The 64279-nt window shown below is 38.1% G+C and overlaps 3 protein-coding genes and 1 non-coding gene across 4 annotated transcripts; 2 read left to right on the top strand and 2 right to left on the bottom strand.

Annotated features, from left to right (window-relative positions):
* Positions 1 to 15797: 15797 nt before the first annotated feature.
* Positions 15798 to 16775, top strand: LOC122894635 (olfactory receptor 11G2-like). Its single transcript, XM_044232399.1, has one exon. It carries the CDS (start codon positions 15807 to 15809, stop codon positions 16773 to 16775), a length of 969 nt encoding a protein of 322 aa, XP_044088334.1. The 5' UTR covers positions 15798 to 15806.
* Positions 16776 to 24133: 7358 nt separating this feature from the next.
* On the top strand, positions 24134 to 24279 carry LOC122894837. The gene has a single exon (XR_006381859.1). It is a non-coding gene; the product is annotated as a U4 spliceosomal RNA (small nuclear RNA).
* A 2300-nt stretch (positions 24280 to 26579) lies between these two features.
* On the bottom strand, positions 26580 to 27548 carry LOC122893309 (olfactory receptor 11H6-like). The gene has a single exon (XM_044230235.1). It carries the CDS (start codon positions 27546 to 27548, stop codon positions 26580 to 26582), a length of 969 nt encoding a protein of 322 aa, XP_044086170.1.
* Positions 27549 to 40648: 13100 nt separating this feature from the next.
* On the bottom strand, positions 40649 to 41602 carry LOC122894634 (olfactory receptor 11G2-like). The gene has a single exon (XM_044232398.1). It carries the CDS (start codon positions 41600 to 41602, stop codon positions 40649 to 40651), a length of 954 nt encoding a protein of 317 aa, XP_044088333.1.
* Positions 41603 to 64279: the final 22677 nt, after the last annotated feature.

Raw genomic sequence — 64279 nt, 5'->3', positions numbered from 1 at the left:
GTCTGCATCATAGAGTGTTTAGAAATAAATGAGTTAATATATGGAAGCCTTTAAAATAGTGCCTGGCACTCAATATATATTATATAATGTAATTGATATACTATTATCAATTATATCAAAATTTATTATCATTAGCTATTGTTGCCAATTTATGACCTTCAGCAATTTCTTTTTTATAAACTTTTTTTTCCAATTTATTTATTTTCAGAAAAACAGTATTCATTATTTTTTCACCACACCCAGTGCTCCATGCAAGCCGTGCCCTCTATAATACCCACCACCAGGTTCCCCCAACCTCCCACCCCCCCGCCACTTCAAACCCCTCAGACTGTTTTTCAGGGTCCATAGTCTCTCATGGTTCACCTCCCCTTCCAATTTACCCAAATTCCCTACTCCTCTCTAACGCCCCTTGTCCTCCATGCTATTGGTTATGCTCCACAAATGAGTGAAACCATATGATAATTGACTCTCTCTGCTTGACTTATTTCACTCAGCATAATCTCTTCCAGTCCCGTCCATGTTGCTACAAAAGATGGATATTTATCCTTTCTGATGGAGGCATAATACTCCATAGTGTATATGGACCACATCTTCCTTATCCATTCATCCGTTGAAGGGCATCTTGGTTCTTTCCATAGTTTGGCGACTGTGGCCATTGCTGCTATAAACATTGGGGTACAGATGGCCCTTCTTTTCACGACATCTGTATCTTTGGGGTAAATACCCAGGAGTGCAATTGCAGGGTCGTAGGGAAGCTCTATTTTTAATTTCTTGAGGAATCTCCACACTGTTCTCCAACGTGCCTGCACCAACTTGCATTCCCACCAACAGTGTAAGAGGGTTCCCCTTTCTCCACATCCTCTCCAACACATGTTGTTTCCTGTTTTGTTAATTTTGGCCATTCTAACTGGTGTAAGGTGATTTCTCAATGTGGTTTTAATTTGAATCTCCCTGAGGGCTAATGATGATGAGCATTTTTTCATGTTTCTGATAGCCATTTGTATGTCTTGATTGGAGAAGTGTCTGTTCATATCTTCTGCCCATTTTTTGATGTGTTTGCCTGTTTCGTGTGGGTTGAGTTTGAGGAGTTCATTATAGATCCTGGATATCAACCTTTTGTCTGTACTGTCATTTGCAAATATCTTCTCCCATTCCGTGGGTTGCCTCTTTGTTTTTTTGACTGTTTCCTTTGCTGTGCAGAAGCTTTTGATTTTGATGAAGTCCCAGAAGTTTATTTTCGCTTTTGTTTCCTTTGCCTTTGGAGACGTATCTTGAAAGAAGTTGCTGTGGCTGATATCAAAGAGATTACTGCCTATGTTCTCCTCTAAGATTCTGATAGATTCCTGTCTCACGTTGAGGTCTTTTATCCATTTTGAGTTGATCTTTGTGTACGGTGTAAGAGAATGGTCGGTTTCATTCTTCTACATATAGCTGTCCAGTTTTCCCAGCACCATTTATTGAAGAGACTGTCTTTTTTCCACTGTATATTTTTTCTTGTTTTGTCGAAGATTAATTGACCATAGAGTTGAGGGTCCATATCAGGGCTCTCTACTCTGTTCCACTGGTCTATGTGTCTGTTTTTATGCCAGTACCATGCTGTCTTGGTGATCACAGCTTTGTAATAAAGCTTGAAATCAGGTAACGTGATGCCGCCAGCTTTATTTTTGTTTTTCAACATTTCCTTAGCGATTCGGGGTCTCTTCTGATTCTATACAAATTTTAGGATTATTTGCTCCAGCTCTTTGAAGAATGCCGGTGGAATTTTGATCGGAATGGCATTAAAAGTATAGATTGCTCTAGGCAGTATAGACATTTTAACAATGTTTATTCTTCTGATCCAAGAGCATGGAATGGTCTTCCATCTTTTTGTGTCTTCTTCAATTTCTTTCATGAGTGATCTATAGTTCCTCAAGTATAGATCCTTTACCTCTTTAGTTAGGTTTATTCCCAGGTATCTTATGGTTCTTGGTGCTATAGTAAATGGAATCAATTCTCTAATTTCCCTTTCTGTATTTTCATTGTTAGTGTATAAGAAAGCCACTGATTTCTGCACATTGACTTTGTATCCTGCCATGCTGCTGAATTGCTGTATGAGTTCTAGTAGTTTGGGGGTGGAGTCTTTTGGGTTTTCCATATAAAGAATCATGTCATCTGCGAAGAGAGAGAGTTTGACTTCTTCATTACCAATTTGGATACCTTTTATTTCTCTCTGTTGTCTGATTGCTGCTGCTAGGACTTCTAATACTATGTTGAACAAGAGTGGTGAGAGTGGGCATCCTTGTCTTGTTCCTGATCTCAATGGGAAGGCTGAAAGCTTTTTCCCATTGAGGATGATATTTGCTGTGGGTCTTTCATAGATAGATTTGATGAGGTTCAGGAATGTTCCCTCTGTCCCTATACTTTGAAGCGTTTTAATCAGGAACGGATGCTGGATTTTGTCAAATGCTTTTTCTGCATCAATTGAGAGGACCATGTGGTTCTTCTCTCTTCTCATATTAATTTGTTGTATCACATTGATTGATTTGCGAATGTTGAACCATCCTTGTAGCCCAGGGATGAATCCCACCTGATCATGGTGGATAATCTTTTTAATGTGCTGTTGGATCCTGTTGGCTAGGATCTTGTTGAGAATCTTAGCATCCATATTCATCAGTGATATTGGTCTGAAATTCTCCTTTTTGGTAGGGTCCTTGCCTGGTTTGGGGATCAGGGTAATGCTGGCTTCATAGAAAGAGTCTGGAAGTTTTCCTTCTGCTTCAATTTTTTGAAACAGTTTCAGGAGAATAGGTGTTATTTCTTCTTTGAAGGTTTGGTAGAATTCCCCAGGGAATCCATCAGGTCCTGGGCTCTTGTTTTTTGGGAGGTTTTTGATCACTGCTTCAATCTCGTTATTAGATATCGGTCTATTCAGGTTGTCGATTTCTTCCTGGTTCAATGTTGGTAGTTTATATTTTTCCAGGAATGCATCCATTTCATCTAGGTTGCTAAGCTTATTGGCATATAACTGTTTGTAATAACTTCTGATGATTGTTTCTAGTTCCTTGGCGTTAGTTGTGATCTCTCCCTTTTCATTCATAATTTTATGAATTTGGGATTTCTCTCTTTTCTTTTGGATTAGTGTAGCCAGTGGCTTATCGATCTTATTGATTCTTTCAAAAAACCAGCTTTTTTATAAACTTTTAAATGATCTTCCATTATATTTATTTAAAGGAAGAAAGGGCCTCTTTTTAAGTAAAAAGTGTTTTGATTCTTGAAAGAAGTCTATGTAGCTGCAAATCAAAACAAGAATTATATCTGCCCTATCCATCTATGTTTACTTGTATCATGAAAATGATAACAATGCTTTGTTAGATAAAGATTGACAAGGACTGTGTTCTGATTCCACCTCAGCAAATCAAAACTTTCATTCCCAGTTTTTAAAAAGGACATTTGGGGGTTTTTTGATGTGGATCAATAAGCAGTCATATATAAAAGTATTTATAAAATGCAAAGTACAATCAAAAGATGAAAGTGGTTCAAATATACATCAACAGTGAACAGATCAACAAAATGTGATGTATACATACAATGTAATCAACAAAGTATGATGTATACATACAATGTAATACATACAATGTAATTACCCAGTCTTACTAGAATGGAAATTCTGAAACATGGATGAGCCAGCTTGTCACAAAACCACAAATACTGTATCATTGCAATTTTTTAAAAAAATTTTTATTTTTTTTTCAATTTATTTATTTTCAGAAAAACATTATTCATTATTTTTTCACCACACCCAGTGCTCCATGCAAGCCGTGCCCTCTATAATACCCACCACCTGGTACCCCAACCTCCCACCCTCCCGCCAGTTAAAACCCCTCAGATTGTTTTTCAGAGTCCATAGTCTCTCATGGTTCACCTCCCCTTCCAATTTACCCAAATTCCCTACTCCTCTCTAATGCCCCTTGTCCTCCATGATATTTGTTATGCTCCACAAATAAGTGAAACCATATGATAATTGACTCTCTCTGCTTGACTTATTTCACTCAGCATAATCTCTTCCAGTCATTGCAATTTTGTAAAGTTCCTAGAATCCTCTAATTCACAGAGACAGAAAGCAGAATGGTGACTGCCAGGGGGACATTACCAGTCAATGGATACACATTGTCTGTCTGGGAGGATGAAGGTGTTCTGGAGATGGATGGTGGTAATGATGGCTCAACAATGTCAATGTACTTAATGCCACAGAACTGTACACTTACAAAATTGTTAAGATTTGTTAAATGTCGTTTTATGTGTATCTTACCATAATTAAAACTAGTTTTCAAATATAAAGCACATTACCAATGTCGGTTGTTTTTTATTTGGATTGTTATCATGTTAACATTTCCAGGAACCCTTGCTGCTGCAGTCTTGTCTCCGTGTGTGTTTTCTTTTCCTCTGTGATATTGTTGTTATAGCTTTTCCTCAGTAATTTAAACTACAGATGGGGTAGGATCTTTCCCTTCAAGTCACGAATACTTCACTCCTCAACTGCAGCAGTGCTCTGTCTTCCCAGGTGTCCCTTTGCTTTGCTCTTTGAGGACACACAAAGTGGTCTCAAGGAGGAAGCCACTCCCCTTCCTCCAAAGGCTGACTGCCACCTCAGGGAATTTCTTCCACCCTAGTGCACATGATTGTTAGAAATTGCACTATCATTATGGATAAAATTAAAGAGAGGAAAAATTTTTGTTCTGGGATGTAAGATTAAGATCCTCTGAGATATGCAAACTCTTGGCACATGAAAAAATTTTTTCTGAGGCTGCCTGGTGTTGTCCACTTTTTAGGTATCACAGAAGAGCCTCTCCTGTTCTATTTTTAACAATAATCAATATAAAGTTATTAACCAGATATTTTGTATTAAGATTTTATTCTAAGTTTTGAAAGCTGGGCTGAATTTTATACTTACAGCACATCTCAGTTTGGACCAGTCACATTTTGAGTGTCAGTAGCCACAGGTAACTAGTGGTTACCATAACAGACAGTGCAGCTCTATGGCTTCTTATGTCCTTCTTGGTAATGAGAGTGAGATGGCTCTTCTTCTAAAGGGAGATTAAAATTTTTAAAATTTATTTTATTTTATTATTTTTTATGGAGATTGAACTTTATTTATTTTTTTCCCAATTTATTTATTTTCAGAAACACTATTCATTATTTTTTCACCACACCCAGTGCTCCATGCAAGCTGTGCCCTCTATAATACCCACCACCTGGTACCCCAACCTCCCACCCCCCCGCCACTTCAAACCCCTCAGACTGTTTTTCAGAGTCCATAGTCTCTCATGGTTCACCTCCCCTTCCAATTTACCCAAATTCCCTACTCCTCTCTAACGCCCCTTGTCCTCCATGCCAATTATCATATGGTTTCACTCATTTGTGGAGCATAACCAATAGCATGGAGATTGAACTTTAAAACAGCTTTTAGAGAGGAGGGAGCATTAAAAATCTGGAAGCAACAAAAGAGACAAGGAAGACTCTCTTTTTATTATCAGTGGAGACAGAACAGGGCCATTTTGGGAAAAGGAGTGGAGCGTATTTTTTACTGATGCTTTCCATCCACAGCAGCTGGTATAGAAAGGTTGATGGAGAGGGAGTGGAAGGTAAATTTACTAGGAGACAGCAGAGCTTTGGTATTCCTCTCTAATCTTGTTGAAGGTGGTGCACAGGCCAGAGGATATGTGGTCTTAAACATGGAACTCTGGGGCCTGCAAAAGCTTCTTCTTCTTCTTCTTCTTCTTCTTCTTCTTCTTCTTCTTCTTTTTAATATTTCACAAAGCAGGAAAGAGTATTCCGTAGAAGAGTGATAGGCTCTTCAACAAATGGTGTCGGGAAAACTGGACAGTCATATGTAGAAGAATGAAACTGGACCATTTCCTTATACTACACACAAAAATAGACTCAAAATGGGTGAAAGACCTCAATGTGAGACAGGAATCCATCACAGTCCTAGAGGGGAACTCTGGCAGCAACTTCTTTGACCTCAACCACAGCAACTTCTTGCTAGACATGTCTGCAAAGGCAAGAGAAACAAAGGCAAAAATGAACTCTTGGGACTTTAAGATAAAAAGCTTCTGCACAGTACAGGAAAGGAGTAGTCAACAAAACCAAAAGACTAGTGACAGAATGGGAGAAGATATTTGCTAATGACCTATCAGATAAAGGGCTAGTATCCCAAATCTATAAAGAACTTATCAAACTCAACACCCAAAGAACAAATAATCCAATAAAGAAATGGGCAGAAGACATGAACAGACATTTCTGCAAAGAAGACAACCAAATGGCCAACAAATACACGAAAAAGTGCTCCACATCACTTGCCATTGGGGAAATACAAATCAAAACCACAATGAGATACCACCTCACACCAGTCAGAATGGCTAAAATGTTTAAAACAGATGTTTGCAAGGATGTAGGGAAAGAGGAACCCTCCTATAAGAGTTTAAACTCTAGTCATGTTCCAAGCAGCATACTTGGTATTGATGATATAGAGATGCTAGGATCCTTGTTCCTGAGGAATTCTTGACTTATATGGGCACAGATCTATTAATGATAAAAAAAAAGAGAGGAATGCAGAGGGGGCAAGAGGAGCAAAGAAGATTGTTGGACTAAGTATGGGTTAAGGTTAAGGAGGGGTTCACAGAAAAGCTGATAAGTCAGCTGAGTCTTGAGTACAAGTTGGAAGTTTTCTAGATAGAAGGAAGGGGGAGGGTGTATGGTGACATTACAAATGGAAGGAGTAGCATATACAATATGTATGACTGAGTGTAGAGTGAATGGGAGGGGAAGTTCTGAAAGGAGACGTACTTAGGGAGGCAGGAACTTAGAGACACTAACGAGGTGAACTTGATTCTGTAGGGGAGAAGGGAATATTTAAGGAGTGAAAACAAGGAAATTACATGATCATATTTGCATTTTTGAAAAATTTGGCCTCTATTTTTTTTCAATTCTATTTATTTATTTATTTATATTTTCGATTTATTTATTTTCAGAAAAACATTATTCATTATTTTTTCACCACACCCAGTGCTCCATGCAAGCCGTGCCCTCTATAATACCCACCACCTGGTACCCCAACCTTCCACCCCCCCCGCCACTTCAAAACCCTCAGATTGTTTTTCAGAGTCCATAGTCTCTCATGGTTCACCTCCCCTTCCAATTCACCCAAATTCCCTACTCCTCTCTAACGCCCCTTGTCCTCCATGCTATTTGTTATGCTCCACAAATAAGTGAAACCATATGATAATTGACTCTCTCTGCTTGACTTATTTCACTCAAATCTATCTATGAAAGACCCACAGCAAATATCATCCTCAATGGGAAAAAGCTTTCAGCCTTCCCATTGAGATCAGGAACAAGACAAGGATGCCCACTCTCACCACTCTTGTTCAACATAGTATTAGAAGTCCTAGCAACAGCAATCAGACAACAAAGGGAAATTAAAGGTATCCAAATTGGCAATGAAGAAGTCAAACTCTCTCTCTTCGCAGATGACATGATTCTATATATGGAAAACCCAAAAGACTCCACCCCCAAACTACTAGAACTCATACAGCAATTCAGCAGCGTGGCAGGATACAAAGTCAATGTGCAGAAATCAGTGGCTTTCTTATACACTAACAATGAAAATACAGAAAGGGAAATTAGAGAATCGATTCCATTTACTATAGCACCAAGAACCATAAGATACCTGGGAATAAACCTAACTAAAGAGGTAAAGGATCTGTACTTGAGGAACTACAGAACACTCATGAAAGAAATTGAAGAAGACACAAAAAGATGGAAGACCATTCCATGCTCTTGGATCGGAAGAATAAACATTGTTAAAATGTCTATACTGCCTAGAGCAATCTATACTTTTAATGCCATTCCGATCAAAATTCCACCGGTATTCTTCAAAGAGCTGGAGCAAATAATCTACAAATTTGTATGGAATCAGAAGAGACCCCGAATCGCTAAGGAAATGTTGAAAAACAAAAATAAAGCTGGCGGCATCACGTTACCTGATTTCAAGCTTTATTACAAAGCTGTGATCACCAAGACAGCATGGTACTGGCATAAAAACAGACACATAGACCAGTGGAACAGAGTAGAGAGCCCAGATATGGACCCTCAACTCTATGGGCAATTAATCTTTGACAAAACAGGAAAAAATATACAGTGGAAAAAAGACAGTCTCTTCAATAAATGGTGCTGGGAAAAATTGGCCTCTTTATTTAGATTCTGTGTCATGCAGTGCCATAGGATAGCTCCTTCTTTCATCAAGTGTAGGTGATCCAATTAATTTTAAGAAGAAGATGAATTCAGATTAATGGTATTGACTCAATCTTTTTTTTATGATATTTTTTAAAATTTATTTTCAGCATAACAGTATTCATTGTTTTTATTTAAATTTATTTTTAATTTATTTTCAGCATAACAGTATTCATTATTATTTTTTTCATTAAAATTTTTTATTATTTTTTTATTTTTTAAATTTAAATTTTTTTAAAATTTTCTTTCAATTTATTTATTTTCAGAAAAACAGTATTCATTATTTTTTCAACACACCCAGTGCTCCATGCAATCCATGCCCTCTATCATACCCACCACCTGGTATGCCAACCTCCCACCTCCCGCCCCTTCAAAACCCTCAGATTGTTTTTCAGAGTCCACAGTCTCTCATGGTTCACCCCTCCTTCCAATTTCCCCCAACTCCCTTCTCCTCTCTAACTCCCCATGTCCTCCATGCTATTTGTTATGCTCCACAAATAAGTGAAACCATATGATAATTGACTTTCTCTGCTTGACTTATTTCAGTCAGTATAATCTCTTCCAGTCCCGTCGATGTTTCTACAAAAGTTGGGTATTCATCCTTTCTGATGGAGGCATAACACTCCATAGTGTATATGGACCACATCTTCCTTATCCATTTGTCCGTTGAATGGCATCTTGGTTCTTTCCACAGTTTGGCGACCATGACTATTGCTGCTATAAACATTGGGGTACAGATGGCCCTTCTTTTCACTACATCTGTATCTTTGGGGTAAATACCCAGTAGTGCAATGGCAGGGTCATAGGGAAGCTCTATTTTTAATTTCTTGAGGAATCTCCACACTGTTCTCCAAAGAGGCTGCACCAACTTGCATTCCCACCAACAGTGGAAGAGGGTTCCCCTTTCTCCACATCCCCTCCAACACATGTTGTTTCCTGTCTTGCTAATTTTGCACATTCTAACTGGTGTAAGGTGATATCTCAATGTGGTTTTAATTTGAATCTCCCTGAGGGCTAGTGATGATGAACATTTTTTCATGTGTCTGATAGCCATTTGTATGTCTTCATTGGAGAAGTGTCTGTTCATATCTTCAAAAAATTGAAGCAGAAGGAAAACTTCCAGACTCTTTCTATGAAGTCAGCATTACCCTGATCCCCAAACCAGGCAAAGACCCTACAAAAAAGGATAATTTCAGGCCAATATCACTGATGAATATGGATGCTAAGATTCTCAACAAGATCCTAGCCAACAGGATACAACAGCACATTAAAAAGATTATCCACCATGACCAGGTGGGATTCATCCCTGGGCTACAAGGATGGTTCAACATTCGCAAATCAATCAATGTGATACAACAAATTAATATGAGAAGAGAGAAGAACCACATGGTCCTCTGCATCGATTGATGCAGAAAAAGCATTTGAAAAAATCCAGCATTTATTCCTGATTAAAATGCGTCAAAGTATAGGGATAGAGGGAACATTCCTGAACTTCATCAAATCTATCTATGAAAGACCCACAGCAAATATCATCCTCAATGGGAAAAAGCTTTCAGCCTTCCCATTGAGATCAGGAACAAGACAAGGATGCCCACTCTCACCACTCTTGTTCAACATAGTATTAGAAGTCCTAGCAACAGCAATCAGACAACAAAGGGAAATTAAAGGTATCCAAATTGGCAATGAAGAAGTCAAACTCTCTCTCTTCGCAGATGACATGATTCTATATATGGAAAACCCAAAAGACTCCACCCCCAAACTACTGGAACTCATACAGCAATTCAGCAATGTGGCAGGATACAAAGTCAATGTGCAGAAATCAGTGGTTTTCTTATACACTAACAATGACAATACAGAAAGGTAAATTAGAGAATCGATTCCATTTACTATAGCACCAAGAACCATAAGATACCTGGGAATAAACCTAGCCAAAGAGGTAAAGGATCTGTACTCGAGGAACTACAGAACACTCATGAAAGAAATTGAAGAAGACACAAAAAGATGGAAGACCATTCCATGCTTATGGTTCAGAAGAATAAACATTGTTAAAATGTCTATACTGCCTAGAACAATTTATACTTTTAATGCCATTCCAATAAAAATTCCACCAGTATTTTTCAAAGAGCTGGAGCAAATAATCTACAAATTTGTATGGAATCAGAAGAGACCCTGAATCTCTAAGGAAATGTTGAAAAACAAAAATAAAACTGGCAGCATCACATTACCTGATTTCAAGCTTTATTACAAAGCTGTGATCACCAAGACAGCATGGTACTGGCATAAAAACAGAAACATAGAGCAGTGAAACAGAGTAGAGAGCCCAGATATGGACCCTCAACTCTATGGGCAAATAATCTTGGACACAACAGGAAAAATATACAGTGGAAAAAAGACAGTCTCTTCAATAAATGGTGCTGTGAAAACTGGACAGCTTATGTAGAAGAATGAAACTTGGCCATTCTCTTATGCCGTACATAAAGATAAACTCAAAATGGATAAAAGAGCTCAACGTGAGACAGGTATCCATCAGAATCCTAGAGGAGAACATAGGCAGTAATCTCTTCAATATCAGCCACAGCAACTTCTTTCGAGATATGTCTTCAAAGGAAAAGGAAACAAAAGTGAAAATAAACTTTTGGGGACTTCATCAAAATCAAAAGCTTCTGCACAGCATAGGAAGCAGTCAAGAAAACAAAGAGGCAACCCATGGAATGGGAGAAGATATTTGCAAATGACAGTACAGACAAAAGGTTGATATCCAAAATCTATAAAGAATTCCTCAAACTCAACACACGCAAAACAGATAATCATATCAAAAAATGGGCAGAAGATATGAACAGACACTTCTCCAATGAAGACATTCAAATGGTTATCAGACACATAAAAAAATGTTCAGCATCACTAGCCATCAGGGAGATTCAAATTAAAACCTCATTGACTCAATCTTTTGAGAATTGTATGATTCCTCTTGAAAACAGCTCTCATCTCAGAGTCTTAAAGAGTCAAGGTGGGACCTCTGTTTTCTACTAATATTGTCAATTTAAGTTTAGTAGCTTAATATTTCATTTGGGTAACTGTTCAATTAAAATCATATTTCATTTATAATTGATCATGCCCAAATGGAAATTCTGAACCTTCATTCACCTTAGACTCCAAACAGTAGAATAATTCCTGGGCTTCAACCACATATTGGCATCTAAGAACAAATTAGAAGTAATAATGACAGTGATAGTAATAACACCTTCTCATTCACATTTCCTCAAGCCCTCTGTTTGTAGCATATTTCCATGGAGGCTTTTTGCTCTTGCATATAGAATGTATGACAAAGTCTGTTTTAAGGGTCATACTGCTCTTATGAGCCACTGAAAACTACTCTGTTAAAGAGGTTAAAAAGCCATGTGCTACAAATAGGAAACCCATAAGTCAAGCAGGGAGGGTCAATTATCATATGGTTTCACTTATTTGTGGAGCATAACAAATAGCATGGAGGACATGGGGAGATAGAGAGGAGAAGGGAGTTGGGGGAAATTGGAAGGGGAGGTGAACCATGAGAGACTATGGACTCTGAAAAACAATCTGAGGGTTTTGAAGGGGCAGGGAGTAGGAGGTTGGGGTACCAGGTGGTGGGTATGATAGAGGGCACGGCTTGCATGGAGCACTGGGTGTAGTGCAAAAATAATGAATACTGTTATGCTGAAAATAAAAAATAAATTAAAAAAGATTAGATTATGAAAATTCTTCAACAGATGTGTGATTTGTTAGATGTGTAGGAATTCTAAGGGTAATAACCTGGTTTAGTAACAGATCTATTGAGTTCTAAACAATCCTGTGTCCCTCATATGTGCTATTAAGACAGCAAGAGAGCTAGGTTGGTTCTATAATGGCTTGTGGGTAGTTAAGACAGTTCTGCAGATTTTTATTTATTGTGGTCATTAGCTTTGTGTTCTTGGAATGTAGATTTTAGGTTTGAAGGTTAGACATTGGGTCACCTTGGACTCTGAAAAACAATATGAGGGGTTTGAAGTGGCAGGGGGATGGGAGGTTGGGGTACCAGGTAGTGGGTATTATAGAGGGCACGGATTGCATGGAGCACTGGGTGTGGTGAAAAAATAATGAATACTGTTATGCTGAAAATAAATAAATTAATTAAAAAAAGAATATATTCCATGTTCTTTCCATTGACACTAACATACATCATCATAATTGAGGCATAAAATAGTGTTCTTGTATCTCTAGTTTACAGAACTAGACCAACAGCACAGTATGAAAAGCTGGTCCTTCCTGCTAAGGATAGACAGAAAAGTAACAGTGATAAAGAAATCTCTGAAAGGTCTATGAAGGGAAATGTGGCTGCATTGGCCTGACTTTAAAATGCACTCACTCTATGACTCCTATTTTTATTTCTCAGAATTTGTCTTCTATAAACATTGTTTTTAAAGTTTTTCTGTGCCATTTTAGAGTTAGAAAACTAAAGGGAATAAGCCCACAAATACATACATTTTAATATAGTCACCCGCAGATTGTTTTCTTCATACATTTGATTCAATTAGTCACATTTGTTTTTTTTTTTTCCTGGTGGGTCAAATATTAAAGGCATTTACTGCTTAGTTAAAGCCTAAATAGGAGTTCCTGATTGATAGGAAACTGTTTTTTGAATGATGATTCTGGAACTCAGTCTTGTTTTCCATCCTTGGCTTCATTATTTTCAAAAGTCAGCTTCCTAAATCAACATGCTTAATTATATCAGAGATCATCAAGTACCATGCCTGGGTGGAGGTTAAAATTTTGCAGATCAGTTTTAATTACATTCTGCTGACTAGGGAGTAGTCACATGAGCACACCTGTCTACAAGGAAGGCTTAGAAAAAATGTATCCTTGACTTGAAGAAGAGGAAATTAATTTGTCTTCATTATACAATTTGTGTCTTAACTTCTTAGTTGGCCAACATCCATTCTATTTGATCTACATGTGGAATTAAGGAGTTTGAAAAGAATGGGGATTGGTAGTTCTGTGGATATTTTAAGAATAGGCTCATTCTGGATATAGTGGACGCTTCCATTTGAACAACAGGAATGGGAGACTCTAGGTCTAACAAAGCTTGAGAGTAATGGTGCCTCTCATGTCAAAAGGTTTGTTAGCTAATAAGTAATTTATTACGTTTAGGAGACGGAACTCTGGAAGGAATAATACTGTGATAGTTTGGAATATGTATGTGTATGTGCGTTCATGTATATATATGTGTGTGTGGATTGCACATATTAGTGTTTGCACATTCATGTAGTTTTTGTGTTCAATATGATAATGACTGAAAATGAAACATGCCCTGGTCTGTATGATCACATTAATTGCCTCCTTTGCTCCTGGGGTTGAGGTCTCTGGAGACAGGCTTCAGAATCTGGAAGGAATAAGTAATGGGGTAGGGAGAGATTTGTTTCTTGTTCTATTCTCTGAGTACAACCTGAAAGGGGTCTTTGTAGAGAAAGGAACCAAAAAGTATTCTACCAAGGAGCTGGCATCTCTGACTCCCAGGCTGCATTGGGATAAGTAGGACTGGGCACATGGAACAATGACTTCTTTCCCATGTCTCAGTGTCCATTTTGTTTTATATATTGATATGAAAAAGGAGCAAAAAAATTTCCTGAATATTTTCCTTTACAAATACCATTTCTATTATATAAACCATATTAGAAATGGGATTAGGGAAATGTTTTTGTCAAATTATCATCTTGTCTTTGCAGGTCATATTAAAAAAAAAACTGTGTACTTAGGTGATACGAAAATGGGAACATTTTTCTTTAACACTTTGGCAATAATTTAGATGACTCTCTTGTTTACTGTTCTCTTTCACGAAGGTAACAACATAGCGAATCAACACCCATTGTGTGTGGCTTATAGGAGGGGAAAACTTTGTAAGTGGAAGCTAATTTAGTTAATATAATAATAATAATATATAGAATAATAGAAATATAATAGTCAAGGATAAACAGAAGAGAGTTGAAGAGTATGACTGTGGCAAATGGAATGCGTGGGCTCTCTTTTCTGTGTCTTCTTGGCTCCTTGTGCAGCATTTAATTGCCTCTGCTGATTTTAAAGACCATGAGTTTATGTTTCTACCACTGCATATCTCTTGACTCCATTCCCGGTATCTCTTTGCTTCTACATTACCCTAGGTTAGACTCTTCATTCTTTTTCCTTGGGCTGCCAAAATAGGTTTCTAATAGTTTCCTGCTAAATTCATTACCCTTTAATTGAGAAATTGTCTTGCAATGTAGTGTCCATAAACCTTTGATCTTTTTTTTTTTTTTCCCAGGGGAAGTTCATCCTTTTTTTTTTTTTAAATTAATTTTTTCCCCAATTTATTTATTTTCAGAAAAACAGTATTCATTATTTTTTCACCACACCCAGTGCTCCATGCAAGCTGTGCCCTCTATAATACCCACCACCTGGTACCCCAACCTCCCACCCCCCCGCCACTTCAAACCCCTCAGATTGTTTTTCAGAGTCCATAGTCTCTCATGGTTCATCTCCCCTTCCAATTTACCCAAAAGCACATACCCTCCCCAATGTCCATAACCCTACCCCCCTTCTCCCAACCCCCCTCCCCCCAGCAACCCACAGTTTGTTTCCTGAGATTAAGAGTCACTTATGGTTTGTCTCCCTCCCTACGAGACTAGCTCCAGTTGTTTTCCACTGACTAGTAAATTAAGCCTGAACTAGACTGGCAGTCTGCCACACGGCCCATCTTTAAAAATTTTTATTTCACCATTCCTCTACAGGTACTCTCATTTCCACTTTTTTGAACTTGGCTCTAAACATAACATTTGTATCCAGATCTTTTCACATTATTATTATGTGCTATTAAGTTCTGCCTTCATCGCTGCCCTTTTGCTAAGGTCCATCTCTCTTTTCAAAAGCCTTTCCTTATTTTTTTCCAACTAATGTAATCATATATTATATGACAAGAAAATAGTTTGTTTTGATTTGTCATATGCTTTTGTTACTGTGTCAGTGGAAGCACCATGATGTACATGGAGGGATGCTAACATCACTCCACGCTCTGTATCAGCTCTCCATGAAGTTGCCACAAATAAGCATACAATCTAAATAAAAACAGTTTCATTTCTATGCAAATGAGGTTCCAAGGTAAATCTCCTTAGCTCTCTTCCAATCAGATTTAAGCTCCTAAATTCCCTTTATGTAGAAATTCTAGGGCCACGAATGTGTTGTTTGAAGTTGCTTTGAACAAAATATATTTGACATAAGCTCCAAAGAACAGGTACTCTACATTTTTATCATCTTTTTCCTGTCTCCTGAAGAGTGCCTGACAATAATATGTGCAAAATAAACATTTACTGAGTAAATAAGGAGGAAAGAGATGAAGAGGAAAAAACAACTCATGCTTCTGAAGGAAGGATAGTAATATCACAAGCCTGAATTGAGGAAAATAAACATTTATCACTTTATCAGGAAGAAGCAAAATATTGTAAATATTTCTGTGGTTTTTACTGTCTCTATCACTTCTACAGGTCAGACCAATGAGGACCTTGGAGATGACTAATATCTCTGGGTCTGTGACTGAGTTCGTCCTCTTAGGATTTCCCTGTCGCAGAGACATCCAGGTCCTCCTCTTTGTCATCTTCTCCCTCATCTACCTTCTGACTCTCATGGGGAACACATCCATCATCTGTGCCGTATGGTCAAGTCGGAAACTCCACACACCCATGTACATCCTCCTGGCCAACTTCTCTTTCCTGGAGATCTGCTATGTCAGTTCTGATGTGCCCAAAATGTTGGCCAACATCATCTCCCAGACCAAGAGCATCTCCTATGCTGGCTGCCTGCTCCAGTTCTACTTCTTCTTCTCCATGTGTGCTGCTGAAGGTTTATTTCTGTCAGTGATGTCTTTTGATCGATTTCTTGCCATTTGTAGACCTTTGCATTATCCCACCATAATGACCCACCGCCTGTGTGCTTGGTTAGTGGTCTTCTGCAGGGCAGGGGGCTTTCTCTGGTTACTAACTCCTTTGACTCTAATATCTCAGGTGCCGTTCTGTGGTCCAAACACCATTGACCATTTTCTTTGTGATCTTGCCCCTTTGCTGGCATTGTCCTGTTCTTCAGTATCTGGAATTACTTTGATCTGTGGTATCATTAGCTCTCTCATCATCTTTCTCACTTTCCTATATATCCTTGGCACTTACTTTTGTGTCCTGAGTGTGGTGCTGCAGGTACCCCCAGGCTCAGGAAGGCATAAGGCTTTCTCTACTTGTGCCTCCCACCTTGCTGTGGTGTGTCTGTTTTATGGGTCAGTCATGGTGATGTATGTTAGTCCAGGTTCTGGCGACTATGCTGGGATGCAGAAATTTGTGACCTTGTTCTATGCTTTGGCAACTCCATTCTTTAATCCCCTGATTTACAACTTCCGGAACAAAGATATGAAGGAGGCACTGAAGAAAATTCTGAATCTGTTATTGTGGGAAATCTCTAAAGGATTCAAAAGTTGAATTTCCTGTACTGTATTACCAATATTTTAGGAGGATGGAACATAACAAAGCAAATGAGATTATGCTTTTTCCCTTCTTTTTATTTTGATGTATTGGGAAGATGATTTTTACAAATTCATCACATGATTTAAATCTTAGGAAGTTGCTGCTGTTGCATTCCAGATATGGCTGTACCTTAGATAAACTTTATTTTGAAATAAAACTTAATAAGATTTTCATGTATTTCTCTATGACTCAGTTTCTAGTTTCTCTTTTGGTTTTCATTACATACTTGATGTATTTCAACATTTTAAAATTCTGCTTTCATCAGAGCTAGTTTTTTTTAAAGAACATAGCAAACGTTGAATGTGTTGCAAAAATATGCGTAATTAACTGATAATCTCACATAGTTAACCAGATTTTTTTCTTATCAACGTACAATGTACTATTTGCCCCAGGGGTACAGGTCTGTGAATCATCAGGCTTTCATATTTCACAGCACTCACCATAGCACATACCCTTCCCAATGTCCATAACCCAGCTACCCTATCCCACCCTATCCCCCTGCACCTTCCAGCAATCCTCAGTTTGTTTTGTGAGATTAAGAGTCTCTCATGGTTTGTTTCCCTCCCGATCCCATCTTGTTTCATTTTGTCCTTCTCTACCCTCCAACCTCCCTCGCCCTGCCTCTAAAATTCCTCATATCAGAGAGACCCTATGATAATCGTCTTTCTCTGATTGACTTATTTCACTCAGCATAATACCCCCAGTTACATCCACATTATTGCAAATGACAAGATTTCATTTCCTTCAATGGCTGCATAATATTCTATTTATACATATACCATATCTTCTTTATCCATTTATCTATTTTTGGACATCTAGGTTCTTTCCATAGTTTGGCTATTGTGGACATTGCTGCTATAAACATTCAGGTGTATGTGCCACTTCAGATCATTACATTTGTATCTTTAGGGTAAATACCCAGTGGTGCGATTGCTGGGTCATAGGGTAGCTCTATTTTCAACTTTTTGAGGAACCTCCATATCATTTTCCAGAGTTTAGCCAGATTTTAAAAAAAACTTTCAGCATCAGGGATAATTTTAAAGTACTGCTTTGGTAGATTCCATAATTCCAAGTATAGTTTTAGATACCAACTAGGGCACTTAGTAAGGTTGTATTGACTTGATTGACTCTCATGTTTTGCCAATGCTTTCACTTTAGGAGGTAGTTCTAATCCTCCATATGCAGACACATGGAAGTTAGTTAATATTCCATGTAAGCCAAAGAACTATAGACTTTGTGAGATCACTACCACTACTATCCAGGTCTAAGGTTCACTTACTTTTATCATTCTCTGTAAAATTCTGGATAACTATTACCCAGAGGTAATTTTTATTCTCTAATTTCTTATTTTCTGGATTTGGCATTTAACTTAAAATATTGCACCTCATACGGAAACCTTGGGCTAAAACTTTCTCCTTGGATAATGCCAATACTGGCTTTACTTCAATCTTAGTCAAATATCTGCAGCTTCCTGCTGGAAATATTTTCATGAAAATCTGCTTCAGATTCAAATGTCTGATCCTAAAGTTGATAACCTCCTTTTAAATTAGCTCTACTTGTACTTATTTACCAATGGCTCTACTGATCTACAACCTGAAACTAAAATCTTAACATTTATAATTCCTCACCTTCTCATACCCAATCCTAATGTCATTAAATTCTGTGGCATCTTCCCTGTCATCCTTTGTCATTTTCACTGATCATTTTTGTCCAGGTCCTAGCACAATACTTATAAATGCATAATGTAAACTTCCTTTCTACCAGTCCCCATACTTATCTCCTCTCTGCTTACACAAATTTTGGGGATAAATCCTAACATCTTTTGTTGTTTTGTTTTGTTTGGTGGATACATGTCATTATAAATTTGTTCAAACTCATAGAATATACAACACCAAGAGTGAACCCTAATGTAAACTAAGGACTCTGGGTGATCATTATGTGTCAAAGTAGATTCATTAATTATAACAAATGTACCACTCTGGTGGGGGATGTTGATAATGAGGGAAGTAATGCATGTGTGGAGTTTTAAGGGGCATATGAGAAAGCACTGTGAACCTAAAACAACTACTCTAAAAAACAAAGTTTCAAACAAATATGTATACACACACACATACATATTTATATTTATATACTACTCTGTGTTGGATCTGTGCTTATAGATCCTCATTCTTATTTTTGTTACTTGTGGTTACAAGATGGATGTTAAACATCTAGGCATTCCCCATGCCAGTTTGGAGGAAATTCAAACTGCTATTTTGAGTTCCAGGAAAGCAAAAGCCTCCTCAGAAACCCCCATTTTGTGTCTCATTGACCAGAACTATGTCACATGAACAAACTAGCTGCAAGGAAGCTGAAGAAGTGAGGGTTCGTAGGTGGACTGATTGCTCCTCTGAACAAATCAGGTTTCTTGTGCTAAGGAAAAGGTGAATACAATTTGTCTGGGCAATTGCAGTCCCTGCCATAAGAGGGATCTGGAGAGTTTCTCTAATTACTTTAGACTTAATGAAACTCAACAACAGAAAACATTGACCTTTGACAAGTATGAAAAAGCTAAGGAAAAAAAGCATTCAGACTTTCCAGAAACTACTACATTTATAAATCTGGCTGGAGGCAAGTAAGACAGAACTTTGTTGACTAAGCATGTGAAATCAATTTTTTGTTGATTATGTTTAGTGATATTTTTGTAAACAATTGGTACAACTAAATTTGAAAAATAATGAGCTTTTCTGGTGATGGTCATAATAATATTGAGCAAAAAACATTTGACCATAAAAGGGCCCTTATAAGTTCAATGGTGAGGAAAAAACATTTGATGAGAAAAGACGAAAGAGAAAAATTGTTTCGAGTCCTAGTTTTCTGTGAACACAGTCTTCCAAATGGCATTGCTAACTAATTTAACCATCTTCCTTTAAGAAATATGAATACCCAACTTTTGTAGCAACATGGACAGGACTGGAAGAGATTATGCAGAGTGAAATAAGTCAAGCAGAGAAAGTCAATTAACATATGGTTTCACTTATTTGTGGAGCATAACAAATAGCATGGACGACAAGGGGAGATGGAGAGGAGAAGGGAGTTGAGGGAAGTTGGAAGGGGAGATGAACCATGAGAGTCTATGGACTCTGAAAAACAATCTGAGGGTTTCGAAAAGGCAGGGGGTGGGAGGTTTGGGGAACCAGGAGGTGGGTATTGGAGAGGGCATGGATTGCATGGAGCACTGGGTGTGGTGCAAAAATAATGAATACTGTTACACTGAAAAAATAAAAAATTAAAAAAAAAACTATTCACCCCATAAAATAATAATTAAAAAATAAAAATAAACCTATTCACCCCAAATAAAATAAAATAAAATTTAAGCACTGTTTATAAACATAAAAAAGAAATACATAAATAATAGTTTTTAGTCTATTGATTAGAAAGGAGTCAGTTGAATCACAGAGACCACAGATACTCTCAGCCTATTTAGAAGCAATGAATCACCACACCAGTCATTCATTTTGAGCCTTCATGAAATATGTTCCTAGAAATGAAATGAATAGGATAGGATAGAAATGCATTATTTGTGGTAAGGGTGGTATTGTTTTAAGACACTTCTGTTTCAGTTGGATATGAATGTGTGTACAGGGCACAGCATCAGATGAATTTATTTCTGAGGGCTGTGGTCAAAAAAGTTTGAAAAACCATTGTCTTAGTAGTTTAAGAACACCTAAAAGCAGCCATTAGCATAGGTCACCAAAAAGAAAAGCTGGCCATGAAAACAGGACAAGAAAATGAAAAAAGAACCCAAGAAAACTAGTGGAATAAGGAGCCTTCAGATCTGTGGAATGCACAGAAAACAGAAATAGGAATAAGAGATGGCTTTAAAAAGAGTGGCAAATCTTTATCCTGTTATAATGATCTTCATGCATGGTGACTTAAAGAAGACAAGACACTTGAGAACAAGAAACAAAAACCAAGTGGCACCAAAGAAAGGAACAATACCAATGTGAAAGGACTTCTGAAAAGTCTGAAGACTGTGATTTGAGCAGCCACCTATGTGAGGTGCCACCCTAGAGAGAAAGGATCAGGAGTTAGACAAGATTATGCTAGCAAAATTGCATGTTATTTGTCATGTCCAAATTCTTTAGTTTGTATGTAATTCAAGGTTTCTCTCAACTTGTCTTCAAACTGGAACCTTATTAAATATATGTTCCATTATTCCTGTTTCCTGTTGACTCACTTTCCCTAATTAATGTAGTACAATTTTATTTTTATAGTCTGAGCTTAAAATTGTTTTACTAATATCTTGCTTATTTTTAGGCACCAGTCATGCTGCCCTTGAAACTTTTCTTGTCCAGAATAGCTCATCATAATATTATTTTCCAAATTCATAGCATTTTTGAGGTTTGCCAGATATTTATTATAATCGGACGGCCTTTTAAATATCGGTTCTGGCATCATTTGTCTTATTTATTTTTTTAGTTTCCTACCAGCTATACTGTAAGTTTCCTGAAGGCAGAGAATAGAAGTTATACTACCTTTTCACTGTTCCAGAATGGCTTCTTCTGTAGTAGGAACTCAAATAATTGTTTATTTCATTAACAAGTCCACTCAACAAATGTTTATTGAGTTCCTCCTCTGTGATAGGCATTTCTCTGGGCATTGAGAGTATAGTAATGATATCTAGCTCTCATAAAGCTCGTATTCTAGTAAGAGGAGCCAGAAATAAAGATATAAAGCAAGAAATATATAGAATACAATTTTTTCTTTTAATTAATTTATTTCAGTAATCTTTGCACCCAATGTGGGTCTCAAACTCATGACCCTAAGACCAAGAGTCACATGCTCCACTGACTGAGCCAGCCAGGTGCCCCTAGAATAGAATACAGTTCTGATGGTGCTAAATACTTTGAAGAAAAATAAACAGGTGAAGGGAACAGATAATAATGGGAATGGGGGTGGGGGAGGAGGTGCTCTTTTTAAACAGTATAGTCTGGGAAGGCTTCTTTTAATCTGAATTTTGAGATGAGCCCCAAAGAAAGTAAAGCGGTTCTGTTTTGGCTCTTTCATATTTTAGGTGAGCTAAGAAACTAGACAGTTGAGGGCAGGAAATTTTAATAAACATAATTAGAAAATGTTTTTCTGAAAATAAATAAATTGAAAAAAAACCAAAAAAACCCATAATTAGATAACTAAATTAAAATAGTTGCATTAAGAAAGGCAAGAAGATTTTGGTTCAAAAGTATACCTGGAGATATACCACTGGAAAGTTTGACAGGCTCAAGACTGATCTGAATCTGAATTGAAGATATGTCAGACTGCACAATTCTCTTACATGGATGTGATAAGAAGAAAGACATTACCTGCGGGCAGAAAAAGCCAGTGTAGTACTTTTATTATCCTGAAAAATATGTCCTTGGAACACAAATGACCTTTATTTCCATTAAGAAGAAGGGGGTGGGAGGTTGGGGTACCAGGTGGTGGGTATTATAGAGGGCACGGCTTGCATGGAGCACTGGGTGTGGTGAAAAAATAATGAATACTGTTTTTCTGAAAATAAATTAAAAAAAAAAAGAAGAAGGTATAAATGACAGTTCTTATAACTTATCTCAAAGAAGAGTTAACATTAATTACTCTCCACTGCCTTTTTTGTTAAAAGATGGAAATCTCTCTTGTAATTTTTAAATTATGTGTCCCATATTTAAATTGATCTCGTAGACAATGTTAGATTTCCTTAGTAATACCAAAGTTTTCAGTGAAGGCAGTTATTTCCATATGAAAACCTAGAAGGAATTAAAATATAAAAATGTATATATGTAGTTATTAAATATACCAGGGGAATTTACTTTATTGTCCCATAGCAGAATGAGACTAACCTGCATTTGAACTGTACACGTTAGCCAGAATTTCTCATCTTGTGTCAAGACAATCACTGATATTGGTCCATTGAAATAAAAGATAAATATATACACTTAAAAATTGATGAATAAGCATCCAAGAGGAGGTTCAGGTAGGCCATTGGATATGCAATTCTGGAGGTCTGAGATGAGGTTGGGAGTGGAGATAAAAACTTGAGAATTATCAACATATTAATGGTATTTAAAGCTATGAGATTATTTGAGATCAGTCTAAATCAGTGTAATCTAATAAGATATAATGTGAGCCACAAATGTGAGCCATATTTAATGTAAATATTCTAGTAGCCACATTAATAATGGTGAAAAGAAATAGGTGAAATTACTTTTAGTAATATATTTTATTTTGCTCAGTTGATCCAAAATAATGTCATTTCAACATGTACTCAACATAAACATTATTAATGAGATACCTACATTTTTTTATTATACTAAGTCTTCAAAATCAATATGTAGATTTACACTTATTGCACTTCTCAGAACTGGTTACATTTCTTTCTTCAAATTTTTATTTCAATTCTGGTCAGTTAATATATAGTGTAATATTGGTTTCAGGAGTAGAATTTAGTGATTCCGTGGTACAACTAAGTTTGAATAATAATACTTATCCCCTCTAGGCAAAGAAAGCATATTCTGAAAAAATAAAGGCATAAGACCAAGAGTCACATGCTCCACTGACTGAGCCAGCCAGGTGCTCAGTTATTTCTTTAACCTCAACATTTTTAAGTTCTGTATTTAGTCCTCAGACTTCTCTAACTCTACCTGCACTATCCAACACAATAGCCATGACTCATATGTGGCTACTGATCACTTGAAATGTGACTAGTTGTTGCAGCCACCCTGGAAAACAGTATGGAGTTTCCTCAAATAGTTAAAAATAGAACTACCCTACAATCCAGCATTGCGCTACTAGGTATTTATCCAAAGGATACTAAAATACAAATTCAAAGGGACATATGCACCCTGATGTTCACAGGTTTTCCTTGTTTTAATCCTGATTTGGTAGCAGAAGAACATCCTGAGTCATCTATGTCATGGAAGTGGTGCTCTCACACATCATGAACTACGTCTTAGGATGGGTATTTCCTGAAGAATTGTATCTTCAGCTTCATTGTCCTAATGTGTTCCAGACCAACAGTCAGAAGTTTCTTCAGAAGCTAGATGAAATTTCCTTCTCAGATGTTGCTTTTTAGATGAGAGTGGGGGGTGGTGAGTGTGAGGGTCAGTCAGTCATAGAGCAATTTTCAAGTATAATCCTATCTACATAGCCATTCAAAGTCCAGAATTTATGCTTTTATATATAAACACACTGAAGAAAGGTCTAGAAGTATACCCACCAAACTGAAGACACTGCTAAAGAGACAAACGTGTGGAAGTACGGAGATATGAGGATTTTCATTATTTTGTACTATTTGGTCAAGCTTTGCGCAGTGGCAGTATTATAACCAATGAGGTTTATCCAAGGTGCGATTATTGCTAATTGAAAATTTATTCATTGTAAAATGTATTACTTGTGTATTTAAAAAGAATATAGAGAAAGGAGACTATTATTCATCTCAATGTAGCTAAGCAAGCCCTGGTTATTGAAAATTCTGTGTATATAACATTTAGACCAAAAAATATTTTAAATATTTTATTTTGAAATATGAATATCTTTTTCAGACACTATGAAGACCTAGGTATAGAAATCTCATTTATTTGGTTAATTATGGTCCACGTACCCCCAGGGGAAAAAAATTCTGACTCAAAGTAAAAGAATAAGTGAAGAATCTTCCTTTTCCAATCTTCACCAGTTCTAAGAAAGGTGAGTGGGCAGCATTAAATTTCACTGCATCTGGAGTCTTTTCTAGAGAGTGGATGATTTTTTTTTCCTTTAGTTGAACTTCTGTTTCTCAGAGTCGCAGATAATGCAGCAATAACTTATCAGAATCAGAGTATGTTCTACCAGCACTCATCATGAGATAGATAAGCCCTCAGCTTCCCATAGAGAAGTTTACTTCCCTTTTCTCATCCTGCATCTACTTCACTGCTATTACATATGGATCATTTAGTTAAGTCCTACCTTGTGTAACTTCTAGAGGGAAGAGGGCCCAGGGATATCATGGGGAGTCAAAACAAATGGGTTGTTAGAGTGGGCATTTTCTTTTGTTTTGGCTGCCTAGTATCTCAATAGTTTTTTATGGCTGGGAGAATCACAATATTACCAGACTTGGAGCTTATCTTTGCATAATTGGATTTTTTTATTGCTCTGTATTAGCTCTTCCAGCCTGTCCTGTAGCTACAGCACATGATGTATTCTTGGTTCCACCAAGCAGATACAGCTATGCCAGATTTTGATTTAGGGACTAGAGATGCAAGGAGCAGAATGGGATTGGGGGCAGCAGTGTTGAAATATTGACATTAAAGATAGCAATGAAGCACATATACAGTTATTGCAGGAAAGACAAGCTCCTAGCACAGAATTGGCAGTCGTTGAAAGTGTGACATCTGCTGACTCATGGCAGCAGGATGGCTCTTGTGATGGTGATTTTTCATCCGACAAGTTCTGCAGAATAATTTGTACATTGGTCTTTGAAGCTGAGCCTCAACTCTAGTTTTTCAGCTTTAGTTGATTCTGTGAAATTCCTGATATCCCATCAACAATTTTTTTTTCATTGCCATGCTTAATCAGCCAGAGTCAACTTCTATTGTATACAAGTAAGAACCCTGTTATAATTACATAAGAGTAGTACCTACTACCTCTGCTAGGTGCAGTCCCAGTAATTTGCCAAGGACAAGGAGAAACTAACTCTTTGGTATTGTAGGTTGTCATGAATTTTCCTCCAGTGGTCTAGAAAGCTTTGTCATTTGGCATATTCTATTACAGAAAATATCCCAAAGTCAAAATAACTTGGAGGAAGACTTTAAGATATCTATTTTTACATGGAAAACTAAATCAGTTCTGGTCTGGGTTAGACATTGTCAGTCAAATTGTTAGCTTTTTTCCCCAACATATAGGAGACAGCTTCAAAAACCACCTCTTCACCAAAAAAGGAAATTTGGTGCTCTGGTCTAAAATATGAATATTTCCCAGTAGAGGCAGGTGATCAGGCCAAGTCAAAAGTTTTGTGTTAAGTGCTGGTTGCCTGTAAGTATCTTATACTTTGACAGTCTGTTCCTGGTTTCTGATGCCTATTTTCTGTAAAAGTAAATGTTCCTCTACTCAGAGCTTAGAAGGTGCTGAAACCCAGGTCTGGGTAAAGAATACTTAATGATTTGGCATATGTGAATGTGTGCATGCCTTTCTATGTATTCTCTTCAAAACTGGAATAAGAATTTCCTGTAAGAAGCAACTATATCATTTCCCATTTTCATTTGCTGCACACCCCAGACACTTTACCAATGCTTGGTAATAAAACACAAATCAAAAAACACTACTGTTTCAGTGACAGATACTGGGTCCTTGATGTTATAAATGAAGCAATAGAATTTTTTTTAGTGTAATGAGTAGATGCTGTGTTTCATTATAGAGTAATTGGAAAGGAAAAAATAGTGATAACTTTGAACCAAAAAATAGTAGTAGGGTAAAAGCCAAGATACAAGTCATAGCTTCATACAAATCAACTTGATTACATTTGCTCTCAGACTTTGAAAAATGACCAAAATAGAGAAATGACACATTGCTGAATGAAAACTGTACAGAACTTTCTACAAGAGACCTTTAAGACTGTGGGTATTTGCTTTGAGACAAGATGAGGTTTCTTTATGTGTAACAAATCTCACTTTCATAAGAGTAAGGAATCAAACACTCAGATATGCCCAGAAGATATTTTTCCCCCAGTAAGAGAAATTTGGTATTCTTGAGAGAATGATAAGAAAATTTATATCATTTCTCTGTATTTTTAGAAATTTCTTTTGATGGTGCTCCTAGGACTTTCTTGAGTGCATCTTTCATATCTTTGTTCCGAAGGCTGTAAATCAGAGGATTAAAGAATGGGGTTGCCATGCAGTAAAATAAGGTGACAAATTTCTGTGTCCCAGGGTGGCTCCTGGAGCCTGGACTCACATACATCACCATGACTGAGCCATAGAACAGGGAAACCACCAAGAAATGTGAGGCACATGTAGAAAAAGCTTTGTTCCTACCTGAGCCAGCTGGGACCCGAAGGACAGCACGCAAAACCAAGGTATAGGACCCTAGGATGTAGAGGAAGGTGATGAATATAATAAGAGAGCTTACAGTAGCACAAGTTAGAGTAGTTTTGGGAACTGGAGCACAGGACAGAGCCAGTAGTGGTCCCAGATCACAGAAAAAATGGTCAATGATGTTAGGGCCACAGAAGGGCACCCGGGACATAAGAATAGCAGGTATCAGTATGGATAGAAATCCACCTACCCAGCAAGAAACCACTAATCGGGCACATAGATGGTAAGTCATGATGGTGGGGTAATGTAGAGGTCGACAGATAGCAAGGAACCGATCAAAGGACATTGCAGACAGAAAGTAGCCCTCAGCAGCACACATGGAGAAGAAGAAGTAGAACTGGAGCAGGCAGCCAGCATAGGAGATGCTCTTGGTCTGGGAGATGATGTTGGCCAACATTTTGGGCACATCAGAACTGACATAGCAGATCTCCAGGAAAGAGAAGTTGGCCAGGAGGATGTACATGGGTGTGTGGAGTTTCCGACTTGACCACACGGCACAGATGATGGATGTGTTCCCCATGAGAGTCAGAAGGTAGATGAGGGAGAAGATGACAAAGAGGAGGATCTGGATTTCCCTGCGGCATGGAAAGCCTAGGAGAATGAACTCGGTCACAGACCCAGAGATATTGTTGGCTTCTGAGATACTCATTCTCCTAATCTATGAAGGGAATGAGCAATAAGAATCATTATATTAGTCATTTTCTTTCTCTTTAAAAGTTATTTTTTTATTTCTTCTGACTTCTATATACTCCTTTAATGCACTTTTGTGAAAAGGCTCTGTGTGGTTCTGAATTCATTAATTCCCTTCTCAGGATCTGGCTTAGCCCAGCGAGATCAGGGTTCTTGGAGAACCTGGTACACTCCCATAGCCACCACCCCCACCTCAGTCTTCATTTTCACAGTATAAATTTTACTGGCATCATGTAACATTGAGTCCAAACTAGTTTTTCCATTTGCATTTAAATTAATTCTTTTTTTGGTATATAGTTTCATAATATACACACTCATATTTATATATCCGATTTCTTCTTGCTGAAATGAAAATTTTGTATAATATTTTGGAAAATTTTAAGAAAAATCAAAGTTTAAATATAACCTGAAATTGAACTAGGTCAGTAGAAAAAGAGCATCTTACTATGTTCTCAGTAACATAATATTGTCAGATCTGTGCTGAATAACTCTGTTGACTGAAACAGGTGCTGAAGACACTCCCCCAAACTCCATGCTAGCAAGTACCTATTTGCCTTTTTTAAAAAAAGTTTTTATTTTAATTCCAGTTAGTTAACATACCTATTTGCTTTTTATACCTGTTTTTAACTTCTACTTGATGAGCAACAGCTAATTTGAAACCAAAAAGGACCCAAGTTAGCTTTACTCCTTTATTAGGAGATCCTGGTTTTCAAATAGAAAAAGAGCCAGAGGTAGATGGAGGAACACCAATTTCTCAATTCTGATGTCTCATCATCTTGTTACTACATGGTGACGAATTGTCTTATTAAAAAGATAATAAAAAGGAACAAAAGCATATATTTAATTCTAAAACTGTGAGAGAAATACACTCATGTAGAATGTTAGTGTCAGAAGGGATCTCAGAGATTATCAAGTTAATTTCCTCACATCACAGAAACTGAAACCAGAGAAGTTAGACTAATCCAAGGTCATGCGGACTTTGTGGAAGAAACACATCTAAAACTTAGGTGTTTGGATATTAGTTCAGACCTTTTCCCATAAACTTTGTTACTGTGGATCCCATTTTTCTCATATGGCTGCAGAATAATATTGTGCATGTATTATAGCTTTCCCTCCTTTGAACCAGATTCCCATTATTATAAAAAATAAAGAAGGACTTTAATAAGGCTACTAGCCAAAGCTGGAAATCACTATCTTAAATCCTCCATTCCTCTTTGACCTGCACTATGTCCTAATTCTTGACATTTATGATATGAACCCACTTTTGGACACTTTTAAAAACACATTTGATTTGTAAAATTGTAAGTGTTAACAACAACCACTGTCCTGCATTAAATACTTACTGTGATAGTCACTTAATGTTCATTTTCTCATTAAATTCTGCTCTCTCCAGTTCTGGAGCCTTAAAATAAACAAGTACTTTCACATTTCTAAAAGTAGCATTGAATTTCATTGTCCCTCTGAGTATGTTGATTCTAAAACCTAAACGTTTTTTCTACATGGCTGTCTTCTACATACATATTAGCTGTGTTTCCTTATTGTTTTTGATACAATTTGTTTTGCATGCAACATACAATTTGCTTATATCAAATTTACACTTGTGTATGTAGAAGATTAACCTCACGAAGTGTGCATTAAGAATCGAGGCCGTACACCATAGATTATTTATATATTTCTCATCGTCTCTCTATATAGTTTATATCAGGCATGTCAGCTAAGATGATGAGGCAGGTGTCTTCTAGGACAGAATTTTCTACTAAATACCAAAAGGAGACCAAATATGTTAAGATTAATGTGTCTTCAGAGAGCAAACATGGCATACAAATGGACAGGTGAACTGAAATGGGGAAAACCATAAACCATAATTCTGAGATTGTGGGCTCACTGAAAGAGGCGGTGGGCTGGAAATTCAGTGATTGTAAGGGATGGTATGGTGCTTTAACCCAGAACTAGACAACCTAAATTTTCCGTGTTTGAAATTTAACTGAAGTATATAGTATGTGCCCCACATCCTTTAGTGTGACTGTAATTTTACTTATCAGTGAAACTGACAATGGTGGGTAATACTACATGTAACCAGGGCAAAGAAACATCATAAGAACAAGAGTGGGAGGAAGGTGTGTTTTTGGGTGGTTTTATTTGAATGAGAAATATTCCTTTCATTCTTGGTTAGAATCAGTGTAAACTCACCTCACAATGAAGGAAAGAATAAGGAGCCCTTGAGAAGAAGACTTGGATGTATTGAGGGTGGTTGTTAAATGAGTAGTTGTTAATCAAAGTTTGAAGGAAGAGGAAAGAAAATGTCCAGAAAAAGAAAGGTTTTCTTTATAATTCTTATCTGTAATAAAACTCACTATTGTGAGTGCCTTCCTTTTTTTCTCAATTCAGGAGCAGACTTCGTCTTTGAGAATCCCTCTATTCCTGCCTCATTGTTCTAAGTCCCTCTCTCCCTACCTTGGGTCATTGTAGCATCTATCTGGGAGTACCTGTTGGTTTTTCCTTTCGTTGCAAATATAGGTGTTCTTAAATCTTAATTATGCTTAATGAAAATAAATATCCACTACTTACAAATACTTTATCTCCTCTGAAGTGATATGAAGCCCTCTGCCTCCTGTCATCTTTTTCTCTGGATGATAGTGTGAAACCGAAGTGGTAACTCAGATTTTCCTGATGAGATTTTTAAACACATGTAATCTGAATAGACATTTGAGATGCCCTGCAGGGAAGAATGAAGGCTTTGTAAAAAAATTATGTATTATTTTATATGCTTTCTCTAAAATATAAAATATATTTATAGATAAAAATAAAAAAAGTTCATAGCCCTTTTTTTCTGTAGTAATATTACAGGTTTTTTTTTCTGTAGGAGTCGAGGGGTTCACACTTGTACCCTCTTAGAGGACTGAGGTGTGCAGGATTTTGGATTCCTGGTGCTACGCTATCACAATTTGAGACTCACAAAAGATTGTCTTCAGCTGTTACACAAAAAGGAGTAGACTATCAGCAAACTCTCCTTTCATTTTATTATGCATCTCTTTCTGGCCACATACTGTCCCTGGAGGCCTCCCCTCAGGAGGAGCAGGGACAATCACAGTGCATCAATCAATCCCCAAGTGTGTGCTACTTCCAGTGATGAGCTCAAGGGTGGAAGGGCCTCCCTAAATCTGTTAGTGAGGCTGTCACCTAATAATGGCCCTTCTGGTTTGCTGCTCACCTGACACCTCCAGACTGGTTCTGGTTTTTAAAAACCAGCCTCATAGTGGACCTCACCAGTTGTCCCAATGCCCCTGGAATTCCCTTTCCCTTATTTGTGCTTCTTCAAATGACATTTAAGTTCACTTTAACAAATCCCCCAATCCTGAGTATCTCCTCAGTCATCCACTAGAAGAAACTTCCCTGCCCATTGTTATCACTGAGTGTGGTGCTGTTAAAATTGATCTCTACTCCCTCTGCAACCTCATGGCCATAGGAACTGATGCCCACTGGAACCATCCAGTGGCTTTCAGGTTTTGAGAGTAGGAAAATCTGGAGGTTTTGAGAGTAGGAAAATCTGGAGCTTCACTTAACATTCAGAGCTTCCTCTTATGGCTTCAACACCAAGGATTCTACGTCTCTTTAGGTTTTAAAATTATCTTCCTCCTAAACATTCTATCTAGTTTTAGATCATACCTAGATGATAGTTTTTAGTACCTGCTATGTGCTGATTACTGTGTCAACAGATTTTACATGCACTATCTAACATAAGTACTCATAAAATTCTTTTGAAGACAGTCTTACCAGTTAAAATGATTAAACAGAAACTCACAGAGAGTAAGAGTTTATATTTGGCTGTAATTCAGCTTGGTTTATTCCTTTTCTACAAATAAGATGCCTGTAGTAAAAAAATTATATTCATCTGCCTATAGCTTTAAACTATTACTCTTTCTTAGTCATTGTTATGCATTTTAGGCGCCCTGGAAAACTATTAACATTATTATAATTGGGGCACCTGGGTGGCTCAGTTAGTTAAGTGTCCGACTCTTGGTTTCTGCTCAGGTCATGATCTCATACATGGTGGGATCATCAGGCTCTGTGCTCAGCAGGGTGTTGGCTTGAAGATTCTCTCCCTCTACTCTTCCCCCCACTTGTTCACATGAATGCACAGGCTCTCTCTCTAAAATAAATGTCTTTTCTTATTTGCTTCTTTTTTAATTTTTATTTTTTGCTTCTTTTCTTTTAAAAATATTTTTACTTCAAAATATTTTACTTCAAATACTAACGAACAGGTTATTCAGAAACTGCTGTCTATAGTTTAACTTGTTTATCTTGGTACAGTGAATCTCATTGAAAAAATGAGTGAATTATCATATGGTTTCACTTATTTGTGGAGCATAACAAATAGCATGGATTACATGGGAGTTAGAGAGGAGAAGGGAGTGGGGGAAATTGGAAGGGAAGATGAACCATGAGAGACTATGGACTCTGAAAAACAATCTGAGGCGTTTGAAGTGGTGGGGGGGTGGGAGGTTGGGGTACCAGGTGGTGGGTATTATAGAGGGCACAGCTTGCATGGAGCACTGGGTGTGGTGAAAAAATAATGAATACTGTTTTTCTGAAAATAAATAAATTGGAAAAAAAAAAGAATCTCTTATGGTCTTTCTCCCTCTCTGGTTTTGTCCCATTTCATTTTTTCCTCCCTTCCTCCATGATCTTCTGCCTTGTTTCTCAAATTCTACATATCAGTGAGATCATATGATAATTGTCTTTCTCTGATTGACTTATTTCACTTAGCGTAATACCCTCTAGTTCCATCCACATTGTTGCAAAAGGCAAGATATCATTTTTTGATGGCTGCATAGAATTCCATTATATATATATATATCTCACATCTTCTTTATCCATTCATTTGCTGATGGATATCTATGTTCCTTCCATAGTTTGGCTATTGTGGACATTGCTGTTATAAACAGTGGGGTGCATGTGCCCCTTCAGATCACTACATTTGTATCTTTGGGCTAAATACCTAGTAGTGCAATTGCTGGGTTTTAGGGTAGTTCTATTTTCCACTTTTTGAGGAACCTCCATACTGTTTTCCAGAGTGACTGCACCAGCCTGCCTTTCCACCAACAGTGTGGGAGGGTTCCCCTTTCTCTGCAACCTCACCAACACCTGTCATTTCCTGACTTGTTAATTGTAGTCATTCTGATTGTATGAGGTAATATCTCATTGTGGTTTTGATTTGTATTTCCCTGATGGTGAGTGATATGGAGCACTTTTTCATGTGTCTGTTGGCCATTTGGATGTGTTCTTTGCAGAAATGTCTGTTCATGTCTTCTGCCCATTTCTTGATTGGATTATTTGTTCTTTGGGTGTTGAGTTTGATAAGTTCTTTATAGATTTTGGACACTAGCCCTTTATCTGATATGTCATTTGTGAATATCTTCTCCCATTCTGTGAGTTGTCTTTTGGTTTTTTTGATTGTTTCCTTTGCTGTGCAAAAGATTTTGATCTTGATGAAGTCCCAGTAGTTCATTTTTGCTCTTGCTTCATGCCTTTGGTGATGTTTCTAGGAAGAAGTTGCTGTGGCTGAGGTCGAAGAGGTTGCTGCCTGTGTTTTTCTCCAGGGTTTTGCTGGATTCCTGTCTCACATTGAGGTCTTTCATTCATTTTGAGTCTATTTTTGTGTGTGGTATAAGGAAGTGGTCCAGTTTGATTTTTCTGCTTGTGGCTGTCCAATTTTCCCAACAATGTTTGTTGAAGAAACTCTTTTTTTCCATTGGACATTTTATCCTGCTTTGTTGAAGATTAGTTGACCATAGAATTGAGTATCAATTTTTTGGGCTCTCTATTCTGTTCCATTGTTCTATGTATTTGTTTTGGTGCCAGTACCATACTGTCTTGATGATTACCGCTTTATAATAGAGCTTCAAGTCCGAAATTTTGATGCCACCAGCTTTGGTTTTCTTTTTCAACATACCTCTGGCTATTGGGGGTCTTTTCTGGTTCCATATAAATTTTAGGATTATTTGTTCCAGTTTTGTGAAAAAAAGTTGATGGTATTTGATAGGGATTGCATTGAATGTGTAGATTGCTTTAGGTAGCATAGACATTTTCACCATATTTGTTCTTCCAATCCATGAGCATGGAACGTTTTTCCATCTCTTTGTGTCTTCCTCGATGTCTTTCATGAGTATAGTTTTCTGAGTAGAGATTCTTTGCCTCTTTGGTTAGATTTATTCCTAGATATCTTGATGGTTTTGGGTGCAACTGTAAATGGGATCGACTCTTTAATTTCTCTTTCTTCTGCCTTCTTATTGGTGTATAGAAATGCAACTGATTTCTGTGCGTTGATTTTAAATCCTGGCACTTTACTGAATTCCTTTATGAGTTTTAGAAGTTTTGGGGTGAAATCTTTTGGGTTTTCCATATAGAGTATCTTGTCATCTGTGAAGAGTGAGAGTTTGACTTTTTTACTGATTCAGATGACTTTTATTTCTTTTTGTTGTCTGATTGATGATGCTAGGACTTATAGTACTATGTTGAATAGCAATGCTGATCATGGACAGCCCTGCCGTGTTCCTGACCTTAGGGGAAAAGCTCTCAGTTTTTTCTCAGTCTGGCCAGGGGTTTATCAATCTTATAAATTATTTCAAACAACTAGCTTCCAGTTTTGTTGATGTGCTCTACTATTCCTTTGGTTTCTCTTTCACTGATTTCTGCTCTGATCTCTATTACTTCTCTTCTCCTGCTGGGCTTAGGCTTTATTTGCTGTTCTTTCTGCAGCTCCTTTCAGTGTAGGATTACATTGTGTATTTGAGACCTTTCTTGTTTCTTGAGAAAGGCTTATATTGCTATATACTTTCATCTTAGGATAGCATTTGCTGTGTCCCAAAGATTTTGAACAGTTGTGTTTTCATTTTCATTTGTTTCCATGAATTAAAAAAAAATTTTTTTTTAATTTCTTGGTTGACCCATTCATTCTTTAGTAGGATGGTATTTAGCTTCCATGTATTTGAATTCTTTCCACCTTGTGATGACTTCTAGCTTCAGAGTATTGTGGTCTGAAAATATGCAGGGAATGATCCCAATCTTTTGGTACAGTTGAGACCTGATTTGTGACCCAGAATGTGATCTTTTCTGGGGAATGTTCCATGCGCACTGGAGAAGAATGTGTATTCTTTTGTTTTGGGAGGAAATGTTCTGAATATATCTGTGATGTCCAGCTGGTGTAGTGTGTCACTTAAAGCCCTATTTCCTTGTTGATTTTTTGATTAGATCATCAGTCCATTTCAGTAGAGTTCAATTCCCCTACTATTATTTTGTTATTGTCAATGTGTTTCTTTGATTTTGTTAATAATTGGTTTATATAATTGGCTTCTCCCATGTAGGGGCATAAATATTTCCACCTCCTCACTTTATTATTTTTCCATCTCCTCACTTTTAATCTGGAGGTGTCTTTGAGTCTAAAATGAGTGACTTGCAGACAGCATATCAATAAGCCTTTTTTTTTTAACCCAGTCTGATACCCTGTGCCTTTTGATTGAGGCATTTAGCCCATTTACATTCAAGGTAACTACTGAAAGTATGAATTTAGTGCCATTATATTGACTGTAAGGTGACTGTTACTGTTTATTGTCTCTGTTCCTTTCTGGTCTGTGTTACTTCTAGGCTCTCTCTTTACTTAGAGGACCGCGTTCTATATTTATTGTAGGGCTGGTTTGGTGATTGCAAATTCTTTTCATTTCTGTTTGTCTTGGAAGTTTTTTTTTTTTTAAATCTCTTTTATGGACTCTGAAAAACAGTCTGAGGGGTTTGAAGTGGCAGGCGGGTGGGAGGTTGGGGTACCAGGTGGTGGGTATTATAGAGGGCACAGCTTGCATGGAGCACTGGGTGTGGTGAAAAAATAATGAATACTGTTTTTCTGAAAATAAATAAATTGGGAAAAAAAAGAAATATAAAGATAAAAAAAAAACTAGAATTCTTTTTTTTTTAATTTCCCTCTTCCTGACCATGAAAAAAAAAAAAACTCTTTTATTTTCAATGACAGCCTAGCTAGATACAGTACTCTGGGATGCATATTCTTCTTGTGTAGAACCCTCTTTTTGTCTTGAAATAAGTCAAGCAGAGAGAGTCAATTATCATATGGTTTCACTTATTTGTGGAGCATAACAAATAGCATGGAGGACAAGGGGCGTTAGAGAGGAGTAGGGAATTTGGGTAAATTGGAAGGGGAGGTGAACCATGAGAGACTATGGACTCTGAAAAACAGTCTGAGGGGTTTGAAGTGGCGGGGGGGGGGTGGGAGGTTGGGGTACCAGGTGGTGGGTATTATAGAGGGCACAGCTTGCATGGAGCACTGGGTGTGGTGAAAAAATAATGAATAATGTTTTTCTGAAAATAAATAAATTGGAAAAAAAAAGATTTTATTTATTTTAGAGAGAGCACAAGTGTACCCAAGCTTGAGAGTGGGGAGAAACAGATGGAGAAGCAGGCTCCCCACTGAGCAGACAGCCCTGGATGCAGGGCTTGATCCTAGGACCCTGTGATCATGACCTGAGCCAAAGGCAGATGCTTAACTTACTGAGCCACAGACACCTCATGGAGAGAGAGAATCTTAAGCAAGGTCCATGCCCAGTACAGAGCCCAATGGAGGGTTTGATCTCATACCCCGAGATCATGACCTGAGCTGAAATCAGGAGTTGGATGCTTAATTGACTGAGCCACCTAGGTCTCCATAGAACTTTTTTTTTTTTAATTGAGCAGACCCTTCCCTACCCTCTTCTATTAACTTCACATGAATTACCACTTGAAAAATATTTTGGAAAATTTGGAAATAATATTTATAAGTGATTTATCTCTGTGACCAGCAGCTGGTAAATGCTCACACAGTGCACATTATCGAAATAAATGAAGTGGGCTGAAATTCTATCCTCTGTATTTGAGGAGATAAGAATTTATTACATAGTTTGAAAAAAAATGTAACTTTTTGACAGTGGTTGAGGGAAGTAAGGGGGAAATTTTGAAGACCAGAAATCATCTATTGAGTAGGATAGACTTTTATTTGTATCCTTATAAATAGTTCATCTCTTAAATAGGCAAATCAGAAAAAGATTTCAAATTCTTTTATCAAAATATTCTTAACTTATTAAATCCTGAATTCAACAAAATTTACTAGTCAAGTTGGATTTCATTCCATAAGTGGCAGCAACCTGAAATATCAGGTGAAAGTTTTCCTGGGATATGGGATGTCTGATATGTAAGGGAGTCTGTTAATTGTTACCTTAGCTGCTTACGAATGCAGAAACCACACACCTTTAGAAAGAATCAACAGGACATTTTATTAATTGCCACACAGATTCATTTCTTTTCCCAACCTACTAAGAAATCTTGATGACCACAGAATGAATAAACCATAAATACCCAGAGGGGACTCATAATTAAAATAATCAGAATAATATTAGCATCTTATACCTCTATTAAAGATATTTTAGAATAAGTTATTTTTTTAAAGGTTTTTATTTATTTAGTTGTCAGAGAGAGAGAGAGAGCACAAGCAGGGGGAGCAGCAGGCAGAGGGAGAAGCAGGCTCTCTGCTGAGCAAGGAGCCCCATGCGGGACTCAATCTCAGGACACTGGGATCATGACCTTAACCAAAGGCACACACTTAACTTACTGAGCTACCCAGGTGCCCCTAAAATAAGTTCTTTTTTTTTTTTAAAAAGATTTTATTTATTTATTTGACAGACAGAGATCACAGGTAGGCAGAGAAGCAGGCAGATAGAGAGGAAGGGAAGCAGGCCCCCTGCTGAGCAGAGAGCCCGATGTGGGACTCAATCCCAGGACCCTGAGATCATGACCTGAGCCGAAGGCAGTGGCTTAACCCACTGAGCCACCCAGGCGCCCCTAAAATAAGTTCTTAATCAAGTTTTTTTCTTCTATCAGTAATTTGTCCAGGCATCTGCTCAGCCACTCAATTCACTTTGCTTCTGTGAAATAGAACAAAGAAATTGTTTTTTTTAATGAAACCCCCAGAAATTCTGTGCCTCTAAGACCAGACACCCTCAAAACCTTAGTTCTTTCCTGAAGGATGTCCAGTTACAGTTACACTTCACTTTGTGAATGGGATGACTTTATGAAGCCTATAAATGTAACACCGTAAGTTGTGTCTTATTTCCCTTTTGTCTTTTATTACATTTTAGAAAGTTAGACTTGAAGATATAGATGGCAAATGGTTAAAATAAAATGTATATTCAAATCAAAAATTGAGATTATACATTTAAGAAAATAAGACCTTTAGAGGCATTTTGGATAATACTTAAATACATCACAGAACAAAAATACTGAAATAAAGTATGGTTCTAAAAACAGTCAATCAGTGATGAATACATAAAGATGTGTTATATATATACATATGTATATATATACACACATATATATAATACTATATATAATATATATATATAATGAAGTATTACTCAGCCACTAAAAAGAATGAAATCCAGTTATTTGTAATGACATGGATGTAGCTAGAGGGTATAATGCTAAGTGAAATAGGTCAGAGAAAGACAAATGTCATATGATTTGACTCAGGTGGAATTTAAGAAATAAAACAGAAGAACATAGGGGAGGGGATGGAAAAATAAAATAAAAGCAGAGAAAAAGTTAAATCATAGAGACTGTTAACTGTAGGAAACAAATGGAGAGTTTCTGGAGGGGAGATGGGGGGATCAGGGTAGTTGGGTGACAGGCATTAAGGAGAGTACTGGATGTAACAAGCACTAAGTATTACATACAACTGATGAATCACTAAATCTACCCCTGAAATTAATAATACATTATATGTTACGTAGATTGAATTTAAATAAAGATTTTTAAAAAAATTACCACTTCATGTTAAAAAAAAAAAGAAAACTGTCTTAAGAAAACTGAACTCCTCTTATATAACTGAATTTCTTAGGAAGTATAAATCTACTTTGTATTTCAGAATTGGAGCAATATAGAAGGGCTTAATTTGGTCATAAGCTTGTTTAGGGATTAACTGTTTAAGCTCTCCTTCACTGGTAGGTACTGACTAAAAGGAAAGATTTCTATATGAGAAAGTCCAACCTTGCAGGTGTGATCTTATCACTCTAACTCCAAAGAATGATGCATTTTACTCAAAGGATTTTAATGAAACAACCTTAGTTGCATGTTAAGTAGATCAGAGAAAACTCAAAATAAGAATTAGGAAACAACATGTGTTGGAGAGGATGTGGTGAAAAGGGAACCCTCTTACACTGTTGGTGGGAATGCAAGTTGGTGTAGCCACTTTGGAGAACAGTGTGGAGATTCCTCAAGAAATTAAAAATAGAACTTCCCTATGACCCTGCAATTGCTCTACTGGGAATTTACCCCAAAGATACAGATGTAGTGAAAAGAAGGGCCATCTGTACCCCAATGTTTATAGCAACAATGGCCACAGTCACCAAACTGTGGAAAGAACCAAGATGCCCTTCAACAGACGAATGGATAAGGAAGATGTGGTCCATATACACTATGGAGTATTATGCCTCCATCAGAAAGGATGAATACCCAACTTTTGTAGCAACATGGACGGGACTGGAAGAGATTATGTTGAGTGAAATAAGTCAAGCAGAGAGAGTCAATTATCATATGGCTTCACTTATTTGTGGAGCATAACAAATAGCATGGAGGACAAGGGGAGATGGAGAGGAGAAGGGAGTTGGGGGAAATTGGAAGGGGAGGTGAACCATGAGAGACTATGGACTCTGAAAAACAATCTGAAAGTTTTGAAGGGGTGAGGGATAGGAGGTTGGGGGAACCAGGTGGTGGGTATTAGAGAGGGCACGGATTGCATGGGGCACTGGGTGTGGTGCAAAAACAATGAATACTGTTAAGCTGAAAAGAAATAAAAAATTAAAAAAAAAGAATTAGGAATTTTGTGACTATTGTTTATCTCTAATAGGATTAAGATAGATGGTAAATATAAACGACCAAACATTAGTTAGGATTTAACTCCCTTTGCTGCAAATCTAGTGTCAATTAGACTGTTTTACTTTTATTTTTTGTTCTTTTTTTAATTTAAATTTTGTTAGTTAACATATGTGCAATATTGGTTTCTGAAGCAGAATTCAATGACATTACTTACATACAACACTCAGTGCTCATCGCAAGTGCCCTCTTTTTGGAGTACTCTCATACTGTTTTCCAGAGTGGCTGTACCACTTTGCATTCCCACAGCAGTGTAGTAAGGTTCCTCTTTCTCTGCATCCTCACCAACATCTGTTGTTTCCTTAGTTATTAAGTTTAGCCATTCTGACTGGTGTGAGGTGGTATCTCATTGTGTTTTTGAGTTGGATTTCCCTGATGCCAAGTGATGTGGAGCATTTTATTTTTTTCATTTGTCTGTTGGCCATTTGAATGTCGTCTTTGGAGAAATGTCTGTTTATGTCTTCTGCCCATTTCTTGGTTGGATTATTTGGTTTTGGGTGTTGAGTTTAAGAAGTTCTTTACAGATCTTGGATTCCAGCCCTTTATCTGATATGTCATTTGTGAATATCTTCTCCTATTCCATAGGTTGACTTTTAGTTTTGTTGATTGTTTTCTTTACTGTACATAAGGTTTTATCCTGATGAAGTCCCCAAAATTCATTTTTGCTTTTGTTTCCCTTGCATTTGGAGATGTGTCTAACAAGAAGTTGCTGTGGCCAAAGTCAAAGAGGTTACTGGGTGTGTTCTCCTCTAGGGTTTGAATAGATTTCTGTCTCACATTTAGGTCCTTCTTCCATTTTGAGTTTATTTTCGTGTAAGGTGTAAGAAAGTGCATTCTTCTGCATGTGGCTATCCACATCATTCTTCTGCATGTGGCTATACAACTTTCCCAAAAGCAACTATTGAAGAGACTAGGAAAATTTTATTTATTAAATAAAACTAATCCCATCATGTAGTGATGGATATTGAAGATGGTGGTGGGCTTTATTGTAACAGTTCTCTAACCAAAATTATTGAATTTTCTAGAAAATTATCTTGCTTACATTTTGTTAAGATAGGTTATGGTGGAACTTGATTCACTCTGACTTCTGATTTATATTTTATGGACAGGTATTTCCATCCCAAAGACTTTCCTTAGGGCAGTCTTCATCTCCTTGTTCCTGAGGCTATATATTAGAGGATTACAGAAGGGTGTTATCACAGAATAAAATAAGGTTACAATTTTCTGCACTTGCACTGGGTGTCCTGATCCAGGACTAACATACATCACCATGATGGAGCCATAAAACAGGGTGACAACTGCCAAATGAGAGGCACATGTGGAGAAAGCCTTATGTTTGCTTGCTGCTGAGGGCATCCGTAGCACAGCCACAATCACCAGAGCATAGGAGCAAAGAATAAAGAGAAAGGTGCCAATCATGAAAACAGCATTGAAAGTAGAGTAAATGAACTGGGTGGTGGTGTCTTCAGAACAGGACAGCAACATCAGTGGGACAGGATCACACATAAAATGGTTGATGGTATTTGGGCCACAGTAAGGCAACTGTGAAATGAGAACAACTGGGGTTAGGAAGAGGATGAACCCACATGACCATCCAAAGATGACAAGGCCAGTGTACAGCTGTTTAGTCATGATGCGTGGGTAATATAGAGGATGGCAGATGGCAAGGTACCTGTCAAAGGCCATGATGCAAAGGAAGAAGCCCTCATCACACCCAAATGAGAAGAAGAAGTAGAACTGTATGAAACAGCTCACAAAGGAGATAGACTTGCTTGTGGACAGGAAATTGGCCAACATATTAGGGACAGTCGTGGTGACATAACATATTTCCAGGAGAGAGAAATTCCCCAAGAAGATGTACATGGGGATGTGAAGACGCCGGTCCCACTGCACAGCACAGACAATGGCTGCATTCCCCATCAGAGTCAGGGTGTAGACTACTGAGAAGAGTGCAAAGTAGAGGAGCTGCATTTCTGGGCTTGAAGGAAAGCCCATGAGGATGAAGTGGCTGACGGAGTTGGTGGTTTCTGTGCTGGACACATTCATTGGCCTGGAAGACATGGGAGATGACTTGGTTATTGCACCTTAATGGGGTACGCTGGTTCTTCTTGAAAACACCAAATTCTTTTTTTTTGACAAAGTAATAAAATGAGGTTTCTATTAAAGCAACAAAGCTGTGATCATCATAACCTGTTTCCCAAGAGTATGATTTCATTTTGGTAAGATGTAAATAATAATATAAATAAAAACGTGGTATGGAGCAATCATTAAGCTAGGTTAGGATCCTGGATTACATATTAGGAGTGCTAAATTGAGATTTCCTTTTGAAGTATAATGTAAAATTAATTTGTCATAATTAGTAATATTGATAAGAATATCAAGTGAAGTACTATTTATATTAAGACATTTCAGAAAGTTCTGTCTCACTGAGATATAGTGAAAGGGCAAAGGGACTATTCTTTTTTGTTCTTGTTTATGGTATTATAAAGTGATGACTGAAACAGCTCTCTGGTTCTTTTGATAGTTCATTCTATGACCAAACATGTTAGCTATGTAAAAAATGTTTTCCTTTCCATCCAGCCTGTTGGATTTAGCTCCACAGATGAGGAAGAACCTTACACTTTGGCACCTAAAATTACCTGTAGTTTGTTGTTGTTGAATAACAGAATAACGCTTAACTTCTGTATGTCTTCTTTCCTTAGAAACCTACTTTTGGCTATCACATTTGGCATCTAAGGTGGAAGGACTGCTGTTTATGTATACTCATTTGCTCATGGCACTACATAGACTGTATCAAGTCTGCATGCAACTTAACAGTTCAGTCTATTTATTTTCCATAGCAATCATATTATATCAGGTGGCAGTGGAATGCATGTACTGGAATTTCTCCAAATACAAGAGTTTTTTTTTTTTTTCTTGTCCTGGAAGAGAAAGATTCTCCCTTGATCTGTTGTTATTGTATGATAATATATTAAAAAAAAGATTATTTAGGATTTTATATCCTTAATAATTGTATGATTTTCCCAGCTGAGGTTGTTATATAGTATCTGAGAAAGAATTAAATGTGATATTAAATAGAGACAGCAAGGTATGGAGGTACTGAGTCTTGGCCGTTCACTAGAAGTGAAAAAACAGAGTGCCATTAAGTTAACTACATTCAAATTGTACTTAAATGTGTATAATGAGGACAAAATATACAGAAGCAAAGAGGGAAAATATAATATTAATATTAATGTAAGAGGCAATTGATAGTATTAAGTTTCTAAAATAATCTACAGGATGCCCACAAATTATTCTGCTGCATTCTTTTTTCTTTAAGAAAATGCTCACTTATATGTCTGATAGGTCTTAGTGGTTATCTTCATAACTTATTCAATTGAATTTTTAAAGCTCATTTATTTTTGTTCTTTTTATTCTGGACTGTGTCCTGACATTGGTATCCTACTCTAAGCCATTTTAATTAATATTTTGACTGACAATGGGGCACTAACAGTGGTATATGAAATCAGTATCAATACTCACCCTGTTTGTGTCTCCTATTACAGTATTTCTCAGGAATACTAATTGTACTAAGTCATAATCCAAAGCAAATCCTACAAATGCAAGAAACAGCACACAGATGCTGAATGGTTTTGTCATTAAAGGAAATCGTTTCACATAAACCAAGGCATGTTAAATTACTAAAACTGAGAGCAATATATGAATTAGAGAGAGATATCAGTGGAATCAGAGATTTGTTACATTTTCTTTGTTAAACTAACAACAAAATTCATCATTCATCCACCTCTAGTAATTTATTAGTTGCACATTTTTACACAAAATTCCCAGGGCTCTTTTGTAAATAATATTTATATTTTAAAGGGATAGGAAGCTAGATAAATGTATTTCCCCAGACATGGGGAAAGAAGAGAAAAATTAATATTTTCAAACTTTTCTGTATGAATTTCATTGTAATCAGATATTTACATTTTCAGAGCAAGAAGAAAGCACTTGCCAGTAAATCCATTTATGCTGAAAATCAGCATTTGTAATAGGGCATGCAAAGTTTTAACATGCTCCTTGGATATGTGTCAAGAAGAAAGGTCAGAGAGGGAGAATAAAATATTACCCCACAGAGTGTAAAACATGTGAGAGACTTCTGAAGAATTGGAGAATCCAGTTTGTAACCTGCCATAAATTATACAGAGTGAGTTTTAAAATATTTTTTCCCCTAGCAGCAAAACTCATATTTATGGTTAAGATTAAGCCTAGGTGAAGGTATTATCTGTATTTATCTCTTTGCTTCATAGTCTTTTGAGATTTGTAACCCTCTCCCATGACATTTTTAAAGTATTTGTTCAATAGATGAGATTGTTTTTGAATTTTACTTATTCACAATGAAATTACAAGCTGTACTGTTCCCTGAGGATTAGTACATTGCAGAAGTATGTTCCTACCTTCTCTTAAACTTTTTCTCACCAGGCACAAAAGGTTCCTGGGGAATAATTAAATAGTAATAGAGCTTGTTGTAATAGATACAATATGAAGACACACCATTGGATTCCCTGTTTCTATTTTGAAGAAAGAGAAAAATTCTTTCCCCATCAATATTCTTAGATTTGTTGCTTAGAGACATTTCAGTCACAATTTTATCATACCTATTAGAAAAATGACATTTTAAGTGCTAAGACTGGTATGGAGTTATTTAACAAATATTTATCAAGTGCTTACCAGGCACTGGGAACATATCCAGGCAAACAAAATAGAACAAGTTCTTGTTTACCTAGAACAATTCAATGGGCTATGGAAAGCAACAGAAGATCAAATCAATAAGTGCACTATAATTTTTTTTTTCATTTGAGATGTGTGTAAATTGAATGGATCAGAAATGGAGCATGAATATAATTTTAAATAGAGTTTTAAGAAAGCCCAACAGAGATATCAACATTTGAGCCGTTGCTTGGAAAAGTGACGGAACAAACTGAGAGGATACCAAAAGAGATTTCAGGCAGAAGGAACAGCTAATGCTAGGAATATTTGCAGTGGTATATCAGGAGAAGAGTAAGGTGGCTGGTGTGCTGGAGTAGTATTTACTAGGGAGAATCTGCCTCTTTCTGGTGTCCTGCTATCCCCATTTCTTCTCTGTATAGCATCTGTACTTCTTTGTAGTCTTTTCTCTTTAAACATTCCCCCCCCATACTTATTGAGCTATAATTGACATATATAGCAACAATATGTAAGTTTAAAGTGTGCTATGTACTGATTTGATATACTTACATACTGTGAAGTGATTACCACCATAACATTAGCTAACAACTGCCTCACCTCATATAATTATTCTTTATCTCTTGTGATGAAAACATTGCAGATCTACTCCTAGCAACTTTAATTTTGTAGTACAGTGTTGTTTACAGTAATTACCATGGTGTACGTTAGATCCCCCAAATGTTTTCATCTTATAGCAGGAAATTTGTATTTTTAGACAAGTATCTTCCCATTTCCCCTACCTCACAGCCCCTGGCAACCACAAATCTGTTTTGTTTCTATGAGTTCAGCTTTTTGAGATTCTACATAAAAGTGATACAGTATTTGCCTTGTTTGACTTATTTCACTTAGCTTAACACTCTCGAGGTCCACCTGTATTGTCACAAATGGCAGGATTTCGTTCTTTCTGATAGTTGAATAGTATTCTATTGTATATATGACCACATCTTCTTTATCCACTCATCTGTAGATGGACATTTAGGTTGTTTCCATATCTTAGCTACAGTAAGTAATGCTGCATTAAACATGGGAGTGCAGGTATCTCAACACAGTGATTTTGTTTCCTTCAGGTTTATACCCAGAAGCAAAATTGCTAGATTGCATGATAGTTCTGTTTTTTATTTTTGAGGGCTGTTTTAGTTTGCATTGCCACCAACAATGAACCAGGGCTCCCTTTTCTTTTACATTCACACCAACACTTGTTAGCTCTTGTCCCTTGATGCTAGCCATTCTCATGGGTACAAAGTATCCTTTGTGGTTTTGATTTGCATTTCCCTTATTAATGATGTTGAGTACCTTTTTATGTACCTGTTGGTTATTTCCATTATCTCTTTTAGAAATAAATCTATAAAATTCCTTAGTACATTTTGTTTTATTTTATTTTATTTTTAAAGATTTTTATTATTTACTTGACAGACAGAGATCACAAGTAGGCAGAGAGAGAGGGGGAAGCAGGCTTCCTGTTGAGCAGAGATCCAGAGGAAGGGCTCAATCCCAGGACCTAGGATCATGACCTGAGCCAAAGGAAGAGGCTTTAACCCACTGAGCCACAGAGGCGCCCCCCAAAAAATCCTTAGTGCATTTTAAAATTTATATATATACTTTGCTTTAGTTGTATGAGTTCCTCATATACTTTGTTTTTTTTTTTTCCAATTTATTTATTTTCAGGAGAACAGTATTCATTATTTTTTCACCACACCCAGTGCTCTATGCAAGCCGTGCCCTCTATAATACCCACCACCTGGAACCCCAACCTCCCACCCCCCCGCCACATCAAACCCCTCAGACTGTTTTTCAGAGTCCATAGTCTCTCATGGTTCACCTCCCCTTCCAATTCACCCAAATTCCCTACTCCTCTCTAACGCCCCTTGTCCTCCATGCTATTTGTTATGCTCCACAAATAAGTGAAACCATATGATAATTGACTCTCTCTGCTTGACTTATTTCACTCAGCATAATCTCTTCCAGTCCCGTCCATGTTGCTACAAAAGTTGGGTATTCATCCTTTCTGATGGAGGCATAATACTCCATAGTGTATATGGACCACATCTTCCTTATCCATTCATCCGTTGAAGGGTATCTTGGTTCTTTCCATAGTTTGGCGACTGTGGCCATTGCTGCTACAAACATTGGGGTACAGATGGCCCTTCTTTTCACGACATCTGTATCTTTGGGGTAAATCCCCAGGAGTGCAATGGCAGGGTCATAGGGAAGCTCTATTTTTAATTTCTTGAGGAATCTCCACACTGTTCTCCAAAGAGGCTGCACCAACTTGCATTCCCACCAACAGTGGAAGAGGGTTCCCCTTTCTCCACATCCCCTCCAACACATGTTGTTTCCTGTTTTGTTAATTTTGGCCATTCTAACTGGTGTAAGGTGATATCTCAATGTGGTTTTAATTTGAATCTCCCTGAGGGCTAATGATGATGAGCATTTTTTCATGTGTCTGATAGCCATTTGTATGTCTTGATTGGAGAAGTGTCTGTTCATATCTTCTGCCCATTTTTTGATGTGTTTGTCTGTTTTGTGTGGGTTGAGTTTGAGGAGTTCATTATAGATCCTGGATATCAACCTTTTGTCTGTACTGTCATTTGCAAATATCTTCTCCCATTCCATGGGTTGCCTCTTTGTTTTTTTTGACTGTTTCCTTTGCTGTGCAGAAGCTTTTGATTTTGATGAAGTCCCAGAAGTTTATTTTCGCTTTTGTTTCCTTTGCCTTTGGAGACGTATCTTGAAAGAAGTTGCTGTGGCTGATATCAAAGACATTACTGCCTATGTTCTCCTCTAAGATTCTGATGGATTCCTGTCTCACGTTGAGGTCTTTCATCCATTTTGAGTTGATCTTTGTGTACGGTGTAAGAGAATGGTCGAGTTTCATTCTTCTACATATAGCTGTCCAGTTTTCCCAGCACCATTTATTGAAGAGACTGTCTTTTTTCCACTGTATATTTTTTCCTGTTTTGTCAAAGATTAATTGACCATAGAGTTGAGGGTCCATATCAGGGCTCTCTACTCTGTTCCACTGGTCTATGTGTCTGTTTTTATGGCAGTACCATGCTGTCTTGGTGATCACAGCTTTGTAATAAAGCTTGAAATCAGGTAACGTGATGCCGCCAGCTTTATTTTTGTTTTTCAACATTTCCTTAGCGATTCGGGGTCTCTTCTGATTCCATACAAATTTTAGGATTATTTGCTCCAGCTCTTTGAAGAATGCCGGTGGAATTTTGATCGGAATGGCATTAAAAGTATAGATTGCTCTAGGCAGTCTAGACATTTTAACAATGTTTATTCTTCCGATCCAAGAGCATGGAATGGTCTTCCATCTTTTTGTGTCTTCTTCAATTTCTTTCATGAGTGTTCTATAGTTCCTCAAGTATAGATCCTTTACCTCTTTAGTTAGGTTTATTCCCAGGTATCTTATGGTTCTTGGTGCTATAGTAAATGGAATCAATTCTCTAATTTCCCTTTCTGTATTTTCATTGTTAGTGTATAAGAAAGACACTGATTTCTGCACATTGACTTTGTATCCTGCCACGCTGCTGAATTGCTGTATGAGTTCTAGTAGTTTGGGGGTGGAGTCTTTTGGGTTTTCCATATAAAGAATCATGTCATCCATGAAGAGAGAGAGTTTGACTTCTTCATTACCAATTTGGATACCTTTTATTTCTCTCTGTTGTCTGATTGCTGTTGCTAGGACTTCTAATACTATGTTGAATAAGAGTGGTGAAAGTGGGCATCCTTGTCTTGTTCCTGATCTCAATGGGAAGGCTGCAAGCTTTTTCCCATTGAGGATGATATTTGCTGTGGGTCTTTCAGTGTGGAGATTCCTCAAGAAATTAAAAATAGAGCTTCCCTATGACCCTGCCATTGGACTCCTGGGTATTTACCCCAAAGACACAGATGTCGTGAAAAGAAGGGCCATCTGTACCCCAATGTTTATAGCAGCAATGGCCACAGTCGCCAAACTATGGAAAGAACCAAGATGCCCTTCAACGGATGAATGGATAAGGAAGATGTGGTCCATATACACTATGGAGTATTATGCCTCCATCAGAAAGGACGAATATCCATCTTTTGTAGCAACATGGACGGGACTGGAAGAGATTATGCTGAGTGAAATCAGTCAAGCAGAGAGAGTCAATTATCATATGGTTTCACTCATTTGTGGAGCATAACCAATAGCATGGAGGACAAGGGGGCGTTAGAGAGTAGTAGGGAATTTGGGTAAATTAGAAGGGGAGGTGAACCATGAGAGACTATGGACTCTGAAAAACAGTCTGAGGGGTTTGATGTGGCGGGGGGGTGGGAGGTTGGGGTACCAGGTGGTGGGTATTATAGAGGGCACAGCTTGCATGGAGCACTGGGTGTGGTGAAAAAATAATGAATACTGTTTTTCTGAAAATAAATAAATTGGGAGAAAAAAAAAAGAACAAAGAAAAAAAAAGAAAGCCACTGATTTCTGCACATTGACTTTGTATCCTGACACGTTGTGAATTGCTGTATGAGTTCTAGTAGTTTGGGGGTGGAGTCTTTTGGGTTTTCCATATAAAGAATCATGTCATCTGTGAAGAGAGAGAGTTTGACTTCTTCATTACCAATTTGGATACCTTTTATTTCTCTCTGTTGTCTGATTGCTGTTGCTAGGACTTCTAATACTATGTTGAACAAGAGTGGTGAAAGTGGGCATCCTTGTCTTGTTCCTGATCTCAATGGGAAGGCTGCAAGCTTTTTCCCATTGAGGATGATATTTGCTGTGGGTCTTTCATAGATAGATTTGATGAGGTTCAGGAATGTTCCCTCTGTCCCTATACTTTGAAGCGTTTTAATCAGGAACGGATGCTGGATTTTGTCAAATGCTTTTTCTGCATCAATTGAGAGGACCATGTGGTTCTTCTCTCTTCTCATATTAATTTGTTGTATCACATTGATTGATTTGCGAATGTTGAACCATCCTTGTAGCCCAGGGATGAATCCCACCTGATCATGGTGGATAATCTTTTTAATGTGCTGTTGGATCCTGTTGGCTAGGATCTTGTTGAGAATCTTAGCATCCATATTCATCAGTGATATTGGTCTGAAATTCTCCTTTTTGGTAGGGTCCTTGCATGGTTTGGGGATCAGGGTAATGCTGGCTTCATAGAAAGAGTCTGGAAGTTTTCCTTCTGCTTCATTTTTTGAAACAGCTTCAGGAGAATAGGTGTTATTCTTCTTTGAAGGTTTGGTAGAATTCCCCAGGGAATCCGTCAGGTCCTGGGCTCTTGTTTTTTGGGAGGTTTTTGATCACTGATCCAATCTCGTTATTAGATATCGGTCTATTTAGGTTGTCGATTTCTTCCTGGTTCAATGTTGGTAGTTTATATTTTTCCAGGAATGCATCCATTTCATCTAGGTTGCTAAGCTTATTGGCATATAACTATTCGTATTAACTTCTGATGATTGTTTCTACTTCCTTGGTGTTAGTTGTGATCTCTCACTTTTCATTCATAATTTTATGTATGAATTTCGGCTTTCTCTCTTTTCTTTTGGATTAGTGTAGCCAGTGGCTTATCGATCTTATTGATTCTTTCAAAAAACCAGCTTCTAGTTTCATTGATACGTTCTACTGTATCTCTGGTTTCTCCCTCATTGATCTCAGCTCTAATCTTGATGATTTCCCTGCTTATGTGTGGAGTTGGTTTGATTTGTTGTTGATCCTCCAGTTCTTTAAGGTGTAGAGACAGCTGGTGTGTTCTGGATTTTTCAATTCTTTTGAGCGAGGCTTGGATGGCTATATATTTTCCCCTTAGGACCGCCTTTGCTGTATCCCATAGGTTTTGGACCGTAGTGTCTTCATTCTCATTGGTTTCCATGAATTGTTTCAGTTCTTCTTTGATCTCCTCGTTGATCCAAGCATTCTTAAGCAAGGTGGTCTTTAGCTTCCAGGTGTTTGAGTTCCTTCTGAACTTTCCCTTGTGATTGAGCTCCAATTTCAAAGCATTGTGATCTGAGAATATGCAGGGAATAATCTCAGTCTTTTGGTATCGGTTGAGTCCTGATTTGTGACCCAGTATGTGGTCTATTCTGGAGAAGGTCCCATGTGCACTTGAGAAGAATGAGTATTCTGTTGTTTTAGGGTGGAATGTTCTGTATATATCTATGAGGTCCATCTGGTCCAATGTGTCATTCAATACTCTTGTTTCTTTATTGATTTTCTGCTTCGATGATCTGTCTCATTCTGAGAGAGGCGTGTTAAGATCTCCTACGATTAGTGTATTCATATCAATATGACTCTTTATCTTGATTAACAGTTTTCTTAAGTAATTGGCTGCTCCCATATTGGGAGCATAGATATTTACAATTGTTAGATCATCTTGGTGGATAGTCCCTTTAAGGATTATGTAGTGTCCTTCTGTATCTCTGACTACAGTCTTTAGTTTGAAGTCTAATTTATCTGATATGAGAATCGCTACCCCAGCCTTCTTTTGAGTCCCATTGGCATGAAAGATGCTTTTCCACCCCTTCACTTTCAGTCTGCGTGTATCTTTAGGTTCAAAATGGGTCTCTTGTAGACAGCATATGAATGGGTCCTATCGTTTTATCCAATCTGCAACCCTGTGCCATTTTATGGGTGCATTTAGGCCATTCACATTGAGAGTGATTATTGATAGATACGTTTTTATTGACATCGAGTTACCTTTGAAGTCTTTCTTTCTGTAGACTGTCTCTATATTTCTGTTCAATGCTATTCTTGGGATTTTTCCTCTTTTATAGAACCCCCCTTAATATTTCCTGCATTGTCGGCTTTGTGGTTGCATAGTCTTTTAAGCCTTGCCGGTCTTGGAATCTCTTTATCTCTCCATCCATTTTGAATGTCAGTCTTGCTGGATAAAGTATTCTTGGCTGCATGTTCTTCTCATTCAGTGCCCTAAATATATCTTGCCAGCCTCTTCTGGCTTGCCAGGTCTCTGTGGACAGGTCTGACGTTATTCTGATGGGCTTCCCTCTGTAAGTAAGGAGCCTCTTCGCCCTGGCGGCTTTCAAGGGATTATACCTACAATTATAATTTCTCAATTTGACTATCAGGTGTCGTGATGTTTTTTTGGAGTGTATAATCTTGGGTGGAGACCGTTCAGCCTCTAGTACATGAACGCTGGTTTCATTCGCGAGATTCGCAAAATTTTCATGAAGGACTTGTTCCACGATATCTTCTAGACTTCTTTCTTTCTCCTCCCCTTCAGGAATTCCAATAATTCTGACGTTGGAACGCTTCATGGCATCATTTATTTCCCTGATTCTACTTTCGTGGGATCTAAGCTGTTTTTTCCAGGCTTCCTCCTGATCTTTTCTCTCTATCTGTTTGTCTTCCAGATCACTAATTCTATCTTCTGTCTCAGTTACCCTAGCTTTGAGAGAGTTTAGATTGGATTGGAACTCATTGAGAGCATTGTGGACCTCCTCCCTGTAGCTTTAAGCTGCGCCCTAACATTGTGAACATCCTGTCTGGTCGCTTTCAGTTCGGCCCTAATCAATTCTGTTTGGTCATCCATGGCTTTCTCCAACCTAGCTATTGCCTGGATAATTGTTAGCCTGAATTCTCTTTCCGACATATTGTCTATGTTGATAGCCGTTAGCTCTGTTGCAGAAGGTCCATCCTTTGTATTTTTCTTCTGTTGGGCATTCCTCCTCCTAGTCATTTTGGTGGGAGAAGACTGAACAGATGTAGCTGGATGTATCAACTCTGGTGCAGTCAAGGTGCACCCTGGAACACTTCCTGATCTCCGTCTCAGAGAGAAGCCTCAGTCTGGGTGCAGAAGCTGAATAAATTCCCCCTTGGACGCTGGCAGTGCAGGTTCCAAGTTAAAGACCCTGGGGGCGCAGGATCTTTTGCTCGTCCCCAAAGCCAAGGCAGTGTCGGCTGTCTGGGAGCTCCTGACCGCCAGAGAGGTTCCAAGCAGCAATCGCACACTGAGATTTTGCCGCCGGCCCGGGCTGGGAGTGCCCGTTTTGCGCGCACCTCTTTTCAGAGGCGGCTGTGGGTCGGGCGCGCCTCTGGGGCACTGAGAACGGGGCGCTGGTCCGTAAGCCGCAGGCTGGGCTTTTGCGAGCCTCTGTCCGGGGAAGAGTTTCGTGTGCGAGCGCGGCTTAGACTTTGAAACAATGGCACAGGTCAAGAAGTGCCCCCGGGCCTTAGAAACCCAGGAGAGCTGGAGGGACGTGCGCAGGCATCTCAAGCTTTGTGGTAGGGCTCCCGCACGTTCTGCAGACCGGCGCAGCTCCCATCCCCTCACAGGAGCCAGAACCCATGCGCTCTGGGGCGCGCTGGCGGCTTAGGGACCAGGAGCTGGTTTCTCCGCCGCACTCTCTCTGCCTCCGCGCCGGGGAGGCCGTCTGGGACCGGGGACTTAAGCCCCTGTCCCTAGCCGCCCCGATTCCCACAATTTCCCCCCGCAATCCTTTGCTCTTTTGGAGTGTTTTCAACCAGTCTCTAAGTTAATGCTGGTCCCCAGACGCAGGGCGCTCTCGCTCGTATTGGGGTATTACTTTCCCACTGGTCGCCTCTGGTGGCTCCCTCCCCCTTTTGTTTATCTTCCGATATCAGTCCGCCGTTCCCAGTCTGCTTTACCTGCTCACTGGCGTCTTCTGCCCCTGTAGAGATCCAGACGTGTATAATTCTGATCTCAGGCTGATTTCATGGGTGATCGGAGTTTTTTGGTAGGTAATCAGCTCGCTTTGGGGTACCAGCTGAAAAGACTCCTCTTCCTAGTACCCCGCCATCTTGTCCCCCTATACTTTGGATATTAACACCTTATCAGATACAGTTTGTAAATATTTTCTCCCATTCTGTAGATTGTCTTTTATCTTGTTAATTGTTTCTTTGCCGTACAAAAGCTTTTATTTTATTAATGTTTTTAAAAGATTTGATTTATTTTTTAGAGAGATAGCACAGCACAGGGAGCAGCAGGCAGAGGAAGAGGGAGAAACAGGCTGGCAGAGTAGGGAGCCCGATGTAGGGCTCAATCCTGGGACTCTGGGATCATGACCTGAGCCGAAGGCAGATGCTCATGACTGAGCCACCCAGGCGCCCCGGTACAAAAGCGTTTAGTTTGATAGAGGTTGACTTGTTAATTTTAGTTCGATACAGGTTCACTTAATTTTTTAAAATTTTTTTAATATTTTTTTTCCAATTTATTTATTTTCAGAAAAACAGTATTCATTATTTTTTTTCACCACACCCAGTGCTCCATGCAAGCTGTGCCCTGTATAATACCCACCACCTGGTACCCCAACCTCCCACCCCCCCGCCACTTCAAATCCTTCAGATTGTTTTTCAGAGTCCATAGTCTCTCAAGGTTCACCTCCCCTTCCAATTTACCCAAAAGTACATACCCTCCCCAATGTCCATAACCTTACCCCCCTTCTCCCAACCTCCCTCCCCGCAGCAACCCACAGTTTGTTTTGAGAGATTATGGTTTGTCTCCATCCCTATCCCATCTTGTTTCATGGATTCTTCTCCTACCCACTTAAGCCCCCATGTTGCATCACCACTTCCTCATATCAGGGAGATCATATGATAGTTGTATTTCTCTGCTTGACTTATTTCGCTAAGCATGATACGCTCTAGTGTCCATCCATGTTGTCGCAAATGGCAAGATTTCGTTTCTTTTGATGGCTGCATGGTATTCCATTGTGTATATATACCACATCTTCTTGATCCATTCATCTGTTGATGGACATCTAGGTTCTTTCCATAGTTTGGCTATTGTGGACATTGCTGCTATAAACATTCGGGTGCACGTGCCCCTTTGGATCACTACGTTTGTATCTTTAGGGTAAATACCCAGTAGTGCAATTGCTGGGTCATAGGGCAGTTCTATTTTCAACATTTTGAGGAACCTCCATGCTGTTTTCCAGAGTGGTTGCACCAGCTTGCATTCCCACCAACAGTGGAGGAGGGTTCCCCTTTCTCCGCATCCTCGCCAGCATCTGTCATTTCCTGACTTGTTGATTTTAGCCATTCTGACTGGTATGAGGTGATATCTCATGTGGTTTTGATTTGTATTTCCCTGATGCCGAGTGATATGGAGCACTTTTTCATGTGTCTGTTGGCCATCTGGATGTCTTCTTTGCAGAAACGTCTATTCATGTCCTCTGCCCCTTTCTTGATTGGATTATTTGTTCTTTGGGTGTTGAGTTTGTTAAGTTCTTTATAGATTTTGGACACTAGTCCTTTATCTGATATGTCGTTTGCAAATATCTTCTCCCATTCTGTCAGTTGTCTTTTGATTTTGTTAACTGTTTCCTTTGCTGTGCAAAAGCTTTTGATCTTGATGAAATCCAAATAGTTCATTTTTGCCTTTGCTTCCCTTGCCTTTGGCAATGTTCCTAGGAAGATGTTGCTGTGGCTGAGGTCGAAGAGGTTGCTGCCTGTGTTCTCCTCAAGTATTTTGATGGATTCCTTTCTCACATTGAGGTCCTTAATCCATTTTGAGTGTATTTTTGTTTGTGGTGTAAGGAAATGGTCCAATATAACTTTTCTGCACGTGGCTGTCCAATTTTCCCAACACCATTTATTAAAGAGGCTGTCTTTTTTCCATTGGACATTCTTTCCTGCTTTGTCAAAGATTAGTTGACCATAGAGTTGAGGCTCTGTTTCTGGGCTCTCTATTCTGTTCCATTGATCTATATGTCTGTTTTTGTGCCAGTACCATGCTGTCTTGATGATGACAGCTTTGTAATAGAGCTTGAAGTCCGGAATTGTGATGCCACCAACTTTGGCTTTCTTTTTCAATATTCCTTTGGCTATTCGAGGTCTTTTCTGGTTCCACCAAAATTTTACAATTATTTGTTCCATTTCTTTGAAAAAGATGGATGGTACTTTGATAGGAATTGCATTAAATGTGTAGATTGCTTTAGGTAGCATAGACATTTTCACAATATTTATTCTTCCAATCCAGGAGCATGGAACATTTTTCCATTTCTTTGTGTCTTCCTCAATTTCTTTCATGAGTACTTTATAGTTTTCTGAGTATAGATTTTTAGCCTCTTTGGTTGGGTTTATTCCTAGGTATCTTATGGTTTGGGGTGCAATTGTAAATGGGATTGACTCCTTAATTTCTCTTTCTTCTGTCTTGTTGTTGGTGTAGAGAAATGCAACTGATTTCTGTGCATTGATCTTATATCCTGACACTTTATTGAATTTCTGTACAAGTACTAGCAGTTTTGGAGTGGAGTCTTTTGGGTTTTCCACATAGAGTATCATATCATCTGCGAAGAGTGCTAATTTGACTTCTTCTTTGCCGATTTGGATGCCTTTAATTTCTTTTTGTTGTCTGATTGCTGAGGCTTGGACTTCTAGTACTATGTTGAATAGCAGTGGTGATAATGAACATCCCTGCCATATTCCTGACCTTAGTGGAAAAGCTTTCAGTTTTTCTCCATTGAGAATGATATTTGCCGTGGGTTTTTCATAGATGGCTTTGATGATATTGAGATATGTGCCCTCTATCCCTACACTTTGAAGAGTTTTGATCAGGAAGGGATGCTGTACTTTGTCAAATGCTTTTTCAGCATCTATTGAGAGTATCATATGGTTCTTGTTCTTTCTTTTATTGATGTGTTGTATCACATTGACTGATTTGCGGATGTTGAACCAACATCCGCAGCCCTGGATTAAATCCCACTTGGTCGTGGTGAATAATCCTTTTAATGTACTGTTGAATGCTTTTGGCTAGTATTTTGGTGAGAATTTTCGCATCTGTGTTCATCAAGGATATTGGTCTATAGCTCTCTTTTTTTGATGGGATCCTTGTCTGGTTTTGGGATCAAGGTGATGCTGGCCTCATAAAATGAGTTTGGAAGTTTCCTTCCATTTCTATTTTTTGGAACAGTTTCAGGAGAATAGGAATTAGTTCTTCTTTAAATGTTTGGTAGGATTCCCCCGGGAAGCCGTCTGGCCCTGGGCTTTTGTTTGTTTGGAGATTTTTAATGACTGTTTCAATCTCCTTACTGGTTATGGGTCTGTTCAGGCTTTCTATTTCTTCCTGGTTCAATTTTGGTAGTTTATATGTTTCTAGGAATGCATCCATTTCTTCCAGATTGTCAAATTTGTTGGCGTAGAGTTGCTCATAGTATGTTCTTATAATAGTTTGTATTTCTTTGGTGTTAGTTGTGATCTCTCCTCTTTCATTCATGATTTTATTTATTTGGGTCCTTTCTCTTTTGTTTTTGATAAGTCTGGCCAGGGGTTTATCAATCTTATTAATTCTTTCAAAGAACCAGCTCCTAGTTTCGTTGATTTGTTCTATTGTTTTTTTGGTTTCTATTTCATTGATTTCTGCTCTGATCTTTATGATTTCTCTTCTCCTGCTGGGCTTAGGGTTTCTTTCTTGTTCTTTCTCCAGCTCCTTTAGGTGTAGGGTTAGGTTGTGTACCTGAGACCTTTCTTGTTTCTTGAGAAAAGCTTGTACTGCTATATATTTTCCTCTCAGGACTGCCTTTGTTGTGTCCCACAGATTTTGAACCGTTGTATTTTAATTATCATTTGTTTCCATGATTTTTTTCAATTCTTCTTTAATTTCCCGGTTGACCCATTCATTATTTAGAAGGATGCTGTTTAGTGTCCATGTATTTGGGTTCTTTCGAAACTTCCTCTTGTGGTTGAGTTCTAGCTTCAGAGCATTGTGGTCTGAAAATATGCAGGGAATAATCCCAATCTTTTGATACCGGTTGAGTCCTGATTTAGGACCGAGGATGTGATTTATTCTGGAGAATGTTCCATGTGCACTAGAGAAGAATGTGTATTCTGTTGCTTTGGGATGAAATGTTCTGAATATATCTGTGATGTCCATCTCATCCAGTGTATCATTTAAGGCCTTTATTTCCTTCTTGATCTTTTGCTTGGATGATCTGTCCATTTCAGTGAGGGGAGTGTTAAAGTCCCCTACTACTATTGTATTATTGTTGATGTGTTTCTTTGATTTTGTTATTGATTGGTTTATATAGTTGGCTGCTCCCATGTTGGGGGCATAGATATTTAAAATTGTTAGATCTTCTTGTTGGACAGACCCTTTGAATATGATATAGTGTCCTTCCTCATCTCTTATTATAGTCTTTGGCTTAAAATCTAATTGATCTGATATAAGGATTGCCACTCCTGCTTTCTTCTGATGTCCATTAGCATGGTAAATTCTTTTCCACCCCCTCACTTTAAATCTGGAGGTTTCTTCGGGCTTAAAATGAGTTTCTTGTAGGCAACATATAGATGGGTTTTGTTTTTTTTATCCATTCTGATACCCTGTGTCTTTTGATTGGGGCATTTATCCCATTAACATTCAGGGTAACTATTGAGAGATATGATTTTAGTGCCATTGTATTGCCTGTAAGGTGACTGTTACTGTATATTGTCTCTGTTCCTTTCTGATCTACCACTTGTAGGCTCTCTCTTTGCTTAGAGGACCCCTTTCAGTATTTCCTGTAGAGCTGGTTTGGTGTTTGCTACTTCTTTCAGTTTTTGTTTGTCCTGGAAGCTTTTAATCTCTCCTTCTATTTTCAATGATAGCCTAGCTGGATATAGTATTCTTGGCTGCATGTTTTTCTCGTGTAGTGCTCTGAAAATATCATGCCAGCTCTTTCTGTCCTGCCAGGTCTCTGTGGATAAGTCAGCTGCCAATCTAATACTTTTACCATTGTATGTTACAGACTTCTTTTCCCGGGCTGCTTTCAGGATTTTCTCTTTGTCAGTAAGGCTTGTAAATTTTACTATTAGGTGACGGGGTGTGGACCTATTCTTATTGATTTTGAGGGGCGTTCTCTGAACCTCCTGAATTTTGATGCTCGTTCCCTTTGCCATATTGGGGAAATTATCCCCAATATTTCTCTCCAGTATACCTTCTGCTCCCCTCTCTCTTTCTTCTTCTTCTGGAATCCCAATTATTCTAATGTTGTTTCGTCTTATGGTGTCACTTATCTCTTGAATTCTCCCCTCATGGTCCAGTAGCTGTTTGTCCCTCTTTTGCTCAGATTCTTTATTCTCTGTCATTTGGTCTTCTATATTGCTAATTCTTTCTTCTGCCTCATTTATCCTAGCAGTGAGAGCCTCCAATTTTGATTGAACCTCATTAATAGCTTTTTTGATTTCAACTTGGTTAGATTTTAGTTCTTTTATTTCTCCAGAAAGGGCTTTTATATCTCTGGAGAGGGTTTCTCTAATATCTTCCATGCCTTTTTCAAGCCCGGCTAGAACCTTGAGAATTGTCATTTTGAACTCTAGATCTGACATATTACCAATGTCTGTATTGATTAGTTCCCTACCTTCGGTACTGTCTCTTGTTCTTTTTTTTGTTGTGAATTTTTCCGCCTTGTCATTTTGTCCAGCTAAGAGTATATGAAGGAGCAAGTAAAATACTAAAAGGGTGACAACAATCCCAGGAAAATATGCTTTAACCAAATCAGAAGAGATCCCAAATTGTGAGGGGGGATTTCTCCCCCCTCACGATTGGGTGAGGGATCTCCCCTGATTGGGATCTCCCCTGATTGGGGTCTCCCAGTCTCTTCTGATTGGGACCTTTCTGATTTGGGGATAAAAAGAGGTTCAAAAAGAAAGGAAAAAAAAGAATAAAAAAGAATTAAAATAGAGATTGAATTAAAAATTCAATCAAGAATTAAAAAAAGAATTAAAAAAAGAGATTGAAGAGATTGGGATCTCTTTTGATTTGGGGATAAAAAGAGGTTCAAAAATAAAGAAAGAAAAAAAGAATAAAAAAGAATTAAAGAAAAAGAACATGAATAAAGAAAAGTATAAGAAAGAAAAAAATATATTAGATAAACTAGTTAAAAAACGTTAAAAAAGAAAAGGGTAAAAGTTATAAAAAATTTTACCAGAAGAAGAGAAAAAAATGAAAAAGAAAAAAATTGAATTAACTGCAAGACTAAAAAATCACAGGGAGAAAGCCATGAGTTCCATGGTTTGTTTTCTCCTCCTCTGGAATTCTGCTGCTCTCCTTGGTATTGAAACTGCACTCCTTGTTAGGTGAACTTGGTCGTGTCTGGATTTCTTGTTGATCTTCTGGGGGAGGGGCCTGTTGTAGTGATCCTCAAGTGCTTTGCCCCAGGTGGAATTGCACCGCCCTTACCAGGGGTCAGGCTGAGTGATCTGCTCGGCTTTGCTTTCAGGAGCTTTTGTTCCCTAAGCACTTTCCGTAGAGTTCCGGAGGACGGGAATACAAATGGCGGCCTCCTGGTCTCCTGCCCAGAGGAGCCGAGAGCCCGGGGCCCCGCTCCCCAGTTAGCCCTCGCGAACAGCTCCTAGTAACTCCCGTCTGCCTAACCTCCAGCCGCGCTCTGAGCTCCCCGAGCCTGCGACTGGTTCAAGGCAACACCGAGCTGTGAGCTTACTGTTGGCTCTGTCTCTGTAGCCGGCTTTCCCGTTCCAAGATCCGCAAGCTCTGCAACACTCAGACACCCCCGATCCTTCTGTGACCCTGCGAGACCTGAGGCCACGCCGACCCCGCGTGGGCTTCGCCCCGGTTTAGCCTCTGGAGCGATGTCCCTCAGAAGAACAGACTTTTAAAAGTCCTGATTTTGTGCTCCGTTGCTCCGCTGCTTGCCGGGAGCCGGCCCCTCCCCCCGGGGTCTATCTTCCCGTCGCTTTGGATTCACTTCTCCGCCAGTCCTACCTTTCAGAAAGTGGTTGTTTTTCTGTTTCCAGAATTGCTGTTCTTCTTCTCTTCGATCTGCCGATGGATTTGCAGGTGTTTGCAATCTTTAGATAAGCTATCTAGCTGATCTCCTGCTAGCTGAAGTAGTCTCAGCCTGCTACTTCTCCGCCATCTTGACTCCTCCCCCCGGTTCACTTAATTTTTGCTTTTGTTGTCTCTGCTTTTTGCATTAAACCCAAACCCAAAAAATCTTTGCTAGACTAAGGAAACTTTCCCCATGTTATCTTCCGTGGGTATTATGGTTTCAGTTTTATGTTTAAGTCAGTCATCTCTTTCAACCTGATTTTTGGGTATGGTGTAGGAGAAGGATCCATTCAGTCTTTTGCATGTGAATATCTAGTTTTTCTAACACTATTTATTGAAGAGACTATCTTTTCCCCATTACGTATTCTTAGTTGATTGTATCTGTATGGTTTTATTTCTGGGCTCTATATTCTATTCCAATGGCCTGTGTGTCTGTTTTTATGTCAGTACCATACTCTTTTGCCTCCTATAATTTTGTAATATAATTTGGAATCAGAATGGGTGATATTTCTAGTTTTATTTTTCATTTTCAAGATTGTTTTGGTTATTCGGAGTCTTTTGTGGGTCCATATAAATTTTAGGATTATTTTTTTCTATTTATGTGTAAAGTGTTATTGGAATTTTGATAGGGATTGCATGGAGCTAGATTGTTTTGATTAATATGGACATATTAACAATAATTCTTACAGTTCATGAATGTGGGATATCTTTCCATTTTATTGTGCCCTTTTCAGTTTATCTCATTAGTGTCTTAAAGTTCTCAGTGTAGAGATCTTTTATCTTATGGTAAAATTTGTTCATATGTATTTTATTCTTTTTGATGCTTTGTAAGTGGGATTGTTAATTGCTTAATTTCTTTTTTGGACATTTTATTGTTAGTGTATAGAAACACAACTGATTTTTTGTATACTGATTTTGTATTTTGCAACTCTAATGAATTAATTTACTAATTTTGCAGTTATACAGTTTTATAGGATTGTAGTTGTAGATTTGAGCTGGATCATGTAGCTGCTGCTGGGTCTGCAGTGAAGTCTGATGTCAGGACTCTTTGCAGAGTTTTGGACAGTTGGTGTGGGTCTTCGCTGATCCTTGGATGGGGGAAATTTAGAACGATGGTCTTTTTTTTTTTAATTATTTTTTTCAGCATAACAGTATTCATTGTTTTTGCACCACACCCAGTGCTCCATGCAATCCGTGCCCTTTCTAATACCCACCACCTGGTTCCCCCAGCCTCCCACCCCCCCCCCGCCACTTCAAACCCCTCAGATTGTTTTTCAGAGTCCATAGTCTCTCATGGTTCACCTCCCCTTCCAATTTACCCAAATTCCCTACTCCTCTCTAACGCCCCTTGTCCTCCATGATATTTGTTATGCTCCACAAATAAGTGAAACCATATGATAATTGACTCTCTCTGCTTGACTTATTTCACTCAGCATAATCTCTTCCAGTCCTGTCCATGTTGCTACAAAAGTTGGGTATTCATCCTTTCTGATGGAGGCAGAACCATGGTCTAAAGGGTTAGTGCTGAGACAAGTGTCTGCTTTAGAGTCTGTAGTGGGGACTGCAGATGACATGCCTGTTACCAGATGCAGGAACAGGGTTGCTCTCACAGGGTCCCTGTAAGGGCCCCTGCCACGGCTGTGGATGTGTACCTAGGTAAACAGGATTAACCTCAAACCATGGCTGAGAGGGGCTATAGCCAAATCACTAGGCTAATTCAATCTCTGCAGTTTTACTAAGATAAACCAGCATGTCTCTGGGAATACTGATGGGCATGTCTCTTGCCAGTTCTATGAGCAGGCAGAATTGCTCTCAGACTGGCTGGGCAGAATTGGTGCCAAATCACAGGCTGCTTCAGAGGCCATGTTCAGGACCAATTCTAAATTCATTTTCTGTGCAAGATGTATTTTTTTTTAAAGATTTTATTTATTTATTTGACAGAGAGAGAAACACAACGAGAGAAGGAACAGAAGCGGGGGTGGGGGGTGGAGAAGCCAGCTTCCTGTTGAGCAAGGGCCCAGTGAGGGGCTCCATCCCATGACCCTGGGATCATGACCTGAGCTGAAATCAGACGCTTAACAACTGAGCCACCCAGGCACCCTGCCAGATGTATTTTTCAAGAGCAGTTTAACATAGTCTAAGTACATTGATGTATCAATAAATAAGTACTCATTGATTGGCAATTGTGTTCTTTCCCATGTTATCAGAAAAAAAGAATCAGAAATAATTCCTACTCACTTGGAATAGGCAACAAGTCTATGTTAATCCAACCACCTGCTGTGATAATCCAGTAAGACCTTGAGTGGTAGACATTCTGCAGGACATCACACTAGCCCACTATATCAATGACATCATACTAATTGGATTGGACAAACAAGAAGTGGATAGTTTACTAGAAACTACAGAGGGTGGGAGAAAACACTACGTGGATGTGGAGTTCCACCATATTAGTAAAACTGATGTTTTTCTAACATACTGGCATAAATAGCATCAATGCTCTCCCTTAGTGACATCAGCACAGCATCAGATGGCTGGTATCCTTCCCTGAGAATCTGATTTTCAGCTTCATAGGGCCTGATCTCTAAGCTTTTAGGTTTTTAATAATTCCAACTTTCCCCCTTCGTTGTCCCAGAACTAACGGTGGCATCTGGGTTATTCGATTTTGAGCTTTTTTTTCCCCTTTTTGTTTTGTTTGACATTGTTTATTACTTTAGTGATCTCTTTTTTTACATTAAGTTCACTATATTAAAATACTTTATATCTGTCGACTGATACAGAAGTTGGTGCCAGGAATGGTTCTGGAAAACAGATCCTCAAAAATGGTAGTTTGGGACTACTGTGATCTTATTTTGTGGCTTCAACACAATGCTTACTAACTTGTCTATTCTAGTGGGATTCTAGTAATCCTTAATAATCTAGTAATCTAGTAATTCTAGTAAACTAGTAATCTAGTATTTAATGATATAATATTTAAGTTATTTTCAGTAAATTGTGCTGGCACCACTGGATATTTACATGGAAAGGAATGAAGTTCATATACACAGTCTCACATTATAAAAAAAAAACTCAAAATGGATTGTACCTGAAAGCAATATTAGTACTATAAAACTCAGAAAAATTCATAAATGTATATATCTCTCTAGGCATTATTTGGTTATATAATGTTTTCTTATAATACCAAAAGCATAAGAGACAAGATAGAAAATACTTACTCAAAATGGAAATTTTTTATGTTTCAAAGGGTACTATCAAGAAAGTGAAAATACAATCCATAAGGACAAAATATTTGCAAATCATATATCTAGTAAGGGACTTATATTCAGAACATACAAAACACTTTTATAAATCAACAATAAGAGGCCCAATTTAAAAGTTGTTAAAAGATTGAAGTATAGAGTTTTCTTTTGTGGGGGGTTGAAATCTTTTTATTTCACCACAAAAATTTCATAGCAAAAAAAAAAAATTTCATAGCAGCACACATGAAAAACGTCTGAGTAAAAAAAAAAAAATGCCCCCAAACTTTTACTGTTCTTTAAAAATACATGTTAAACTCCAAACTTATACCACCCAATTCAATGGGATCATCCAAACATTAATATTAACATTAAGATGCTTATTTTTTAAGTAATAAAAAACTCTTAGTAAAGTAAATATTTTGATATTTTGATAGGTTTAATTTTATGTTTACATCGTTAAAACTATACTCAAGGTTTTTTAAACAAAGTAAAAAAATGGGCAAAAACATGACCAGACACTTCTCCAAAGAAGACATACAAATGGCTAACGGACACATGAAAAAGTCTTCATCATCATTAGAGAAATTCAAATCAAAACCACATTGTGATACCACTTTATACCAGTTAGAATGGCAAAAATGAACAAGGCAAGAAATGACTAATGTTGGAGAAGTTGTGGGGAAAGGCGAACCTCTTACACTGTTGGTGGGAATGCAAATTGGTGTAGCCACTTTGGAAAACAGTGTGGAGGTTCCTCAGAAAATTAAAACTAGAGCTACCTTATGACCCTGCAATTGCACTTACTGGGTATTTACCCCAATGATACAGATGTCGTGTAAAGAAGGGCCATGTGTACCCCAATGTTCATTGCGGCAATGGCCACAGTTGCCAAACTGTGGAAAGAGCCAAGATGCCCTTCAATCAATGAATGGAAAGAAGATGTGGTTCATATATACAATGGAGTATTACTCACCCATCGGAAGGGATAAATACCCAACTTTTGCATCAACATAGATGGGACTGGA

This window comes from Neovison vison, chromosome 13 (assembly GCF_020171115.1).
Source record: "Neovison vison isolate M4711 chromosome 13, ASM_NN_V1, whole genome shotgun sequence".
In the NCBI taxonomy this organism is placed as follows: domain Eukaryota; kingdom Metazoa; phylum Chordata; class Mammalia; order Carnivora; family Mustelidae; genus Neogale; species Neogale vison.
The sequence above is the reverse complement of the archived record's forward strand: the minus strand, read 5'-3'. Positions and strand labels throughout refer to the sequence as shown.

What these genes read in the sequence shown, in the direction of transcription:
- LOC122893309 (XM_044230235.1), bottom strand. Translation starts at nt 27,548, where the DNA reads ATGAGTATCTCAGAAGCCAACAATATCTCTGGGTCTGTGACCGAGTTC.
- LOC122894635 (XM_044232399.1), top strand. Translation starts at nt 15,807, where the DNA reads ATGAGGACCTTGGAGATGACTAATATCTCTGGGTCTGTGACTGAGTTC.
- LOC122894634 (XM_044232398.1), bottom strand. Translation starts at nt 41,602, where the DNA reads ATGAATGTGTCCAGCACAGAAACCACCAACTCCGTCAGCCACTTCATC.